This window comes from Brienomyrus brachyistius, unplaced genomic scaffold (genome assembly GCF_023856365.1).
Source record: "Brienomyrus brachyistius isolate T26 unplaced genomic scaffold, BBRACH_0.4 scaffold497, whole genome shotgun sequence".
NCBI classification, from domain to species: Eukaryota; Metazoa; Chordata; class Actinopteri; order Osteoglossiformes; family Mormyridae; genus Brienomyrus; species Brienomyrus brachyistius.
This window is the reverse complement of record NW_026042772.1, coordinates 21,697-93,785: the sequence shown is the minus strand read 5'-3', so window position 1 is coordinate 93,785 and position 72,089 is coordinate 21,697. Positions and strand designations below refer to the sequence as shown.

General features: G+C 47.6%; 1 protein-coding gene across 1 annotated transcript; it reads right to left on the bottom strand.

The window, feature by feature from the left end:
- Positions 1–14,490: 14,490 nt before the first annotated feature.
- phf14 (PHD finger protein 14) lies at positions 14,491–47,972 on the bottom strand. Its single transcript, XM_049005650.1, has 17 exons — positions 47,857–47,972; positions 45,370–45,480; positions 43,339–44,036; positions 42,875–43,016; positions 35,566–35,725; positions 34,745–34,856; positions 33,777–33,914; positions 31,546–31,692; positions 31,106–31,376; positions 29,941–30,047; positions 28,653–28,748; positions 26,466–26,572; positions 25,062–25,193; positions 23,685–23,847; positions 18,998–19,054; positions 18,762–18,883; positions 14,491–16,439 (listed from the first exon to the last, which is right to left on the bottom strand). Coding segments are annotated over exons 1-17 (2,571 nt in total). The 5' UTR covers positions 47,858–47,972; the 3' UTR covers positions 14,491–16,432.
- Positions 47,973–72,089: the final 24,117 nt, after the last annotated feature.

Sequence of the window (72,089 nt, the reverse complement as noted above, 5' to 3'; positions counted from 1 at the left end):
CACTCCGGGGCGTGATGATACCCTCCTACATACAGGGGTCCGCACCGGGTACATACACAGTGATGACGGTATTCAAATTAAATGAAAGCATGCTGCCGGCCCCCTAATGACATCTCCCCAGGCCTGAAAACGACAAGACCGCAGTGGTATGGGGAGGACTGCAACCCTGTATAACGAGTACAGCCAACGGGAGTCATTATGCCCCATCATCACTGCGAGGATCCTCAGCAGTGACACAAAGAGCTTCTACTTGGTCAGCATCCATCCTACAGCCCAACCAAACTGGAGAGGAAGCAGAGGACACATCCAGGGTGAAGGGCAGGTTCGCAGAGTACATGTCACAAGCAGAGATGGGGGTCTCCAAGGACCGGGGGCTCCAACTCTACCCAGTGACCGACACGACATGCCAAAGGCTCCCATTTTAGGCCCAACCAAGCCCACACTGTAAGCGCCTCCATCCAACTCACGCAGCGGCACGGACGGGGAAGCAGATCAGCCCGCACCATCCGTTCACCCCTCAAATTGGCCCCGAGGTGGGAGATGCGTCGGCTTCAGCTGATTTAAGTGATGGAGGTGACTTCCGCTCATTGATTTCCCCTCCGTCATGCGATGCCGGCGAGGCCACGGCCAGCAAGCACGGCTCTGGTCCCTGCCAGTAGCCAGTGAGATACAGCCTTCAGCTAATCATCTGCTACAGGCTGCGGAGCAAAGCCGCTCTCTTTGTGTTCCCTTCCTCCTAGAGGTTATTTTTCTATATCATAATTATATCTCTGTTGTGACTCATGCTACTTATGCATTACTGCCAAATTAATTCTCTTGATCTGCAGAAGTTATTATTGCGATTTTGTTATATAGGGGACTGGTCTATAATGTAGCAGTCTTACGTAACCGGGGGACGGAGCAAATCTGGACCTATTTTTCCATCTTCATGATTGTGCTGCAGAGTTCCAGTGCCAATCCAAGCAGACTGAAAGCCAGTAGTGTTTCAGGCACTGATGAAAGCAGGACTGTGCTGACAGTGCAAACTGTCCTCATAAACACGCACATTTTTCTCAGAAATGCACGTGTTTGGACTCGGTATTCACATTTAAAATGTTCTTAAACTTCATGCAAAAAGTTCTGTACAAGGGGTATGGTCCCAAAGACCCATTCATACAAAATCTATCACTTAATATAAAAGTTGAAAAATAGTACACATATTATCACAAGACAATTCCCTTAATTTTTTTACTTTGCTTTTTTCTATCCAATGCCTTGTAAATGTGATTAAACCAGAGTAATGATCTCTTATTTGTTTTCAATTCCTTTTCTACAGTAAACCCAACAGACTGTGACTCCTAATTAAGTTAATTAGGCCATCTTAATTAGGCTATTTTGCAGGTCGTGCAGCAGAGCCGTGGTGATTGATGGTGAAGCTCGCAAAAGGCAGCCATCCCGTAAAACGACATAACATCAACATGCATGTTAATCGCTGCCCTACTAAGCAAAAAACAAAAAAGCAGTGGACAAACGGACACATACCCAAACGAACACGGACACATACCCAAACGAACACGGACACATACCCAAACATGGCACGTAATCGACTACCAAGACCCAACAGTTTCAATAACATCATGTGCGGCAAACCGAATCAACACCCGCGGAAGAACCATATATGCGTCAATGTGCGGCTCGTGCAGGCTTCCTGTGCTGCACCCCTAGCAGCAAGTCACCATGTGACTCAGTGACATCACAGTATCAGCTACAGCAGGGTGTACCGAGGGCCCCATTTAGATCATTTCCCTCCAATTCCGCATTTCAATGAGCAGTGAATCTCCAAGAAAGCTTATTTAAGCGAATGACCATGAGGCACGGCCAGTGAAGCGGTAAAGGTCACGGGACTGCTGGGTTCAAGTCCCTGGAGAAGCCCAGCTCCTGTGCCTATGAGAAAGCTTGGAAATGACGGGAGACCCGATAAACATCATGAGATCATCTTATTGCCACAAAAGAATGGAAAAAAGCACTAACTAGCATGTACCGTACAAAACCCCATACTCACCATCTCACAATTTACCAGCATATCAGCTGCAGCGATTAACCCCTGGAGGGAGCAGAGGGGATACAGGGCGTACACGGGCTTGGGACAGGCTTTGCTGGACAGAACCCCCAAATTCAATGGTTAATGATATACCACATGGGGGCGGCATGGTGGTGCAATGGTTAGCACTGTTGCCTCACACCTCTGGGACCCAGGTTCGAGTCTCCGCCTGGGTCACATGTGCGTGGAGTACTCCGGTTTCCCCCCACAGTCCAAAAACATGCTGAGGCTAATTGGACTTGCTAAATTGCCCGTAGGTGTGCATGTGTGCGTGAATGGTGTGTGAGTGTGCCCTGCGATGGGCTGGCCCCCCATCCTGGGGTGTTCCCTGCCTCGTGCCCATTGCTTCCAGGATAGGCTCCGGACCCCCCGCGACCCAGCAAGATAAGCGGTTTGGAAAATAGATGGATGGATGATATACCACATGGGTTGCAGGGCTGGAATTAGTCCAGCTTGGCCCTGGTGACGGGGAGGGGCGGCAGCTGGGGTCTGCGAGGTTTATCTGACTGGAGCATACTGGGGAAAAAGTGAAATCCCGGCGAAGAACGGGATTTGGGGAAAGTTATTGCAGATTCGGCGGGGAGGCCACCAGCGCAGCCACGCTTGGCATTCTGGGTTGGGGAGGGGGGGACACAGGAAAGGTATCTCATCAAAAAAACAAAAAAAAAACAACAAAAGAGCAGTGGAGAAATTTTACATTTTAATAATCGAGGCATCAGAAGCGAAAGCCCATTTGCAGTGACCTTTAGAAGCGATAATGAATAAATGTGGAAAAAACAGCAATACATATGGGGGGGGGGGGGGCTCTATGGTCAATTCGGGCGTTTTTGAGACTGGGGGTGAGGGAGAGCACACAGCTGAACGGTCAACCTCCCCTCCTCCCAACCAACATTTACCACCTTAACTGCTGTGTCAAACAAACTGTAGCCAGTCACAAGCTGCAGTCATGCGTCCGTGATTAAAAGGCGGCGGCGTGGAGGGACGTTGCGTGTGGATAACAGGGTGGAGGGACGTTGCGTGTGGATAACAGGGTGGAGGGACGTTGCGTGTGGATAACAGGTGCCAGTGTACCAACACTCTGGGCTTCAGTCATTCCCCTGTCAGTGCCACGTAAAGTATAACAAATGGGATTCCTACGCCTCGCCCGCGACACTGCGCTTCGCATTCCGTACCGTCGCACCTCAGCCTGCCAGTGCCAGACAGACAAGGGGGGGGGGCCACTGGGACACCGGTCGTCCACAGCTTTTTTTTTTTCTTCTTCAATTTTGAGACATGTCCCGCATGAACATAAAAGTGCTCTGAGATGGATCGCACATTCGAAGCTGATACTGGATCTCGTAAACGCTCAACCTCTCACGACAACCGGAGTCGGAGAAACTTGAAATACTTCTAACGGCAGACAGAGGGACAGAGGGAGGGAGGTGAAGTGGGAGGGGTCACGTCACACATCTAACATTTCCAGTTGCCATTTCGAAACGATCACTTAGTGAAGGTGCCCAATCCCCCAGGTTAAATGACATACGTGGAGAGACATTTTCATCTGCGTTCTGCAAAGTGATTTTTAAATACAGTGTTTATTTGCAGAGTGATTCATTGTACCTGAGGATACAGAGTCATTTACTTTCAAAGAAGTAGAATAAACGGAAGTGCAGCCCTGTAGCTGGACAGAAACTGCAGGATGGTCACGCACCATCTTCTGGACCACAGGACAGCAGAACACTGGGGCGGCTGACGGCAGCAGATGCCTTTTCCGGAAGGCAAAATCCCAGAGTCAGACAGCGTGGGTGTGGGGGTATGATAATCAACAGGGACCTTAGAGAGGTGCCCCCCTCCCCCACAAACCCGAGGGTTTACAGGGATGTCCCCAAGCAGCGAGACCTCATCTACCTCTCCTCCTTAATGCCCGGGGCTCCCGCTCAGAACCGCTTACTCCAAATAATGGAGCAGGGAGGAGGCGGTGGAGCCCCCGTGGGGCTCTTTATGGCCCCATTTGAGAGGGAACGAGGACCGGCGGGGAGAGTGGTCACGGCGCTTTAAACACACACTCCCCCGCCATCCAGAAATTTACAGCGCGGCCAGCCAGCGCTACTGCTCATTACTGCAGAATGTTACATCCCGCAAAAAGGAAGAAATCCATGATGTGAGACCTTGGCTGTAAGGAATTTTTATTTACATGCTGCCCCCCCCCCCCAACCCCAAAAACCCAGACATACTGCATCAAAAGTATCAAAAGCAGTTTGGCGTTATGATACTCAGCACTAAAAAAAACTGCAGCCGTGTAAAATTCTGCTGTTTCTCTGCAGTTTCTACAGGAACGGACTGCGATGTTCTGGTTGCTCAACACCCTGTGGATGTGACACGCGGTTGCGTTCAAATTGACCTGATGAGATTAGGATGCAGCCGAATGCTGACGTTGTGCGTCAGGGAAGAAAGCTCACTCACAGCATGCCTCACCCTCAGTCCCGCCCATAGCCCCACCCACCCACAGCGTTCCTCACCCTCAGGCCCGCCCATAGCCCCACCCACACTCACAGCGTGCCTCACCCTCAGTCCCGCCCATAGCCCCACCCACACTCACAGCGTGCCTCACCCTCAGTCCCGCCCATAGCCCCACCCACACTCACAGCGTGCCTCACCCTCAGTCCCGCCTATAGCCCCACCCACACACAGCGTGCCTCACCCTCAGTCCCGCCCATAGCCCCACCCACACTCACAGCGTGCCTCACCCTCAGTCCCGACCATAGCCCCACCCACACTCACAGCATGCCTCACCCTCAGTCCCGCCCATAGCCCCACCCACACTCACAGCGTGCCTCACCCTCAGTCCCGACCATAGCCCCACCCACACTCACAGCGTGCCTCACCCTCAGTCCCGCCCATAGCCCCACCCACACTCACAGCGTGCCTCACCCTCAGTCCCGACCATAGCCCCACCCACCCACAGCGTGCCTCACCCTCAGTCCCGCCCATAGCCCCACCCACACTCACAGCGTGCCTCACCCTATCCCGCCCATAGCCCCACCCACACTCGCAGCGTGCCTCACCCTCAGTCCCGCCCATAGCCCCACCCACCCACCCACAGCGTGCCTCACCCTCAGTCCCGCCCATAGCCCCACCCACACTCACAGCGTGCCTCACCCTGTCCCGCCCATAGCCCCACCCACACTCGCAGCGTGCCTCACCCTCAGTCCCGCCCATAGCCCCACCCACACACAGCGTCCCTCCCCCTCAGTCCCGCCCATAGCCCCACCCACACTCGCAGAGTGCCTAACTGTCCACCACGCGCAGAACCCCACCCACACAGCGTGCCTCACTGTCCACCACGCGCAGAATCCCACCCACACTCACAGCGTGCCTCACTGTCCACCACGCGCAGAACCCCACCCACACTCACAGCCTGTCTCACTGTCCACCACGCGCAGAACCCCACCCACACTCACAGCGTGCCTCACTGTCCACCACGCGCAGAACCCCACCCACACTCACAGCGTGCCTCACTGTCCACCACGCGCAGAACCCCACCCACACACAGCGTGCCTCAGTCCACCACGCGCAGAACCCCACCCACACTCACAGCCTGTCTCACTGTCCACCACGCGCAGAACCCCACCCACACTCACAGCCTGTCTCACTGTCCACCACGCGCAGAACCCCACCCACACTCACAGCCTGTCTCACTGTCCACCACGCGCAGAACCCCACCCACACTCACAGCCTGTCTCACTGTCCACCACGCGCAGAACCCCACCCACACTCACAGCCTGTCTCACTGTCCACCACGCGCAGAACCCCACCCACACTCACAGCCTGTCTCACTGTCCACCACGCGCAGAACCCCACCCACACTCACAGCCTGTCTCACTGTCCACCACGCGCAGAACCCCACCCACACTCACAGCCTGTCTCACTGTCCACCACGCGCAGAACCCCACCCACACTCACAGCCTGTCTCACTGTCCACCACGCGCAGAACCCCACCCACACTCACAGCCTGTCTCACTGTCCACCACGCGCAGAACCCCACCCACACTCACAGCCTGTCTCACTGTCCACCACGCGCAGAACCCCACCCACACTCACAGCCTGTCTCACTGTCCACCACGCGCAGAACCCCACCCACACTCACAGCCTGTCTCACTGTCCACCACGCGCAGAACCCCACCCACACTCATAGCCTGTCTCACTGTCCACCACGCGCAGAACCCCATCCACACTCACAGCCTGTCTCACTGTCCACCATGCGCAGAACCCCACCCACACTCACAGCCTGTCTCACTGTCCACCACGGGAGAAAGGTGGAAAAAATGCCCAGTATGAGTTTTGCTGGGATATTTGACACACAGCTCCCTGCACACATTTTGGTGTCATACCAACAGCTCCCCACTGTACCAGTCCCATGCTTCCATAAAACTGGTTTAAAGTTTGAGTGAAGTGGGCTTGGTTTGGGGATAGCCCTTACTCTCTCTGCAGAGTGAATGTTCTTACTTTGTATGTGACTTCAGAAGCTCAAGACCATGTCATGGGGGACTCCTCCCACCCCCCCACCCCGGAGGCACCACCTTAAACACCAGCCAGCACTCACCTTGGATGACGACGTGTCACACTCCTGGCAGATCCACCCGTAGCCTGTCTGCTTGGGTGATTTTTTCAGGGGAGGGTCCAGGCATCCAAAGTGATAACAGAGACGACATTCATCACACCTGTAGAGCAACGAGGACATGGGTTCAGCAAGGGCACTCACAGTCAGTACTGGGAAAGGACTTCAGCAAGGGCACTCACAGTCAGTACTGGGAGAGCACTTCAGCAAGGGCACTCACAGTCAGTACTGGGAGAGCACTTCAGCAAGGGCACTCACAGTCAGTACTGGGAAAGGACTTCAGCAAGGGCACTCACAGTCAGTACTGGGAGAGCACTTCAGCAAGGGCACTCACAGTCAGTACTGGGAGAGCACTTCAGCAAGGGCACTCACAGTCAGTACTGGGAGAGCACTTCAGCAAGGGCACTCACAGTCAGTACTGGGAGAGCACTTCAGCAAGGGCACTCACAGTCAGTACTGGGAGAGCACTTCAGCAAGGGCACCCGCAGCCAGAAGTAGGACAGGACCTTGATATACACTGACACACACCACTTGCCACTGGTTACTTTACTGGTTTCATTAGTCAGTGACTGACAACAGCTCATCCCAGGCTTAAGCTTATATTTACTCCAAACAGCCAAAAAAAAAAAAACAAGGCTAAGTGCCTGGTCCAGGATTTATTAATATTTACCTACATGGTGTTCCATGGGTTTGTTTGTTCTCATCAGAAAAATACAATAAAACAGAAACAATCACAATGCCTTTTTTTTCCCCATGTAACTGTTTGGGCAGTGGGTTTTTCATGCTCCTATGAACCAACCGCAGACAAGCTGAATTACGTCTGTCTGAGGAAGATGGCATCCTGTCTGCTCAACGAATTAAAGAGATCCATCTATTATTCAGAAGATTCACGAACCCCCCCTGTGTCCTTCAAATCGAGTGCCACCATTTTAAAAGCCCACCATCCATCTCCTCCCAGTCCATGATTAACTAATTACGCTGTAATGAAAATAGTAGATTCCGATTATTCAATGGAAATCAGATAAGAGATAATGGTCGAGGGTCAGTCTGTTGCCCTCTCCGTGTTTCCCAGCATGGCACAGGTACTTGTGTCTTATCAGTCTGTCTGCAGGAGTCTGGAAACAAGACAAATAAGGGGAGAGGCTGGCGGGGGGGTGGGATGGAGTTGGCGGTGGAGAGGAGTTACCTACAGTGCCCCCAGATCCCTCTAAGAGGAACCAAGCAAGTGCTGTCCCGATACCAGTGCTCTAATTACTGACCCCCCCCTGTCAGTTCAGGCAAATCTGTGGGAAAAACAACTTTTGGACTTCATGCGAAACCACCTGTGAGGCATTGAGAAAGAAGGGGACAGAGGAAACCCATTATTATTCACAGTGCCTCCTTGGGTAGCCAAGGCAATTAACCGGACAGGAAATGCGACCAAAGAGACCAGAGTGTGCGGATGGGGAGAGACGAGGCCCCCGCAGGCACTGCGAAGACGGCTATCGGGATCCGGCTTTTGCTCAGACCGACAACAACACACAGAGAGGACCCCGCCTCACAGGCTGGGTCCCTGCAGGCATGTCAATCAGGGAAGCCGACAGAGGAGGAAAATCTGTGTGGGGGTGGTTAATTGTGGGCAGTACGTGGTTTGGTGGTTAAAAATAAGGGGCCTTAAACAAAGGGCTACGGGTTCAGATCCATCCCGGGTGGCGGTTCAAGCAGTAAAGTCAATGTACTTCACTGGAACAGTTTCAGAAAATTATCCAGCGGCACGAATGACTGATAGCTAACTGAGCAAATACAAATACTAGTGATTCCTGCCAAGACTTTGTGGAAGTTATGCATGTTCCAAGAAGGGAATTAAGCTTCTTTCAGCATTTACCATATAACTAACAAAAATAAAAGAACTGCAATCCGGTGGTTTAGCCAATCTGTGCTAGACATAATTCTTAAAAACGTTAAAACAGATTCTAAATTACGTAAAACTAACTACTAGCAAGTGAAACATGTGTGACTCATTTAAAAATTTAATTCGAGATCAAGTCCATTAACAGCTGAATGATAACAGCAAGGTGAAGCAAAGAGAATTTGTTGCAGCACAACAGGGTGTGCTTGAATGTTACACACGAGGAACAGAGACCAACCACTGACCATGCAGTGCTAGTGCAGTGCTAGTGGAGTGCTAGTGCAGTGCTAGTGCAGTGCTAGTGCAGTGCTAACAGGGAGCTGGTTCTCAGGTGGTGCTGAAGTAGGATGACCCGAGAACCGGCCCACATTTCCACTAACTAAAAACATGTACAACTGACAGCAAGTACATACATGACGACAGACATGTAATATTTTTGAGTTAATTATATTAACGATTTTTGACATATGTTTAGGTTAATGCTAACTAAAGCGTTAACTGAAAATGTTTACTTTTTTTTTTTACAAAACACTAGCTAGTTTCAAAGCATTATTAAATGATATTTATAGCCATTTGCTATATTTTTGCGGTGTAGATTTTTCAACTGTATGGATGACAGGTGTCATCTATTGAACGAAGAAGCCATTAGTGGTACACAGAGGTCCTTTGATTCAACAGGACACAGTTCATCCAAAACTGCAGTTTCACCCCAGTCATTTAGTTACACGTCACAGTGCCGAACATATACTGAGGAGAACAAGCAGCAGGCCGACTGTGCGAACCTGTAAGGAAACGTGCTGCAGTCGCACTCTGGAGGCTGCCTACCTACAATAAATACAGAACCGTGCTGCATTTTTCCAGTCCCTCACTGCATAGTGAGAGTTACTTTGTAGTTTTGTTAGTCTTGTTTTTAAAATTAAAAATTTCGTCTGTACTATGCTGCCTCCTTTCTCCAACTCTACTTTAACAGACCCCCCAAACCCTTACATCTGCATGATTACAGCAAACGCTAAAAACAAACAAAACAGACACTATGAATAAGTGCGGCTCTGCTAATTTACAGCGCACTGTAGCCCCTCCCCACAGGCCCAAAGCACGGGTTTGCAGTTTCACACCAGCAATTCATAGGTGCCACGCTGGAGACCAGTTGATTGGCAGTGGAAAAGCACAGAACCCTTTCCGATTTAGGCACTGGCACCAAATTGGTGGAAAAGGGGCCACCTGAGGGTTACATGTACAGGACAGACAGACAGAGCCGGGCGTCGTTCTAAGGTGACAAGCTTATGGGACAGACATACTGGCAACATTCACCTCTTGTTTAGCAGCCGCCAGGAGCGATCAACTATTCAAAGGGCCCCTTGCAGGCAGCCACCAGGGACACATCCCATAATTCCAAGGAGATCAAAAGCTGTTTCTCGAGGGGGCACGTAATCTATTAGTTTCATGCCCTTGTCAATGGAGTGGTCGCATTTCATTACCACCTGTGGCTGCTTATTTGTAAGGCCCGCTTACTGATTCCACTTGTACCTGAAGGAAACACTGGTTAATTTTCCCCTTTGATGTGGGAAATATAATCTGAACCCCCGCCCCCCCCCCAACCTTATTGAAGACTGCCTTGCTCCACTGGAGTGGAGTAGCAGAAACAAACCGTACACTCTGACCGAACAGTGCCATTTTTTTTTTTATATTTAGGACTGTACATAAAGAGTCAGGACTTAAGGATTTAAAACATACAATCAATAATAGATCAATAAATGAATGAATGTTACCAACTCTGTTACTCTTTGTTATGTTTAACAAGAACAACCATGTAAATGCTGCGTACAGTGTTAGGAATAAGCCAAACTCTGTCACTCTCTTTTTAGAATTCGGCAGTGACCGAAATCCAATATACACATCTGTCACTGCAATCCCATCCATCCATCCATCCATCCAGCCAGCAGAGGGTTACAGCCCATAGCTGGGTGTGGAGACGCAAAGTTGTGGAGAGAGTGAGGAAGCTGGAGTGCCCAGAAGAAGCTCCCGGATTCAAGCCCCAAACCCTGGAATTGTGAGGCAGAGTGCTGCCCACTGAGTCACCGCGTCAGCCCCAGCATACAAAGGGAATGGGGGGGGGTCCTAATGCTCACAAAAATATACTGACCGAGAGGCACCAGCAGATAACGGCATCAAGGGAAGCGGCAGGGATAAAGACACAGGCAGTAACAGGCACGAGGGAGACACTCCGGCCACCACTGGTCGCTTTGTGTGCAGACGTAGGACGCAGGCTTTGATCCGGAGGGAATTACGATTTCATGCAGCCGGATATCTTACGGGAGCCATTCAGTGCCACAGTGGGGACTCCCTGACAGAGCGGGAAGCAGAGGCCGGCACCGTCTGCCGCTCTGTTCGGGCCAGATCGCCCTTTGTGGATCGGACCGTCGGAACCAGACACGCGGTCGGCCACTAGGCTCCAACAACAAGAGCGGGACACGGCAGGAAATCAATTTCGACCGAATCCTGAGTCGTTTGAGAGAGAAAAATAAATATATAACCTCAGTGCCTGCATTTGCTGTCAGATGAGAGTTTAAAACCTCCAACCCAGACGGGAACCACGTTTTTCATCAAGGCTATAACTATTCTGCCTTTAATTAATTTCTTTGCCTTATACTTTTTGCATTACTCTACCCATCAACACAGACCCAGCAAGCACAGACAGGTTACTGTGTTCAACTAGAATTAAAAACGGCACGACTCAAACCTGTATTCTTAACTGTCACTAAAAAGAGACTAACTTTAATTTGAGTAGGAGTTGAACATACTTGTTTTTCATGTGGTACTATGGGAAAAACTTAAACAAAACAAAATAATTCTAGAAAACAATGCATATGCAGTGGAGCGCCTGGCCTCATGCCCCGGTCCTCATTGCCTGAGTCCCAGGAAGATGAATGGATGGACACAGCACATATCCATGTTGACAGAGGTACTACAGACTGTATATTAAACTGAATATTGTAGGAGGCATAAAAGGCCATAATATTACCAGTCTTCATCTGATGATGTAAAAAAACTCCACAAAAAAAAAAAGTACGAGCAGAATCTGCACCCCACCCTGAGGACAAACGTGGTGACCTCTGCTCACCTCTGTCATTCATAAGCATGTCATCCATGAACCACTGGTCTGGAGCAGAACTCCGGCTTTGGTTTGGGGGAGGGGTGGGGGGGGGCGGTGGAAGAACGGTTGCATCAGCCCTGGATCTGAGAAGCACCCAGAACAGCCGGTCTATCTGCTCTGCACCATGCTCACAGACCCCTGTCACAACAAGGCCCTTGATGTTATCCCGCCTGTTTGGGACACTTTAATCATTGGGAAAATTGAACGGCACAATTCAATCACTCAAAAGAGTGCCCCATCGATTGACGTAATCTTACTGGGATGTGAATTGGGGGGGGGGGGGGGGGGGGCATCGATTGCTTCCAACACTCGTCCCTCTCCGAATCAGGTGAGCGGTGTTCCCTTTATCCGGAATCCGATCTCCGGGGTGCTGCTGCGGGTTCTGATCTGGGCCAGGACGCCTCTGTCCAGGCCTGGGCAGGACACGCCCACGTGCGCTGTCTCCAACGACGGTACCTTGGGAACTCGCACCACACGATGAACACAAGGGATCGGAGGGATGAAATGGTGAGAGGCCATCAGACTTCGAAGGCACCATGTAATTGCAAGACCACTTACACTTGACCAAGGAGTTACTCTGCCAATTAATTTGGAGCTGGTTTTTCAAAAATGCATAAAACATGAATCTCCAAGATGACACTGGTGAATTAAACTGGTGTGTCAAAGCGATGGTGTGACATACAGTGAGGCTCCCAGGACAATGCAGGTTTGGGGAGACGCTGCAGTGTATTCACTGGTATGCGAGTCTGACCACGGGGCACCCTTATCTCCAATCGCCAGCATGCCTCAGGCGGTTTGACTTCCTCTGATGTTTTCACCCCCTTTGAGTTTTTGGATTCACGCCGTTAGTAGCCAATGAAATGCCATTTGCTGGTTAAAGAAAAGGCTGGAGTTTGATGGAAAGTGCATCAGCATCGACACATAAGTGGCATCACCTACCTTTCAAGCATAGAAATATTAACCTTCTAGGCCAGGCTTGCAACACAACCTCCACTGGTCATTCCACTCTGATATGTGAGTATGGTATCACAATATCTATAAAACAAACATCAGTACACTGTGCCACGTGGTGGTGCACCATGTCGGTGCACCATGTCAGTGCACCATGTCAGTGCATCATCTCCAGCACAAACATCAGTCGCGTACAGCGACTGACAAACCACACAAAGCATGTGCCCTGAGAAAGGCGGTGAGAATTAAATGGCAGGAACAGCAGCTTCTAGCTTTTATGGGTGATAGCGAATTACTCATAACTTGACCTCTGACCCCTAATGTGTGCTTCTGCCGCAGTGCACAGCTGGGCTTGCAGTCAGATAGTTCATGTGTATTAATCATTAAGGTTTCCCTCAAAGGAGGCAGCAGCAAAAGCTGCACAGGCAAACAGCCGGAGCCTCGTATTCAACATATGACTGGCGGCCACAAAGACCGACGAAACCCCAGAAGCTCGAGCCATTTTCTTCGCTGTATTGGTCCTTCTAGACAAAATAACTTTCTGAATTTATCGCAGAGGGGCAGAGTAATTACCTGAGGAGGGACCACGTGACGGGATCGATGGCGAACAATGCTCCCGCGCATCGACCGTGCCGATGACAAACTGCGTCCGCGGCTTTTCTGCGGGCCCCATCTATGGAGGGGGTGGATTATCCGACTTTCCAAGCCCCCCCTTTTTGATTTACTGTTAGGGAGTTGCAACATTATTAAAGAGGCTCTGTTTTACAAGGGGGCCGTGATAAATGGGTCGCCGCAGCCAGGCGCCGCATGGAGCAGGACGGAGCCCGCACTTCTCCGCGCGGTTCCGGAGTGACGGCACCCTGTCCACGGAGCACCTCCATCCCGGGAACGCACCGGGATGCCGGGGAACCGTTCCTGCTGACCGCGCACTTAGTGTGTGCGAGATGCACGGGAGATACCAGGTGGGGGGGGGGCATGTGAGTTTGGAAGCTGCGCAATCCTGAGGTGGCGTGGGAGCAGATCCCAGAAGAGGGACAGAGGGAGGTGGAGACAAAGACTAAAAAATTGGAAAGATATAAAGTAATAGATTTCATCCCTCCCACACACAGCTAGGGAGGTGTGGGGGCTTGATTCTAATGGGAGGAGTCAGCAAAACAAAATGCCGCCGTTAAATCATCTTCCAGGATCTCCTGTGACAACAGTAATGGGAAATGTGCTCATCATTTGAAAGGTTAGCCCCCCTGTCCGGCCGCAGCCGTCCCCTGCCGCGGCCCCAGCTGGCCGTTGTAACCGTGGCAATGGGGTGACTGACTCCTTTCCGCGGTATTTGACGCTGGGGATGAGCAATGGCGGCATTTAGGTGCCCGCCACGGTGCGCTGGTTCTATCACGGCGCTCCCTGTCTGGGGCGTGGCCCCGCGATGCTGCCGGCAAAGTCCCTGCTGTTATTTATGCCGGGATGCCGGCCTCCGCGGCTACATCATACTTCACGGGTGTCTTGTTATGCAGTTAACCAGACTGTCCGTAAAAGCTCCTTACTTACGCCCGGCGGCAGGAAGGATGGAGGAGCAGCAGCTGTCCCCCCTCCCACGATGCCCTGGGGCAGCTCTGGCGGAGCCACCAGACCCTCAGCGGTCCTGCCTGGCTGGAGGAAAATCCCAACATCCATCATGTTTCGGGTAAAGATTTTTTGGGGGGTGGGGGCCACAAAGGGGGGGAAAAAAAAAAAAAAAAAAAAAAGTTGGATGTTTTTCAAGGCGGCGGCGCAGTTGCAACAATTAATTGGTGCATTTAAACTCATTTATCACAGAGGCGATAAGGTGAAAGAGTCAAGAGTTTATTAAACCGCGCGCGATACAAAGCGACAACTACCACTTCACGTTCGCCAGCGGGAATAGGGGGAGAAAATCCCCATCAGACACGACATTCATGAAATCAGCAAAAAAAAAAAAGTTAAAGTACGAGCGCTTTACCATACCGAGTAGGAACAACACAGGTTAATTAATTAATAAATAAGAACACCGAATAAATAACCACATTCTAAATGCTGCATAGTCTAATGCAAAGATTGATTATCTTGATCTTTTAGCCCCCGGGCAATGCAAAGGTCAATAGTGAAATAAAGTAGGCAGAGAAACAAATACGGATATCCCCCCTCCCCCGCATACACCTTAAAGTACTGCTTAAAAGGGCTACTGCGTATCTAAACATACCCCGATTGGCTGAAACACCACGTTCACATCATTAGATTAGTCAGAAGTCATACATATAAAAGCGACCATGTACACATAAGTATATCTTGCTGTCAGGACATCAAAGTACATTAAAACCATCAAGTATTCTTGGCAAGGGTGGGGGTCTTATTGCAAACCGGAATGCTAAGAAAAAAAAAAAAATATATGTATGAATAAATCCAGACCCTCGACATGATAGATTTTTACTTCATGTAAGCAATTTCGGGAGCCTATTCAGGGAGGTGGTCCTAATCCCAGCGCCATGAAAGCGAAAAGGCCCGGACACCCGAGGACAGCAGATGACGCATGTCATGTGCTCTGACAGGCCGTGAGGCAAAAACTCAGCAGACAGCACAAACTGAGGGCCACCATGGAGAGGGCATGAACGGGAAAAAGTGCGGGTGGGGAGGGGGTGACAGGGGGAGGGCGTGTGAAGCCATTCAAACACTTGTCAAAATCGCAGCGAGGCTCCCAGCTTCCCCGGCCGTGTGAAACCGGCGTCTGCGTGCAATAAGAACACAAAGACGAAAGAAGAGAAGTGCCGCTAGAAGACGTCTCTATGATTATCACTCATTATCGTTCCTATACATGCCAAGAATGTTGGTGGGGGGGGGGGGTGGGGTTTGGTCACAGTCCACCGAAGCTTCAAAATGCAGAGGTGTGCATGCGGCGGACATGCGGCCGATGATCAAGTGTGACTGGCATTCAAACGAAAAAAAAAACAAAAAAACCTGCATATTACTTTGAATGCATCACTCCAGTCAATAACATCGATCGGATCCTCTGACAAGCAGTTTGTGGGACTCCAGAAAGCGGTGGCAGACCGTCACGAGCGAGAAGGTCCACGAGCCCCGATGGACTTCTACGAGTCTGGCCCTCAGACAACCGTAATGCCGAGAAAGTCGCCCCCTCCCTCCCATCCTATCTAACGTGGGTCGGTCGTGTGGAACGAACGCGATTCCTGTGGGTGGAGATGGATGTGGGCAGAGGAGAGGAATCAGTCATTTGGCCTCAGGAAATTCGGGAGAGGCACAGACGTCCGGGAGAAAAGGCGCAGAGTCAGTTGGCAGAGGAAGCCGCCATCCATTCAGAAACTAGTCCCAACTCCGTGCCACCAAAACGCTGATGGCAAACTAGTCCTCAGTGACGAACAGAAAAAAAAGTCCTTGCCAATGTGCCCGAAAAAAGAATCCCCTCCTTTCTTGGAGATGATCGCAGAGAACTACCAACTGGCCACGGCTCCATAAACCTGCCACCTCACGTTAGCTGATCGTTATCTGTGCGTTTTTCTCTCTTTTTCGTTCCCCGTTCCCCTTGTCTCACGATTTTCATAGGACTGTTTGTGAGCCATGACAGAGTCCATGGCGGGGTCTGGTTTGGGTCAGCAGATGGTCAGGGCTGATGATTGTGATCTGGGACTCCCGCCCCACCTACCGAGATTCTTCAAACGATTCAAATTTGCCTCTCTAAGCCAATGGTCATCAGTCCAGAGCAGGTGGGCTTTTTAGGGGAGGTGGGTGGCCCAGCTCTCAAAACCTGTGCAATGCAAAGATACAAAGAGTCAGGGCAACAGACCTCCAGACCCTGACCTTCAAACCTGACCCCAAACCCTGACCTTCAACCACAAGCTCTGGTGTTTAAGTCTAACCCAACTAAAGACCCCACTTAACACACCTTATGAGCCTGTAGACCAACCCATGCCCCTAAAGCGAAGTTAATCAGCAGTCTCACCTTAAGTGCTCATACCCATTTAGCTCTTAAAGGCCAGTTTGACTTTGTCTTTTCGTAATCTTATTTCATAGTGAGGTCACAGAGCTTTGAATACAATATAAAAGCATTTAACCTTGGAACGGTCAATCACAAGGGACCTTCCAGAGTTATGGATCTTGCCAGCACAGATAAATCATCTTCAAACATAAATACTTTAGCTTGCAAAGCTAATGAGGGGACAGTTCTACTGCGATCTGCAATAAAAAGAAAAGAAAAACCTAACCAAGTAACCATGATAAAACAATAAGACCCTGATCACCATCAGCAAGAAAACCCAATTGCATGAATGCACAAGATAATTTGATATCGAAAACATTCAAAACCAGCTTTTACAGCAGATATTTTTCATGTATTAAAGGGCACATTTTAAAGTCTTAGAGGGATAATAGAAGGCAATTTCTGGGTCGGGATCCCAGGCCTTACGGGGTCAGCGGCTTCGCTTTCACAGGAATATAAATATACTGTCTATGTATGCTAGTATAGCTCATATAATGAGAATAACGATACTTTATTTCCATTCCTCAGTGTTTCGCGATCATCCAGTCTGCATACAGGGCTGTGTGTGTTTTGCTAATTTCACAACAAAGAAATGATTTTAAGAAGCGGAAACACAACAGCCCATGACACTGGGAGCGGGGCCAACAAAAACAGTCACAGCTGAGAATCACTGACTGAGCAGGACCTCTTTCCTTACAGCTTTGTACAGTAAGCATTAGGCAGAAGGATGATGGATTTGTTCCTTCTGTCCAGGAATATCCTGAAGCAGAGCACCAGACCTTTCCCAGGTTAGGAGGTGAAGATCAGGTGAGTTAAAGCACGGGCCCCCCGTCAGAGGCGCCAAGCACCGCCGCCTGTGCCAGACCCCGCCCTAGCGGCACGACACATTCGCTGCCTTCACGCTTCAGCTGAGCTCTTAATGAATTAAGCCTAATTAATTGCGCCACACGATTCAAGACACGTGACAGTGCTACCTGACTACATTTTAGCTTGCATTAATCAAACTGAGGAGAAAAAAAAGATAATTTGACAAACTATAATACAAACATGCTTGCTAATTTATTTTACGCAAAGTAGTTCTTAAAATTTTTCAAGGACAATAGAAAAAGATTGTTGATTAATGGAAAGCTTATTAAGTAATATTGTACTAGTTTTAAGAAAATTTTTGATTTCACGTTCAGACAACAAAGAAAGAATGTGATTAGATAAAGCATTAACACAATTTTAACTAAAGTAATTCAAAGACCAGCAGAACCACATGTAATTAGGAGGTCGTCCAGACCGTAAACACGCTTTACACTGGGCTCTGTGTGCCCACACTTCACTGAAATAGCACTCTTACATTAGGACACAAAGCAACGCGGCCTAGGCTATGCTGAAGTACAAATCGCACATTAACATCATTCAGAGGGCCTGTGTGATGAACAGATGTCCAAACGCCATATTACAGCACCAGCAGAACTCAGGTATTCAACATGAAACTCTCACTATGGTGAGATGGGGCATCAGGGGAAAACCATCCGCACCCTTTCAGTAACATCTGTCATGGCTGACAAACTCATGATTCAGAGTTTATGGTAAACAGTGGCATTAATACAATTAATCTAAGGCATCAGATGCTATACAGGTAAGTGAAAAGTAAGAAGGTTTGTTTTAATAAAATGCACAAATGTAATTGCAAAGGCCAACATGCTAATTTGCATTAAAGGAAAAAACACAAAAGTAAATAAGGTCTTCCTGAAAATATACACTTATGGCACAACATCCTGTCATGCTACATAAAACCAGATATTTGCTGTATGCTTTTAATACACTCAGTTTACATAAACAAAAAGGCAGACAGCTGTGTTTGCTCAGCAGCTTCCTGAACACAGTCGCCTGCACTCACACTTCTGTCAGGTTTACCATGGCCAAGTGGTAGGAATGATAAATAAAGACGGTCTGACACTGCTTATTTTGATGGAAACCTCGGGAATGCGTGTGGAGGTCCGAGACCCGCCGGATCGGGACCGCGCTCACTCACTCGGCCACGGTGGCCGCCTGGAAGGATGTCGCCGGAGCGGAGAGCGCGCTCGGATCACCAGCACTCACCTCACCAGGTTCTCGTTGTCGCCGGGTCCTTTGCAGCTGACGCACTCGGTCCTGGTGTCATCTGCCTTGGGCTTCTTCTGCAAGGCCGGCTGCCGTTGTCGTCGCTCCCGTGGAACCGGTTCCTGCGGGAAAGTGATCAGTCAGAACACTCCGAGAAGTCGGGGGAGGGTCGATGCTGCCTGCCCCCCCCCCTCACCAGGGTGTATCATATGAGGTTCTGGCGCACTGGGGCCTACCTCGATCTTCTCTTCCTCGCACAGGGAAACACGCTTTCGCTTCTGGCCTCTGGTTCTCTGGAAGGACCAGAACACAGATTACCCCTTAAAGGAACCACGGGGTCTCCCATGAATGAGAAACCTGAATAAGCAGAACGTTAAAGGACAGATGTGAATATTACTGACAGGCCACTCGCAAGTATGTCACGTGATAACGGTGCATGTATACAACTGTACTGCATCAGCACAGAAAAAGTTAAACTAGGGATGGGCAGATCTACATTTTTTCAGTTCCGATCTGATTCCAATACATGACTACCAATACCAACTGTGATACAAGCGCTCTTTTGACTTTAATATTTTTATATATTATATATATATATAATCTACACTCACCGGCCACTTTATTAGGCACACCTGTCCAACTGCTCATTGACGCAAACTACTGATCAGCCAATCACATGGTGGCAACTCAATGCATTTAGGCATGTTGACATGGTCAAGACGAACCGCTGCAGTTCAAACCGAGCTTCAGAATGGGAAAGAAAAGTGATTTAAGTGACTTTGAACGTGGCGTGGTTGTTGCTGCCAGACGGGCTGGTCTGAGTATTGCAGAAACTGCTGATCTTCTGGGATTGTCATGCACAACCATCTCTAGGGTTTACAGAGAATGGTCCAAAAAAGGGAAAACATCCAGTGAGCGGCAGTTCTGTGGGCGAAAATGCCTTGTTGATGCCAGAGATCAGGGGAGAATGGCCAGAGTGGTTCGAGCTGATAGAAAGGCAACAGTAACTCAAATAACCGCTCGTTACAACCAAGGTATGCAGAAGAGGATCTCCGAACGCACAACACGTCAAACCTTGAGGCAGATGGGCTACAGCAGCAGAAGACCACACCGGGTTCCACTCCTGTCAGCAAAGAACAGGAAACTGAGGCTACAATTCGCACGGGCTCACCGAAATTGGACAATAGAAGATTGGAAAAATGTTGCCTGGTCTGATGAGTCTCGATTTCTGCTGCGACATTCGGATGGTAGGGTCAGAATTTGGCGTCAACAACATGAAAGCATGGATCCACCCTGCCAACGGTTCAGGCTGGTGGTGGTGGTGTAATGGTGTGGGGGACATTTTCTTGGCACAATTTGGGCCCCTTAGTACTAATTGATCATCGTTGCAATGCCACAGCCTACCCGAGTATTGTTGCTGACCATGTCCATCCCTTTATGACCACAGTGTACCCATCTTCTGATGGCTACTTCCAGCAGGATAATGCACCATGTCATAAAGCTCGAATCATCTCAGACTGGTTTCTTGAACATGACAATGAGTTCACTGTACTCAAATGGCCTCCACAGTCACCAGATCTCAATCCAATAGAGCGGGATGTGGTGGAACGGGAGATTCGCATACATATATATATATATATATAGCATAAATTAGTAACATTGTAACGGAATTAAACAAACGTCCCAAGATTTTCTGTGTGCACTGCATCTGTACAGTGATGCAGCTCCACCAAGCTGCCTGTCACTGCTTCAGCACGGCATGCCACAACGCGGCCCGTCTCCCGGGCCGACTTCTCACCCGAGACCAGCTCTGTCTGGGGCCCAACAGGCCTGGAGAATAACACACGCCGGCTTGGCAGAGTCTGACTTTCAGAAAAAGTTAGCGGGCGGACGAAGGCACCAGGCACCTTTTAAAAGGGAAGAAAAATCGATGACATATTTAAACAGATTGCGGGAACAATTCCATCTGCTGGCTCTGGCGGGGCACCGCAAGGCAGACGGAGCGCTTAGCATCATAACTGCTAAGTGCTAAGGCGCTGCCAGTTGGCACCCGAATTCACCGGCACCTCTACCGCATCGCCAGGCTAGACAAAGGCGCGTGTTTATTCGATTACTTGTCTATCGCGGCGGGTTCAAGTATGGAGATTTATCGGAGCAGAAGATCAAAAGTAGCTGGACGCTAATACTGGGTCACAGGGGTGAACCGTGAGCATCCGGGCTCAACAGACACACTGGTGAGTTGGAGTCGGGCTGCGGGTCTGTTTGCTACTGAAGCTCATTATTAATGACCAGGGCTCAATCCTTAGAGATTAAAAAACTGGACAGGGCGGGTAAGTAATATAATGGGTGAAACATTGTACTGGATTTGGAGGAGGGAATTTTGGGCCCAGCATCGACACGCTCAGAGGCGTTTAGCCGAACCCCCCGGTATACAACGTCACACGCGGTCATTCACAAAGGCAGATGGGGCGACCCCCCCCGAGATCGAAAAGCGGGAGCAGGGTCAGCTGGACCTCAGGAAGGGCAATGCACCGCCCCCCATAAAGAGCGAATTATAACTCGGGGTGCCATCACTATTGGGTGGGATGGGGGTTTGAAAAATTAGGCATGCAAAGTAGGGACTGCGCCACATGTGTTTGAAGATGAATTCAGTGCTGATATGCCACCGGCCAGAGGCTCTCAGCAGGAGATCACTGCTGCTTAATGCCCGGGCTCCAGACCACACTGCCCCAAAACGCGCGCGCGCACGCACACGCACACGCACACGCACACGCACGCACACACGCACGCACGCACACACACACACACACACACACACACACACACACACACGCGCACGCACGCACGCACGCACGCACGCACGCAAACCTGAATTCACTTTAATGGCCAGGTATACCTGCATGTACTAGGATTTTGTTTGGCCAGTATTGGTGCTTAGATTAGATATCATAGAAAATAAATTAAGAAAAATACCAACAAAGACAAGATTTGAATTCAACAGATTTGAATATGAAGAACCGATTAGAACCTTGGTTCCAAAAACATATAAATACAGTATTATATGTTGAGTATAGGTGAGTATAGATGTGCACATATTGCAGCCACAATATTCAAAAAGTCCCCCTGCCCCCCCCCACACACACAGGTTGTTAATTATATCTTTGTGGGGACTCTCCATTCATTTCTATGGGGGAAACTCTAATCACAACATGACGACCTTAACCCCTGCCCAGCTCTAACCTTAACCATAAGTAATCAAACAAAAGACTTTGAGACTTTTGACATTATTACTTTTTTGATTGCATTCACGGATCTTTGTATGGACCTGAAAAAAATAGTCCTCACAATGTAAAAACAACAGGTTTTTAATCACATTGTGGGGAACATTTGGTCCCCACAAAGTAATATAAACCTAATCCATACACACACAGTTTTTCTCCTCTATATCTCCTCCATATACATTTTTCATTCTCCTCCTCTTTTTAGCATCACAGGGAAGGAAACCTGAGGACAATGGAGAGCCATTTTGCACCAGCAGGGTTCTCTACACGCTCCCTCGCTTGAAAGGGTGCCCAGCACTATTCCGCTGCTCTGCAGAGGAAAATCAACGACAATGAGGGTATTTATTTAAAAAAAAATAGAAAAGAAATAAAAACCTAGAAGCTGGATCTAGGTGTTTCAATGGCCATTTCGTGAGGGAGGGTTTCTCGCTTCCCAAAGCGCCGCTGTTCCGTTTGTGAGGAAAGGGGGGGGGGTATCGACGGAGTTTAAAAACAAAGGGGGGAGACAAAGAGTGAGGGCTGCAGTGAGATCTTTCCAGTGATTTGAAGCCTCTTTGTCTTCTTTAAGGGGAGCGACGGGTCGGCCCGCTATCGGGGGATCTGGGCTTGGTGGACCGAGATAAGGGAGAGCGACCGAGGCGGGAGAGGAGGGCTGAGTGGGGGGAGGCCGTGTCAGCAGGCTGTATACTGTGGGGGGGGATATTACGCAGTGGGGAGAGGAGTATTACAAGAGAGCATGAAGAGCCTATGGTGGCCAGACGATGGGCAATACAGCAGGAACCCATACAGAGAGACACTAACCAGCAGCACATAAGCCCGAAAAAATAAAAAGGTTTCAATGGATTATCGGACATCCCGAAACCTCTGAGGATTTTTCCATTTTATGCACGGTGTATTTAAAAAGAGAAAATATGGTTATGGTTTCATTAAACCAAAATTGAGCTATTATATTATATTTAATGATAAAAAAATAATTGAGTCTTGAATAACTGAAAGAAAAAAATAATTATCATACTAATTTATAATATCTAAAGCAGCCGGCTCAATTATTAGCCAAGGGAAATGGGGGAGGGGGGTCCCCTACTGGGTTGGGTTTTACATCTGCTTCCCCTGAAAGTGAAATTCAGTGGGTCATTGGGGAGAAACCCAGAGCCATTGGGGGGTGAGGCAAGAGGAGGAGTGGATCTACTGGAGAACCCCGTGTGTGTGTGTGTGTGTGTGTGTGTATGTGTGTGTGAGCGAGCAGTGTGATGAGCAGTGTCCAAGATGTCCAGAGGGCCACAATGATAAGATCCTAATGACTGATGGGATGCCCTCAAACATCCATCCATGCATCCATCCATCCAATCCATCTTCTGTAACTACTTGGCCTATTCATGGGGCCCAGAGCCTATGGCCATGAGTCAGGCGCCAAACCATCACTGGGCACGTGCGTGCGCCAATTACCCATTAGTGGGGGCGAAAACCGGAGCACCCAGAGAAAACTCCCACGACACGACAGGGAAATGCAAACTCCGCAAAGACGGAGCCAGGTTCTGGGCATGAGCACCACTGTCCTTACACATGTACGGCCATAAAGCCGAACGACGAGCTCAGAACCTCAAAGTCTTACGATTCACTGTTTCAACAGGACACCAATTACCGTGTTTCTCACTTGGATCTTTTTGGGCTCAGGGGACACGTCCTGTGGGATGAACTTGATGGGGCCCTTGATCTGTCGCCTGGACCTCTTGGTGCCGTCGGGCAGCGTCTCCATGGCGATGTCGGCCTCATCGCTGCTCGCCTGGTCGCACTCCGAGCATTGCCTGGGGAAGCAGACAGAGAGGGGGATTCAGGGGCCGTCCAGTTTGTTTTTAAATGTATTTTAATATACCTGTGTGTGTGTGTGTGTGTGTGTGTGTGTGTGTGTGTGTGTGTGTTTAAGAGCTACACTGAACAGGTCTCGCTTTTACCAACACGCATGCCTCAAATATATCTTCATTGGACAGAACAAACTTTTCAGTCGAGCCTAAAACACCAACATTTTTCATTTACAGCCATTAACATTATGTTAGCAGTTCATTTACATTAAAGCCTGTCAACAGCTCAGCAGAGAATCTGACAGTCTGACACCAAGAGTTGGGACTCCCCCAGCGACGATGGAGCACTGGTAAATTCAGATCTGACAGATGTTAAAACCAAAAAAGTACAGGAATGTCCCTGCCTTTACTGAGGGCATCGCACAGCCATGATCCTTCACTATCCTTCATTTTCAGAAGCCCCCTCTTGTCCAAAGTGACACACAAATGAGAACTTGTGCTTAGTGTGTATCTACCTACTCCTATTGTTCTTTATTACGTTTTTGTGCAAGAGCTCTGTAACACCTAAATTTCTCATTCGTGGGATAATAAAGGTTTATTCTATTCTATTCTATTCTAGACAGCAGAGACAACCAGCAAACCTGGAGTGGATGAAGCAACGATGCCATTTAACTATTGGCCACAGGATCTGGACCCACAGCCTTCTGGTTATGGGCCCGGATCCCCAAACGACTGACCCTCACAGCCATTAAAAGAGAGACCCCATCACAAGGTTTCCGAGCACAGGAGCAGCACGGACAGGCCGCTACCTGGATCACCCTCTATGCAGAACTCCGTAATTAGTTTTGACTTGGCGCCGAACACTTTTATCTTTCAAATTATTTTCTCATTCCGACCCAGCAAAGTGGAACCTCATCATGGATTCTTACCAACAAAATAAATGAGTTAGTCCAATCTGTGTCTGAATGCGAACGGCTTCGCTCAGGAAAACAAACGAATGCGATCACCACACAATTTTTAAATTTACTTAAAAGCAATAAAACTCCCAGGTTCCCTCTCACAGGCCGGTCATGACTGAGAGGGGTGATTATATATATCCTGTATTATTCTTGATTTAATCTGAGAGCTGTGGTATAATTACACAGCCTGCATTATCCTGCTGACAGGGGGACCGGCAGGTCTGAGTTAGCAAATGGGATTGGGCGGGGCCTCCTTCTCACCAGTAGCTGTTCTTGGTCTTCTTGGGCATGCGGGTGAGGGGGGGGTCCAGACAGCCCAGGTGATAGTACAGTTTGCAGGTGTCACACAGCAAAAGCAGGTGTTGATCCTGGTTCTTCTTACAGATGCCACAACTGCAGAAATATGGGGGGGGAGAATGTGTTTCATTTAACGCAGATATAATGCATTTTTAAAACCAGCTAATTTCCTTTTCCAGATTACCTGACCGAGCCTGATGGCTTTGTAGGAAGTGAGACTCCACTTCATGTCATCGGTTAAGCACAGCGCTGCCGTCACATGACGCTTTAATAAAGTAAAAACAGACCCGGCCCCCACTGCTCCGAGCTGCCCACGCCAACCCGAGGTTTCACGCGGGGCAAAACCGAAGCCTTTCAAAGCACGTATCTCCGTGAGTCAAACTGGACCAGAACTGCTCACTCGATATTATCGAACTGGGCTAATAAAACTTCCAGCTTGGAACGGCTAACTAGTTAATTAAATGCCTAAAAAGCAATTACGGCATTTAATTCACCTGCAGTGGATTAAGGTTTACACTTGTGTGTTTGAGGAATGACTTCCATCTTACGTGAATGAGGTTACTGTCTTCATCCTGCTCACCGCAGGAGATCGGCTCGGATGAAGTCTGCAGGACACCCACCGCGCTGAATGCCGGTTTACACATTGCAGCGACGCTGTCTGTAGTAATTTGGGGGGTGATCACCGGCGATATCAAGCGCCTGGGGGCCAGCTGCGAAGCACCGGCTGCGATTGGTGTCTGTGCTCAGAGGACGCAACAGCGCTCCGGTCTCAGGCCGCGTGTCACTGAGCGCCTAATCGCATCCGACGCGTTTCCTCTGCACTCCCCGCAGAATAATTTCATTAGCTTCACCGCTGCGGCTGTCGCCGTTCCGCCTCACCGTGCCTGCGGGAGCTCCTGGAGCCCCCAGCCCCCAGCAACCCCCAGCCCAAAGCAGCGACATACCATCTCACCACTAATCAATCGAGCATCTCGGACGCCAGAGTGTGTGGCCTTCTGCGTGTGACAGGGGATGACGCTCAGAAACACACGTATTCCGGAAAGTCCAGATCAGGGAGGCTTAAGTACAGATAATGAAGTCAGCGTTTTAAATTAAATGCTGTGCAGATTTAACTGGGATTACAAACAGGCTTGTGAATGTAACATAAAGGTACAAATATGCAACAATACATTTTTGCCAGTTCAGGTCATTTGAGATCTTTGCGAGACAACATTGACAAAATTAGGTAAATCAGAAAAAGCAGCAGCCGGCTCTCCTAGTATTAAAAGCTACAAGTGAACCTTGAAACCCACATCGTCACAGATCAATTACTATTTAATAAACACTCACATGACCTGAAGGCACCTTGTGAGAGGGATGGGGGGTTACCTGTACAGGATGGCAGGGAGGTTGCATGATTTTCCAGGAGCAGCCCCCCCCTTCTTGCTTGGCTTCCTCTCCTTGGGGGCCTTCAGGATGGCCGGAGCATTCAGCTTCTGCCAGGGCAGAAGAGAGGCGACACCTCACACTTTCTGCTGATTTCCGGATTGGGGGGTGTATGAGGAACTCCGCCATGCACGGCACCTCAGAGCCCACCACCCCACCCGCGGCGGGGCTGTCACATGGCCTCAGATCATCTAACAGGGACGAAGTCTTACGGCAGCAAGACAGGAGTGACCGGACCAACCTACTCACAAGAACCCCAGCCAGAACCTTGCAGAAGGATCAAATGCCCAGGGCAGGCAGGTGTGAATTACCAAAATTTACAAGATGAGAACTTTCCATCATGACGTAGCATCCTATCAAAGAAGAAAAGGACTGTCTCCAAGGTGGTATTCTTGTGACAGATCTGTACTTACACATTTATATGAAACATTTCAGTAAAAACACATTTAGCAACATGAGAGATGTTGATATTATTAGAAGCCACTCATAACAAAGTGTGACACCTGAACGAGCAGCAGGAGGCCCAGTGCAGAAGGCGGGGGGTACACGAGACCGAGAGATGTGACTGATGGCTGCTGCTGAAAGACGGCAGGTCCGTAATGAGGTGATTTATGAGCGGCATTCCGAAAGCGTCCACGTCCTCCCAGCCCGCCACCATCGCATGATTACGCCGATTGTTCTGCAGAAGCTCTGATCTGAAATCAGCTGAAAACCTTAATGTATATGTTGGGAGTAACAGCAAATGCATAAAGTGAATTTTAACTGGGGGAAAACACATGCCTGTAAAAGCAAGAAACGCAGCAGGACGTCGCCGTGTGCCGTCAAGTTCCGTTACTCATGTCCTCCCTGACCGCCTCTCATCCTTCAAGTCTGTGCCCCTTCCATCTACCCCTCCCTAATTCCTCCAGACCTCTCTTTGCCCCTCCCCCCCAAAGCCACGCCCCCTGATTAACGCCCTGTCAGGCAGGACCATCGCACTAATTCACTCCCGGTTACACTCCACCCTCCTTGGCCGGCCCGCTCGGTGTGGCTGCCAGCGCCCCTATACCCCACTCCGGCGGCCTGTCAAAACGCGCCGCGCCCCCGTTCTCGCCTCGCCGCCGCCCCCACCTCCGAGTTGCCTTCCTGCTGCGGTGGCTTGTTTTAATAGTGTGAAAAACGCCTCGTCTCCCTTCTGGTCGTTCAGGAAACAGCCTTTATATGAATTCAGCCACGGCAGAACCTGGATGTTAATCCAGCCATTTAGTTCTATCAGGGTGATACGTAAATGATGGAAATCTAGTGACCTCCGCCCTGGCACAAGCTCAGCCCCCACCACGAAAAACCTCATTTGGGCCCCACCCAAAATCAAGATGATACTTAATAAGTTCACACCTTGCATAATTCCAGCTTCTTAAAAGTCATTTCACGATTAACTGATAATTTCATGCATGAGTTCCCGATACTTCAGTACCAATTTTTAACACAGTAACCCAATTTTTTAGTCTGCTGATCAGTAGTATTACAATTAAGTTTTAACAAACGAACTGCACTTGACATGTTTTTAAATGAAAACCTGTAATGAAATACACATACAACTCAAAAATGGCAGAAATATGGAAAGAAACCAAACGCGGTGATGGATACCAGTGCGATGGAGAGAAGCCGAGAAAATGCAGCTTAAAGCAAAACATCATTTACAGTGGCTGAGACACGCATGAGCTTTAAATGGTAACACGGGCAGATATATCTGGTGCACAGGCACTAAATATCGTTTCACTGCCCATCGGCCTTGATATTCCCTTGCTGTGTTACTTGGCTGAATAAGAAGATATTTGAGGGAAAGCAGAACATAAAAAATAAAAGATGTATATGCCGTGCACCACAAACCCATTACACGATCCACGGCGACGAGGACCTGTGAGCTGGTTGCTATGACGAATTGGACTAGGGGGTGGGATGGGGGTGGCAGGGACAGGTTAACTTTGGACAGGTCAATCAGTCCCCGTAAATATCCTTTTTTACAAACAGGATAGCTATTAGAACAGGAGAATCAGGCTGGCGCTGCCCACAATCTGGATTCTTCTCCCCAGTGCTTGAGGTGTGCGGTGTGTGTGTGTGTATGGAGGCCAGAAGAGTGCGCTGACGTACCTGGCCCAGGATCCCACCCAGCAGGCCCCACACGGCCTGGCCCTCACTCCTCAGCACGCCGTTGATATTCTGCAGCTCCTCCAACGTCTCACAGAGCTGAGGGGAGATAACAGGGTGGTGAGAGGGAGATCAGATTAGAAGAGGACGACCTCAGACGCATCCCTGTTCTCTCTCTCTCACACACACACACACGCACGCACGTACAGGTGTGAGTGTGCACATGCACTTAAGCGAGCACGAGCACCTAACGCTCTCTAGGCTAGCGGCGGCTACCCCAGACACGCCACCCGGTGGATGGCATGCAAATAAGCGCCACTTTAAATGCAGAGAAATAAACCTCAAGTTTTATTAGTCCTTGGTTCGAAGCTGTAGGGCGACGCGGACCAATAAACGGGAACACGGCAGCGTTTTCTCATCACATGTCCCGACTCATATCGATGCAAATCTCAGATACTCCAGGTGGAGAGAGGGCCAAGAAAGGAATATAAAAAATAAAAATAAATAAATAAAAATACCTTAAAAAATAAATAAATCTGCCACCTGAAGCCGTCACTACATGGGGCAACTACCGGGACCTCGGGAATATGCATGAACCAGGATGAAATGGAAGTCTGTCTGATAACGGCGCACGAGGAAGTCAGCACAAACACGGCCAAATTGGATTTCTATACTGCACATTATCCTATTTTTTGGACATCATTCAATATACGACAATGTCTGCAGATAGTGACGGTGCTCAGAATCACTTCAGCGAACTTGTTCTGATTTAATGTAGCAATTATGTACAATTCTGCCCAAATTGCATCTTCCAGTGCGTGGCGGGGGGGCTCAAATTAGCTGTAGCACCCAATTAAAGACGCCCAAATGCATGTGGCCGGGAACCCAACGCCACATTAACTCCCCGGCTGCCGTCCTCCGTGTTCCGGCCTTACACGCCTCGGCTCGGCGGTCACATGATCACGGCCGGGACAGACATGAGATGACAATGCCAGTGCACAGTACATATAAACATACATACATACATACATACATACATACACACCCATATGAACTTGGTAGCCTTACTTAAAATAGACAGAACCGCTTATACAGCACAGATCCTTTGGTCTTATGAGTGCTGGGCTCTTGCAGGTTCTAGAGAATACAATCTGATTAGCACCTGATCAAAAGCCGACAGCAGGCCGGGAGACCCACCGCCAACCCTGCTACCTCGATAAAGCTACACAGGTCAGTGCAGGCAGCGCAGGCAGCGCAGGCAGCGCCGCCCGGGTTGCCCTGTGAGCCGCACCTTGTTGTATTCCACGTGCAGCTTGTCCTGTTCGCCCTCCAGCTTGTCCTTCAGGTTCTTCTGCTCGGCGATGTTGTCCTGGATCTGGATCATCCGCATGTTCCGCTCTGAAGGGGGGACAAATACAATAATGAGTTTTTTTAATGAAAAAGCTGCAACAAAACGCTGGCAGGAGTCGGGCACCCTGCAAGGAGGCATGGCGGGGTGTGTTCAAGGCAGCGGTACTCACACGCAGGGCTCTGGGAGCCTACAGACCTTCCTCAAACAATCAAGACTGCAAGGACAGTCAAGACCCACGGCAAATACGGACTACCGAGGCCGACAGCAAGGCCCATATCTGAAAGCCAGATGCGGCCAGAACCGATAAAGTGCTGGTACATTTTAACAGGACACATGTGGCTCAACAAATCAGATTCAGATTCTGTAGATACAAAAGACGGACAAACCACATAATTACCGTTACGTAACAGTAGTACAGCTACCAACAGGTTTCCGCCAGCATTTACTCAAAGATGGATAGATTTGCGCGACTGAAAAAGCAAGACAGCTATCAGAATTTTTTTCTAATTACAGTTTCCTCAGATCCCACATAAGTATGGCCAAATAGGTTTGTTTTTTTTTGCAGAAAGGACTTTATACTCTATTAAAACAATTAAGCACAGACGGAGACATCTGTGTGAAGTCAACTGTTCCTGAAATCATTCCCCGGTTTCTTCCGCATTAATTTACGCCATGTCTTCACTTGATTATAACTGTAATTATAATTTAGGCCTGAGTATAATAAATAATCACCACTGCCGCCATCATTTACAATTCTGTAAATGCAATTACGTTTTGTGCTAAACTTACATTTTTTTTCTCAGGAGACCAACCCTAACATTAAAGCTAATTATGTATTCATTTGATAATTTGAAAATACATCACAAAACGAGCATCTGTGTACTGAATTGCTTAATAGGATACAGAGCCTTAGTTAAAAGCATGTCTCTTTTCGCACATAATGTAAGGTATGTTTACTCCCTTACAGCTACCTTACATGTCATCTGTATAGGTGAGGGGGAGCATCGAAGCCAGGCTTGAGCTCGAAGCCGTGCCTGACAGCACTCCTGGTGGTAGGAGGACCTAATTGCAGGGAGGCCCCTGGCCGGCTGATCAAACCCCTTACCCAGGTAGTAGTTGACAAAGTCGGCGGTGAGGGCCGGCTGCTTGTGCTTGCGGCGGCCATCCACGCTGGCGCTCGTGTCCGAGGTGTCCACGGGGAAGATGTCCGTGCTGATGCCCATGAGCTCAGCTTTGCGCATCAGCTTGCGGATGGCCGAGGCGCTGGAGGTCAGGGGCCGGGGTAACTTTTCGCGGGGGACCCATGCTTGTGGCCGTGTGTTCCGGGACAGCTCCGCCTTGGCCCGGTATTGCTGCAGACGGGTGCTGATGCGGGCCTGCAGCGGGTAAAGCCAGGAGCATTACAGCACTGGGATCGCATGCAGTCGCATTTCAAAGAGGCTTAACGCAGACTGAGGAAAGGCAGGGCAAGAAGCCAGGCCTGAACATCCGGTGGGGGGCATCTGGTAGACACCTGCACCCTCGGGGACGCAACCTCCCCCTCACCTGGGCCTCGGGCGTCAGCTGCTTCTCCCGCTCCTGCAGGGACATTTTGCAGTACGACTGCAGTGCCAGGTAGTTCTTCCTCTTCCACTTCCTGTCGAAGCGGTCGGCGTGCTGCTTGCAGTAGGCGAAAAATGGGTCCGCTATGTCCTATGAGGATTAAGGAACAAGCTGAGCACTAGGGTTATGAAACCCTAAAAGCACCAGTGCTGTAATTCTCATGGTGAATTAACCCTGATTATTCCTTCTCAGTTCCACTCAGACAGACATGTGCATGACCCCACAGCATCTCGTCCTCAAAACACAGGTGAAAAACACATGGAACATGGAAAGGAACAAAGAAAAAAAATGACACCCCACAAAGGTCCAGCAAGGCAAAGCTTGTCACAGAATTCTGCAGCCCATTAATTATCCCCCCCACCCCATTAGAATTTCATAACTTCCTGGGAACAACACCCCCCGTCCCCAAACATCCACTGACAAACTTAGAACAACCAGACGGCCATTTCCCGGCTCCCTGAAAAATCGTTTAGGCTTAAGGTGTCTCCATGGCCGCTATCAGCGCTCCTGCCTGGCGATAGGGGCCCTTGTCACAGCTCGCTGGATTAAATGGACTGCAGTTAGTAGGCACTTTCTGCAGCAGTTATCGCGGCGCGTGCTACCTTCACACCACAGAACTGCGCAGCGTGGGGCTCGCTGAAGCGGGACGGGGCAGGGTGGGCTGGACGGAAATGCTACACCCTGGGCTGCACTGGGACGGGGTTCCCCACAGCCCCATCCTCGGCCCTGACCATATAAACCAGAGGCTCGGAAACAAGCCACGAGGGACCCAGTAACGCACATCTGAAAGAGCAATAGTGGCACCGTGTCACGGCAGGGTGCACCCTGAAGGTACGAATGGGCAGCAGGATGGTGGAAGACTGCCCTCCTTTATGTATTAGTCAGGGGGACAGCAGAGGTCTCAGACACACAGGATGGAGGCTGCTGATGCCTTGATGGCCCGGGGGGGAGGGGGGGGATGGCTGAATGTTTTTTACTAAGCTCTGAGCACCTTCCTCCTCCCTAGAAACATCCAGAACACTCTAAATGCACCAACCATTCACTCATTCTGAACTGACCACTGGCAGTTTAGTCTTTCCCCATTAACTGATCCAGACGACTAACCCCAGCCCAAGATAACTCCAAGCTCACTGAAGACGGGGGGGGTGATAGCGTCCTGCCCGATTCCGCTATCCGTTTCTGCAAGCCTTCTTTCTTCAGGTCGTTCTAATCCGTCTCTGACGAGCAACATATTTTCCTGCCGTCACGGTCAGATTGGCCCGCGGGATGTGAGGCATGCTCAGCAGAGTGGGAGCTAATATTCCCAGGATTTATCACCCCCTACACCCCACCCCCAGGGCTGACCACTTCACCCAAGCGTGGCCTGGTCTGGACGGAGGGACTCCATTACTGATAATGACAGCCTCTTCTCAACTTTGCTTTTCCCGAAGCCAGGAAAGGTACAGCTGTCAGCAATTCTTTCAGGGGAAAAAAACCCCCTAACTATCTGTAATGCTGGGCTTCACGCCTATAATTAGTCAGTATGATTTCCCTCCGGATCTCATCAGCGCCTCGTGTCTGAAGCACATTTTCCCCCAAAGCCCAGTACAGATGTGTGCCGACTTCTGCATGCCATCGCACCCCATCGACACAGTGATCTGTACGGCAAGACACTGCTGTGTCAGTCCTTAAGTCCTGTTATTTATGCTAGAAAATGGTTTTCTTCAAAATCAAAAATGGCAAAAAAAAACTCATTATTTGTGTCTTGTACATCTGTTAGATTATAAAAAAGACCATTCATTTTAATGTAGGCCTGCTGTTTGAAAGACTAACCCTTCATTTGGATAGTGGACTAACATTACATCCAAAAGGTCACAGGTCCAGATCTGAGTGTTGCTTTTGCAATTAATCATTTATCTGACGCTTTTATCCAAAGCGACTTACATTAGAGGGAAGGGTTAAAATTTACATGTGCTCCCTGGGATTTGAACCCCTGACCTGTGCGTTGTTAGCCCACTGCTATGCTTGTCGAGTTGCTCTAGAGAACCAAAGAGCCACACAATTAAGGAAGAAGGATCATGCAGCCCCTGAGCAATTGCAGGGGGTCAGGGGATTTGAACGTTCAATCACAGGCACAGCATCGTGACCTGCTGCGACACACAGCGTCCCCCCAGCCCCACCCCGAAAGCACGCACCTCCTCTGCAGCGGCTTCGGACAACAGGCCCTCGCGCTGCGCACAAGTCACGTGGAAGTAGGAACGGCACATGCCAGCGTCACAGCTGATGCAGACGCCCGTGCGGGCGAAGCGGGCATCCTCGCAGAAGCTGCATTCCTGCAACAAGAAGCATCGTCGGCATAAGGATCCACAGGAACTCCATCACCGAGGCCATTCCTGCTTTTGCGTGCCATTTCCACACCACCGGATCTGGATTATATTCTGAGACTTGAAGTTTATCATAAAGGACTCATTTTCTGAAACATGAGGTCTGAAAATGTAACTGCTCGTGCTGAATGTAATTCAGCATTTTTTTTTGAGTCATTCTAAAGAGCAAAGTCTATAAATGCGTAGTCTGAATGACTAATGACCGTAAAAATCATTTGAAGCAATCATTACCGTTTCTCATTTTAATTAAATAGCTTTAAACACCTCTGTGCATAAGTGTCTTTGCACTGATTTACTGGCTCTAGAACGAGCTGAACCGAAACATTTTTTAAAACGGCCCTTTCGCCAAAAACCTTGACACCCGAAAGTGACAGGTAGTACAGTTTTTGAGAGGATTTGTTTTGATCAGTCTGAAATAACCCGTACAGGCTGGAGGGCAGCCGTCAAGAAGGTCTACAGGCATTACATTAACCGCATCAAAGATGGCCATGCAGTCTGGAAATGAGATCCTACTGACGTGTTTATAAACGACATCTGAATGGCTAGGTGCTAAGCTAAGCTGCTCACGTTTCACGTGCCAATCAGGATAGACTCTGCTCTGCCCAATGACAATATTCAGCTAATCAAACATACATTTGCCCCATGGACTTATTATGTGGAACTACATCGCTACACTCATGTGACGTCTGATGGATGATTAGCGAACTAATCGAAATCAATTGGGGGGGGGGGGGGGGGGGTTTGGGAGCAGCGACGATATTGACAAAAGGGACACTTGCCTTGGCTCCGTACTTCGAATAGTTCATCTCAGTGAGGGTCACCGGGCGCAGCTTGTCGATGTCACCAAATGCCACACCGGGGACATACAGAGCGCAGACCACATGGACCCACCTAGGAGGGCAGACGCCACAACAAAAGGGTCACGTGACACAGGCCCAGTATGGGTGGCAGCGAGGCTCAAAAAAGGCACGGGCACATTCATTTAGGAGATTCAAAGAGTAAGCCCTTCATCCGCTGTTACAGGCAGTAAAAAAAGGAAAAAAAAACAGGACGTTGGTGAAGAAAAGGCTGGAAGATGTTCATCTACCGATAGCCTCTGCTCTGCTGTTTAATTTGCCGTGCTTTTCACGCTCTAGTGAAGTATCAAATTCGGGTGCCGGCCAGTCAGGGAGAGCTATCTCAGATAACCATGCTGAAGTTTCCGGGCTCCACACTGCTGCCGCTCAGAGTCTCCGGTTCAGGGAGCTCGCGGTCAGACGGATGGATGGAGAACCAGGAGGTGGTGTGGAGTAAGAACCCCTCAGTCGTAGAGAATCGCAAAATACAGCTGGTAAGGGTTTGTAATGTTTCAGAAAAAACACAGACACAGATTTGCAGAACCACGAGAAGGTAGTCAGACATGGGGGAGACTAAGCCAGTGAGAAAACATTTAACATCTGTTTTACTGGCGACCCGCTGGGTTCATCCCTGAGGTTCCGTCCAAAGGTTGTCTAGGACTTTATACAGACTTCTTTCACAACACAGTAATCCCAGCCAGGGAAAGAGGGGTGACCTGTACTTGGGAAGCCACACTCTGCACCCGTTTCAGCAGCGAACCCACCTGCCTGCATCCGTCTCCTTGAAGATCCCATCCTGATTGGGGCAGAGCTCGCAGCTGGGTGTGACCCCGTTCTTGCAGGCGTCGCAGAACCACGGTTCCGTGGAGTTCTCGGAGGCGGAGCTCATGATGGAGTCACTCTCCCCATCCACGCCGTAGCAACCTGAGAAGATGGCACAACGTTACCCCGTGCCATTCCTTGGATGATGAAGGCCAATCGAATCCCCTCTAGATCACCATTACAAAGGGAATCAGTTCTGTGAATGTGAAGCTTCATATGAACCTGAAGCCTCGAACTCCTATCCCAACGACACAGGACGCCCAAAAACAACGGTGTCACTGCTAATGCTGCCAACTTCAAAGGAATCTTGGAATTTGGGTTAGTAACAGCATGTCTTAATCACAAGGATAAGACAGGTCAGTTTTGCATTTTGCCCCTAAGGCAGCTATGAAATAAAAAACACAGGATCACAAATAAATCCTTCTGTGGTTTCCTGAACTTTAATCGGAGTGAGCTCAGCGCGCACAGAACCGCAAACCCATGTACTCCATAATTAAGTTCTGATAAATACAGTCAATATGAAACGTTAACCTTTAAAAATGATTACCCAAATGTGCAAACAAGATTTAATAAATCCTTCTCTCCATCCCCCATTCCACCAGTGAAAAGAGGGGTAAAAATGTATCAGAGAAACATACTAAGCCACCTAATGTTTTTTAAATCAAAATACAAAATAAAGCCATCGTGTGCGACCAAACGGCAGGCCTTTGAAAAGCGTGGCCCATTTGCGGAGTGATCTCGGCTCTCGGCTGTATCGTTAAGCAAATCACTGCTGTTCTTCCTGAATCGAAGCATGGGGCTCAGATCGCCAAGCTCTGGGGTGCTGCCCAATATGAGGCTGGCTGGCGGAAAGCGATGACTGCAGGATAACTTCATAATCCACCAAGTGCAGATTATCCATGTTGGGACCGACGGTTCGACGTTTTAAGGAAGTGGGGGGGCCAGTGGCAAACGGAGAGAAAGGCTTAGCCTGAGACATCCAGTCGGGCTGCAGGGCTATCTGGGTTAAAACCAACAGCACACGTGTCAGGCAGTCACAGGAGAGAAAGCCTGACAACTGCTGCTGTCCCACGTGACGGTAAGGAAGTGGTATGAACCTCAAAAACCAAGGCCGTACATTATTCTGACAGTACAGGGACCGTCTCCCTCTCACACTAATGACCATCTTCTTGTTCTTACAATTACACTTTGTCCTGTCGCCCTGAGATTAATGCCCTAGGACACCGGGCACTTCACAGGGTAATAAATCAACCTCATTTTCCCTACTTAACTTCATTACCGCGTGTTAATTTTTAGGGAGAAAAAAAAAAAAAACATGCTAGTTCCATAACTACAGCACCTCTGCACCTAAGAAACTGAAGGTCACAATCTGCGGGTCAGGGCTGCCACAAGATTAGCGCAACATCTTAAGATGCATTCATCCATGTGACCTCGATTAATGGAAGCATGCTGGCAAAGTATCCTCTCCCAACTTTAGCCTTCGAGGAAGACGCACACAAAACAAAGACATACAAAGGCCTCCGTGTCTTTTCACGGCCTGTCACAGCTGTAACTGCTCTCAACATACAACCAGGAAGTATGACCATTTTCCAATCAATTTGAATTGATTTTTATTTTTGAAAATAGACGATGAGTCAGTGGTATAAAAACAACCAAGAAAATGCCATTTGCGACACATTAATCACATTCAATTGAGTAAAGAATGGTACCTATTCATCTGAGTATGTTCCGGGCTAAACCATTCAAGACGGATGCCTTGAAATTAGCTGAACTCGACCAGATGCTAACAGTTCCCAAGCCAAGATAACGGAGGGGGCGATGCATCAGTGCAGATACTGCGCCGGTCCGCCATAGAATAAGATTCCTGTGAGCGGGAGCAATTAGATGCGCGGAAATTGCTGTACCCTGTTTTCGTGACAGATGGGAAGGAAAGGAGGGCCAGATGCGGGCAGGGAGAGGAAGATGAGCTGCAGCTGCTTTCGGCAGGGAAGTTCAACACCTCGAGGTTCGATAACCACTCTCCATCCGAATGGTCGCGCAGACGCTCTCCCACGGCTCAGCAAAACGGGCGACCTTTTATCGCTGGCCGATTGCGTTTCACATTCTGCGTTTTAATTTCGGTCCTTCGACCCGACTTAATGAGAAATTAAATTCGGCGCTTTCCTCCAGAATCTGCCCCCACCCCCTCCCCATGGAAGTACTCCATAAACCGTTGGACATCTTTCGCGATGCACTTTCGGAGCTGTGTACTTAATCCCCCGTATGAATTAGCTACGCATATGCAGACCCCGAGAGCCTGACAGGGGAAGATGAAAAAAGAAATAAATAAAAAATAAAAATAAATGACTGTGGTACTGGCACTACATCACCTCATTAGTCAGAGGTGATTTGGCTCAGGTGATGAAGGGATTTAACATAGTGAATGCTAAGCCTGCTGGAAATCAGTGATGAGTGGCATGGAAATGGACTGAGGCCACACACGCTGAATGAGCTGCCATTGTGTGTGTGTGTGTGTGTGTGTGTGTGTGTGTGTGTGTGTGTGTGTGTGTGTGTGTGTGTAAAACTAATGCATGAATCATTCATAAAGAAGTACAGAGGACATAAAACATGGTGAGGAAACTAGGCGTCAAACAAGAGGACTGGTATCTCCAGAGGAAATTATTACCACACCAAAAGATCCAAGGCCCAAAAGATTCTGCATTCAAAGCATTTACTACAGAAATCAGGCACAACTGTAATACATAATCATGTTTACGACGCAACTGTATTCGTGCACTAAAACAGAGAACCATGAGAGATGAACCTTAATGATGAAATTTCTGAAACAGCCTGGGAATTATGGCAGAAATCGCGCTGCAGCTGCAGGCTCCTGTAGCATAACTGCCGCCATTTAACTCAAGGAGTAAGTGCAGAATAAAGGCTATGACAAATAAATTAGGTGCAAACAAAAATCAATTGATCAGAAATGGGCAGGGGGGAAGGCATAATTAGAACTGCAGCCCAGAATGCATTACGGACTGTGAAAAATCAATAACAGCAGTATGTTAATTGGTATTAGGACAAGTGTGAGTTCATTAAGAAGAATATGGTGAGGGGGGGCTTTGGCACGATACTCCAGGATGGCCATTTAAATAAGAGTGCTCACTTTTAAAGCAAAAAATGGTCAATTTTTCCTCAGATGACAACCAGGAAGGACAAAGCGAAGGACAACCAACAGGCGTCTGAAGCCCTAAAAAGGACGGCATGAGATTCCGGGTCTGTGGGACATGCCAAGGGTGTGATGTCAGTGAAGCGGTCCTCTGCCCCTCAGAATGGTCCAAGGCTAGTTTGGGCTCTGTGGGAGGAACAAGCCAGCAGGACCCAGGTCGACCAATGCTGACAGCACAAAGCAGGCATCGTGGGTACAGAACAGAAAACGACCGTCACTCCATCCCTGCTTCCAGGATGTTTAAACAACAAAGGGTCATACAGTACAGCGTTACACTACCTACTAAACAAGCAACAAATCCGTCAATACAGCACAGCTCACTGCATAAAAAACACCTCCATTAGAATTGCCGGCAACAGCAACAAATGACGAGAACATATACTGTACCGGGAGGTGGGCAGGCGCCACACACGGGCACGCTGAACCCCGGCCAAATCGCCACCTTCCCCGCTAACGCTAATGAGCATTTCAGCGATGTGACAGACCTGCAAACGTGACCGGTCACCCGCACACCCTGTATGCCAGGCAGAGGTTAATTAGGCATCCCGCATGCTTATATATAGCTGTGAAGATACAGCTCAGGGCTGTGAAGAGAGAGATGGCGGACGAAGCAAATACCACTGCGAAAAAACCAGTTACTGGCTACCTCATTCTAAGTGCGCAGGACACCGGAGCAGTATCACTTTGTATCAGTATCACTTTGTTACGGCGTGGCACGACGCGGGTGTGAAAAAGGGGTGACAATCCACTGGCAGCTCCTTGACAAAACAGAAATCACACTAACAAAAAAAGCCAAAAAGACTCAGACCAAGCAAGAGGACAGAACTTCCAACACACAGTATAACAGCACAATGGCTGACTGGAGGACAATCAATTAACCAATCAGCACAGTACAGGCAAACACGCAACAGCTGGAGAAACTAACAATTAACTTTGACAAATACCAAAACTAGGAAACATTAACTACATAACAGGAAATAAACACTAGGAATTTTGACACACAACTGAGGGCTAACAGTAGGAACAAACACAAGCAGAACAAAAATAAACCAGGCACAAATAGGATAAACAAAACTAAAATTCTAGAAAATAAACAGAAAACCAATAAACTGGAAGCTGGACTCAAACCCATTACTGCAGGGTAACAGCCTTGGTGGTGCCGCACACTCAACCCACTGAGCTATGCGGCGGCCTGGGGAACAAGGAAAACACACTAGGGACTAGTACAAAGACAGAGGGAACAGTATGGCCAGTGACACCTGCTGGTGGAACGGGGAGCAAACACACAGCACAGGGATGAACAAGCACCAGCCCTTACACACTTAGGAAAACCTGATACTCAGTTAACTCTACTGACATAAAAGAGTCTTTCCCAAAATCACAGACAAACCCAGACCACAGATACTAAAACACCACATTATGAATAGTGGCAACGGAAAAAAATTCTCCTGTGTTAAAACGTTAGACCTGAGCATGGCGAGATTCATTAATGATTAGGTGCAGAAACTTAGCTTCTTTACGGCTAGTCCACAGACTTTAATTTCCAGAAACTTTGCACTCATATCTTAACTCAAACAGACCATGAGGCTACATGCCACAATCCATCCGTTACCATTCCTTCCATCCATCTCCAACCTATAAACTTGAATTCTGTGCTTAATCAAGACCGAAAAGTGGACTGTAAAAATGACTTTAGGATATATATCGATGCGCATCATAAAGGTCCGCTGAGCAAGCAACTGATGAAGAAGAGAGTCACTCCCCCAACCTTGAATCGTAACAGAAAGGCAACACATGCAAGAAATTCAACACCTAACAAATGAATAGAACAAAGTTTGTTTCAAATCCGCCACCCGCTGGCTAGGAGGCCACCCTGCAGGCAGGTGACCTGCACTTGGCTCACAGAGGCTGATACTTTCTGGCGCGTGCACTCGGAGTTAAGCGAAACATAGTACACGGTGAGAGGGATGGGGAGGGGGGAAAAAAAAAACTGCTGAGAAGCAGCCGCTCCCCGTAACAGCGGGCAGCCAGCTGACGACGGAGTGTGACGGCACTTCATAAGGCAAGGCTGTCGGGCGGAATCGAGAGCAGCTGTGGGCACGGCAGCCTGGTGTGTCCACCGGCGACTTCAGCGCGACGCCGAATACGCCGGTTAACGACTGCCCTCTGGACACTGACGCCCCCACCCCCAATCACACCCCCACGAAATGCTAGGCACCTGAACTGAAATAATCCAACTGAGTCAAATGTGCTCGTTCTCAATTCCCCCCCCACTTGTTCACTCTTGATGATGTCACTGCTCAAAAAGAGACCTCCTTCTCAGGCTGAGTCACGTTGCTGCCTGCTACCCTCTTGTCTGAATGACCGCATAGGGGCAAGCATGGCTGACAAGCCCCACTCCCCCCACCCCACCCACCAGGCCTGGCAATGAGGCACGCAGCTGGCCCTCCTCAGCCTGAAAGGTGCACCCAAGGAGCAGCTGTCCATTCTGTTGGAGGCCCTACTGGCATGCATTCCCCCACAACCGAGACTCGTGTACCGGCAGATGAAGGAGAAAACCTGCCCTTCCTGGCACCAAACACCCCCCCACCCACCCCCTGCCAGCTGCAGGTTCTAAGCTTATATTTCAATTCCCCTAACGGCTGTGGAAAGCTGGTCTCCTGAACCCACAGCACCAAGGCAAATGAAAAAACAAATAAATAAAATTGAAAATGCCAATCGACAAATCGAGCGGTCATGGTTCTAAGCCATGCTGACCATTCTGACCTAGCTTAGCCTGACCTCTCTAATCTGCATTTCTCTGCAGATTCCCGGAATTAACAAAACCCCGCGAGTAGCAGGGTTTCAAAGGGGTGGAAAATTTCCGGAAACTTTCCAGGGGAATTCACAGGAATATATTGGAATTAATGGGAAAATTCCCAGACCTTTCCAACCCTAGCTACCAACCTAGAGTGCCAGTGACCCTGAATGACATGCTTGTTCGTGAAGAATCCATAAGTGAGCCAGGAACTCAAATGTTCCTGACAGCTTGGAAGGCAAAACAAAAGCACACACATTCAACGGAGGAGGAAATATGCTGCTATTTAAAGCACCTGGAATCACAAGGATCAGTAAAAAATGTATGTACTTGTACATTCCTTTGCCGGTGGACAGCAAAGGCCTACAGAGTTATGACGGGATATAAACACTCCATGGCCGGAGCGGCCTCATGTGATCCCCGTTAGCTGCAGCCTCGCTGAGCAGCGCGACAAAAACCACTCAGCCTCCCTTTTCATGGAGATTAATCGTGGCTCAAAGGAATGAAATATTATAATAGTAGATAAACAGAGTGGCGGCCGCAATCTTGTGCGGCCCCTGGCTACGGTCCTGTTGTTGGCCAATAGCTGGAATGGTCACATTATGGGGGGGGGGGTGTTAAAAATCCAGCAGTGCGAGTATCAAAAGTGTCCCAGGCAATAACATACTGCTAAACATCTTCAGTCTCTAATGATTGATGCTGAAAGTGAGTCATAGGAGGCATTTATAACAATTAAAAACTGATTCACAGGATACACCCCCGTGTCAGGAACTCAGGCTAAACGTGGCTTGTCGGCGCCGCAGGGCTGCCGAACAGTTCACCTGCCCGCGGATCACGTTCTGTTCGAAAGCAGCCCATGACATCACAGTGTCAGGACGCCCCATTCGCCTGGAAGAATCACATTTAAATAAATGATTTGAGAATCACGGCGGACAGAAAAGCAGCATGCGGCCGGATCAAACACGGTCTACGGTGCGCCAGTCCTCTGTTCAAAGTGAAGAGCAAAGAATGTGACTAAAACCATCAAGTTCATCAGCTAAAATCACCAGCGTGGAGAGACTCCAGCACAGACGCCCTATTTCACACCCTCAGGTCTGCAGCTGTAAACCACGACACCCATCATACATGGCATGCGTGACACTGTAGTGCAAGGCTGCTCACCTCAGTCGTATTTAACCGGCGGCAATTTTTCATGACTCAAGCCCTGTGACGGGCTTCCTGTCTGGAGACGTGCTTCCCTACGCACCTTCGTGCACAGTCACCCCGCAGTTGTCGCACTGGATGATCTCGTCGGCATCCTCGCTGTTGTCCCCCAAGCAGACGCAGCAGATCAGGATGTGCTCCATCCTTTGGGAGCTCCAGGTTTGCGTTCTGTCTAGCAGGGAATCCTAAGGGTAAAAAAGACCCACGATGGGACTATTTCACTGGTTCCTCAAAATCCCACAGAAATCCTTATCAAAAGTTGCATGATTCTATTATCTGTTATCTAAATATAGTCACCATACCAGTTGCTTCTAATGTGATTGTTAAAAGCCTTTTTAGTTGCATTTTTTGTTTTGTGAGTAATTGCCATACCAAAAATCAGGTCGCTGAGAACTAACTTTAAACAGAGACACTCGGCGTGCTATATTCCTTTAACACCATTCACTTTAATCACTTTTTGCATCCACCCATGTTTGCTCAGAGTGGACAGAAGCCGTGTTGGCCCACCTCGTTATTCTTGCCCTGGGACAGGCTCAGGCTGTCATTGGTCAGCTCCTCGTCGTAGGAGGCGGTGGACTTGGCCGCCTTACGCTTGGACTTCTTCTCCTCCTTGTCGCTCCCGCTGCTGCCGTGGTCTTCACCGTCGATCTCCTCATCAAAGTCATCGTCGTCCTCCTCCTCGCTGCCGTCGTCGTCCTCCTCCTCGCTGCCTGCCTTCTGGGCTGCTGACTTGCTGCGCTTCTTCCCCGCCTTCGGCCTCCAGTCGTTGTCGTCCTCGCTGTCATAGTCGTCCATCTCGTTCAGCTCCTCCATGGTGGTGAAGTCCAGCATGGGCCGATTGCGCCGCAGGTTCCATTTCTTGGGTTCGGCAGGGTGCTCCTCCGCGCTCCCGCCTCCCTCTGTTGCTCCCATGCTGCCCCCGGGTGCCTCCCCACTTCCACTAGCCTCCCCATCGGAGGCCTTGTCACTCCGCTTCTTGACCTTGGATATCTCGTCCTCTTTGGTTCCACCGTCCAACTGCTCCTGCTGCTCCTTGTCCTGCTCCTGCTCCTCCACTGTGCTCCCATTCTCTGTCAAGTCCTTCGCTTCATCCTCCTCCATGGCCTCCTCCTCCCCAGAGACAATGGCGTCCGAGTCACTGTCAGAACCAGCTGCACTCTCTTTGGACCCGTCCTCATCGCTCCCATTGCCACTGCCTTCTGAGCCTGCCAGGAAGAGGACATGACCGCGTGAGCGACGACCACCATTTTCAGGAAAGAAAGAAAATATTTTTAAGATAACATCTAAACATGACAAATTTACACAAAGTTACATGAAGGTCAAAATTCCTAAACTTCCAAATTCGAAAAACAATCCATTTACTTAGAAGGTCTTTTCCCAACAAAATGGCATCTAATGTGTTTGGTCTTCAACAGGGACAATGATAATTCCTAATGGAAATATTATACAAAGCTTTAAGCAAATTTAGCCATCTGTCAGAAACACTGATGTGCATTTTCGCTCCTCCAGAATTCCAGGGCAATTATAGTTCTTCATTTTCATAATGGATGGAATAATAAAAAAAAACACGTTTCATTTTAAAACTTATAACACAATCCATTCAGACACAGCAAGGAAGGTCTCAATGACCGTTTTTTTTCTGCACAGCACATGACCGGCTGCGACAGTTGAGCCACGCTCACTCCCACCCGGCGGGTGCTGAAACTCTCCATAAAAGTCATTAGCCGCCACCGGCCTGTCGACACCTCTGCGGGCGGACAGGAGACGGGAGCGGTGGTGGGTGCCACCATCTGGCCGCTCCAGCCCCGCAAGGGGGCGACTCGAGCCCCGTTTGGCAGTGCAGAGGACGGACGGACGGTGAGGACTTCATCTCCAGCCCAGCACGCGTCTCCATCTGGCTGCTGCTGAGGCGGGAGAGGCACGTTGGGCTGTTGCCATGCCAACGTATACTGGGTAGAGCCACAGTTAAGTTTGGCCATTCTCACGATTAATGTAAATGCAGTGAAAACGCTCTTCGTAATGTCAAATCAAGGTGAAACGAGGGGTCTTAGGCACAGAACTACAGGTCTTACGCATCCTGACACGCAGTTTCATCCTAAACCAAGAACAACATGCATTCTGCCATCAATCTTCATTAAGCTGGTACAGGGTCATAGTGAGCGTGGGGCCTATTCCAAGAAGGGGCACACCTTGGACATAAAAGCCAGTCCATCACAAGGTGCACAAACATTTGCACAATCACACTCAGGACAATTGAGAGAGTCCAATATTGGACTACAGGAGAAAACTAAGGGAAAACCACAGACACCTGAAGAGAAGATACGAACTCAAGGGAATGAAAATTAAACACACAAGCCTGGATGCACAAAGCCACATTAATAACCAGAGTAACCGTGTCACCCTCAAGAATGTCTTAACCATTTTGTGAAATAAATGTATTAATTTCGGAAGTAAAATGCATAGCCTTGGCTGGAGAGTAAGAACCACCTAGATCTTAAAGAGTAAATAAGGACCAGTCCAGCAAATGCAGCAGGTCACCTGAGGCGTCTCCCACTTCGAAGTCGCTGTCGTCCGAGCTGTCGTAGTCCAGGGCATCCAGCAGGGAGGCCGCCAGCGGCTTCACCTGCCTCCGCTTCGACGCCCGGTCCACTGGGGAAGGACAACAAAGCACAGAATAGGCTAGAATAGGCCAAATCAACACATGGCCACCAACCCTTGCCTCTTTCAGTTGGCTTTAAGTCCTATTATTTAAAAACCCAAGAAAATGGCCCATTAACCATTTGCCAATGATTTCCACAACAAAAGATTCAGGAGAATTTTCCATGTCTGCCAGCATTGAATACATCTGAATTTGACTGAGGCACTCTCTGTAGTGTTTATGTTTTATTGCTTAAAACACACAAGTCATTGTTCACAATCAGGACCTGGGGTTTAGCCAAAAGTACTTAACATAATTAGTTTTCTACCAATAAACAAGGCCAGATAAAAGCATTCTTGTGCATATTAAAATGTTCTGGCCTGTTCATACCTTTTATTCATTTTTTAAAAATCTACCCCAGCATAGGTTTTTATGAATGGGCTCATGTAGATGGTTTTGTACAGTGTTTCTCAAATAAATCCTTGGGGACCCCCCCCCCCCCAAGATGGACCACATTTTTTGCTCCCTCTCAACTCCCAGGGAATTGGGAGAGGACAAAAAAAGTGGACTGTCAGGTTTAGTAAACTACTATCACCATAACAGATCAACAGCTGTAATAACTAAATTGCACTCTTTTAGGTATATAGGATTTTGGGTACTATCAATAAAAGACCAGATCCAGAAATCAATTATTGGAAGACATGGCTGTGGGTGGCAAATGAGGCAACTCTCTTCACCAATAGGGACCCTATGAGCAGACAACACAGACTGAGAGTGGAGCTAAGCTCTACAGCCAACGGAAGGCAGGTGTGCACAATACTGAATGGGAGAAACAGCACATCCTTGTCCAGGATTATGCCAATATTACTTTATCAATGTCAGCAGGTGTTACCATCAGACAGGATTGTAAAATAAGTAAGAAAGTGTATATCAATGGTTTTCAACCTTTTGCACCGTGACCCAATTTTTTCCATGCCGGCTCAGTCACAACCCTATATCAAGTATAGGTTTAAATTAATGCTATGATCAAACACGCAGTGCAATTTACTCCAATCAATGCCTATCACACAAATCTGACTGGATGTGCCAGTGAATTTTAAGTTAATCATTTGTGGTTTGGTTTTTTGGATTGGTTGAGTGTTCATTCATTTTGTTCTAAGCATTTGCAGACCCAAGACCCGTTTATATAGGTTAAATTGTAGGATTGGGGCTTTGAAATCTGATGGTGGATCAGCATAGGAGCTTGCTGGATTTAAAATGCTTATATTTCCACCTCTGCCTCGCGACCCTTTCAGAACTTGCTGTGACCCAAATTTGGATCACGACCCATGCGCTGGTCTACATTTTTGTGCATAAAACTAAGAGAATTCCTAGAGAGATGACATTTGGATGGATGTCTGAATTTTTACTATGATGATAAAAAGGTGTGGAATGTGTGAAAATTTCCCTCCCATGGTACCAGGAACATGATCAGTACTAAATGCACTCTCAAAACCGACTAATTTTTGACGTTAAATTCAGCATGTCAATAAGGACTCGGTTTACTGACTTCTTACAGAAATACTTGGAAAAACTAGCAAGCACTTTGCTCCAGCGTTCAACGCCTCATCAAATTTCGTGAACTAATGCATGCAAAGCCTTATAACCCCCCTTAAAGAACTACATTTAAGCAACTTCAAATTATCCTTCACGACTTCTTCCTCCGTTTCTCCAAATGTATGGTTATTGGTCTCTTTGGTGCGGTACAAAAATAGGTGTTTATTACCTGGACTGCAGTATCCATACCATTTAAAATAAGACGATTTTATACTAAATGGCATCTCGAGGGATTGTCGGACACTGAAAATGTTACAATATACGTTTTAACACCGCACGTCGCAAATGAATGAACATTTCACTCTAATGCCATCGCGTCTTAGCAATATACATTCACGCTAAAGCGCGACGTGTGTATGCTACAATTTAACCAGTCATAGACCTCAACAACGTTATAATGTAGACATATGCGATGTATATCAGCGACAGACCAATATATCGTTGAAACATCACTGTTAGCTTGATAGCATTTCAATGAAAGTGTCCTTAAACTCAACCGAAGCTCAAATAAGCCACATTATAATGCCATTCGCTGAAGACGAAGGTAGGTTAACATATATTACAACAGGAGCTGCTTAATTTTAAATGTAGGTGTATCTTTTTTAACGGAAAACACAGCAGGCGGCCTAGCTAGCTAGCTAGCTAGCTAACTGCTATTCATAGACTCAGGTAGCCATCTGGCCGCTCGTAACGATTCCCGTGACACAGAGACAGGTATTTAGACTTCGGTTGCTATGTAGCAAATTTTTATCTCACACAACGGCGAGAAAATCAGGAAAACAAGGACTCACTTTATCAGAGCTCACGTTATTACTCGAAGGAACAAACTGCACAAAGAAAGCCTCTTCCAATCGGCCACCCGCACTACGTCTATAGCACGCGCCAGTGACGCTCGCGTAGGCGTCAGTTTTGAAAACCATGGCAACGACACACCGCTTTCCTTCCTCGCGAGCCAGACCTGTCTGGGGAACGAATTGTCCCTCGTAAATAAAATTGGTATATATTTTGTTTTGTTACAAATATTACTAATCCATCATGGTAATTAAGTAACGAAAAAAACACAAATCCCGTCGAATGTGACAATTGCTTGTATATATTTTCATACGAAAAACCCAACAAACAGGCATATTTTAATATTCTGGTAGCTTCCAACCATTCATCACTTTCCTACACATTGTCTGGCACAGGGTTGCGGGGTTGAAGAAGATCCCATCAAGGATAGCGTACAACGCAGGGGTACACAGTGGATGAGATGCCAGTCCCTCAGAAGATTCACAGACGTAAACATCACGTCCATCATACTACATGCCTTGGTGTTGAGGGAGGAAATTGGAGTACCACAAGATGAGGGGAGAATAAACATATATGCAACGTAACGATTCACATGACAGCCTTGATGTTCGGCTACAAGAGGAGCCAGTGCTTTTAGCAATTCAATAAAGTAATTATTAAATTGTTGGTATGAATTACAATAACCCTAATACAGCTATTGCATGCTAATGCCGATCTAATTGTTGCTGATGCATGCTTGCTTCTTTTTATATGATTCATTCATCTCTCAGCAAATATATACAGCCCTGAAATTCCAGCTAGACAGAAGCCAAAGATTGTTAATCTTTGCCTGTAATGAATATGGATATCCCTTTTCTGACATATTTCTGCAAGTCAGTTTGAACATCAAACAGACCAGAATCAAAGTGAGATCAAGTGGGAGTCCAACTGAGTCCTGGAAGTTCTGAACCACCACCATCTGAATGGCTCAGTCAGCTTCCTCTAAAAAAAAATATATAAAGAATGATGAACATGGTGTCATAAAGTAAAGGTACTGACTCCAAATCAAAAGATCAAAAAATCGGTTTATTTTCTGAAATACTTAAGTAGGCGAATTATTTTAAAGACACTGCGGAAATCATTCATTTTTTCCTCTTTCTTCATTAATAATTAGCAAAATGTGGTGTAGTGTGAGTATGACACAACCCTGAGAAATGTTTTGCTAAAAACAAGTCACGTTTGGTACTTTGGTAGGTGTGACTTTTTGAAGACAGGTGTGTTGGCATCCAACCGAAGGTCTGACATTTCAAATTCGACTGCAAGGTTTGGTCAAGCAGCTGAGGGAATTGTGGATCCTTGTTTTGATTTCCGAGGTGCAGACTTGGGGAGTTCTGACAGCGCCATGGTTACCGGCTTCCTTTGTTCCCGCTGTATGACATCCTACCGCCACAGTGGGTGCTGAGAGTCAGTAGGACTGGGCACTGAGTGTCTTATCTCGTTCACTTCTCCACTTCATCTTGATAAGTGCCTTCCTCGCTGGCAGACAGAAGTGCAGCGTGCAGAAGCATCTCCTGGGCTGTACTATTCAATAAAAAATAATATTACAATGATTTTTTTTCCCAGTGTGGTCTTGCGTATCGGGGACTGGTGGTTTCAGTCCTTCCTGTGTGTGCGGAGATTGCATGTCCTCGCCAGGTTTTGTGCTTCCTCTATGCAGTTGGGTGAGTTGGGCGAATTGTGCATGTTGCATCTGATTGTGCATGCGATTGTGCATGTGAGTGGGGTGGCACAGTCATTAGCACAGCTGCCTCACACCTCTGGGACCGCCATGGCTCTATATGTATGCCGTTTGCATCTTCTCCCCAGGTCCTCATGGGCTTTCCATTATTTCCACACCTCTGAGTATTTCCATTTCCCCCCCCCAGAGTCCAAAAACATGATGAAGTTAATTGTTACCAAATGACCCATGGATGGGTATGTGTGAGTGTGCCGTGCAATGGGCTGATGCCCCATCGGGGCGCCCCGTCCTGGCGCCCTGTCCTGGGTTGATCCATGCCTTCTAGGATAGGTTCTGGACCCCCCGTGACCCTGAATAGGACACGTGGTTACAGAAAATGGATGGATGTGCATGTGAGTGTGTGTCCTCCACAGAGTTGGGTAATTCAAGTCCGGAGAGTAAATGTAGAGTGATCAACTGGTTGATTGAAACAAAATCCCGGTGTGGACTTTTACTCCTGGGACCTGAATCACCCAACTCTGGTCCTCCAGTTGGCTGGCTGTTCATCTTGTCACTGTTCTTGTGCGAAAATCAAAGTTGCATAATTTATAACAGTGATGAACTTACGTGGTCAGGGTGGCATGAAAGGCTGTGGCTAAGGACGGTCTGGCATGGCATTACTGTTTATCTCCAACAAAATCCAATTCAACAAACAAAAGCCGAAGATCAAACTCTCCCTATCAGACTGCAGTAAAAATATCCTAAAGAATGAGGTCGATCTTAAAAATAAACCAAACAAATATACAGTTTAGTGCAGGGGCGGGAAATCTTATCCAGAAAGGGCTGCAGTGTGTGCAGGTTTTTGCTGCAACTCCCTAATTGGATTACTGATTAGAAGCCTGATTGGCTGAAGAGTCCTCACACCTGGGTTTGAACATCCATCCATCCATGACCTACATCCACCCATCCATTTTCCAAACCGCTTATCCTACTGGGTAGCGGGGGGTCCGGAGCCTATCCCGGAAGCAATGGGCACGAGGCAGGGAACAACCCAGGATGGGGGGCCAGCCCATCGCAGGGCACACTTACACACCATTCACACACACATGCACTCCTATGGGCAATTTAGTAACTCCAATTAACCTCAGCATGTCTTTGGACTGTGGGGGGAAACCGGAGGAAACCCCACGACGACATGGAGAGAACATGCAGACTCATAAACGACACATGATGCACACCTACAATTTATAATCTTGCTTCAAAGTGTCTGATATGTTGAAAATGGTTACAGAAGATGGATGGATAGATGGATGGATTGATGGATGGATGGGTGATTTTCCTGATATAATGGGATATGTCTACTTGAAGAGGTATGAATATATAGAATAGTCTTCATATGCATCATTGTAGTGGTGCCACAATGTAGCAGGAATTGCAGCAGGACAATTACTCTACGCAAGTTTAACTGCGTCAGTCCGACTGTCCGACACGCGTTTCCTGCAGGCAGATGACAGCAGGAATGAGACAAAACCCTGTATTGGCAAAAGCAACGGTCACTGGTGGTAGAAAACTAGTTGTTTTGGCTTGTTTTCACTCCAAGGTGTGTTCCAGTTGTCCTCTGTTGACTTTGCCAGTTTCACAAACAGGCGATGATTAATATAAATGAGGCTGGATTGATCCCGATACACAGCGAAGGGGAAGACTGATGGGCAAGGCAAGCAGAAGAGATGATTATGATTGTCCTTGCACGATGACAAATGGCGCCGTATTGGACTGGAGTGGCACGCTTTTTTCATCGCTCCGCATGGAAAATCCCACGCAGATATCATCATCACCCTCAGTTGGTTTTAATGTACGGACCTGGTTTCCTATTATTGCCATTATTTTAGCATTTTTACATTGTTTGACGGGACACTTTTAACAGGGTGGAGTTCCGTTTCTCCCATGATTCAGTTTTAATACTGTAGCTGTATGCATTATGTGCCATATTGTATTTGTGCAGTAATAGATATTTTTCCAGATTATTTTTGCGTATTAACAGAAGCAGTGTAATATTTAGATGTAATTCTTATACAAGACCAAGCGGTGTCGGGGGGGCATGGATACCCTGGCAGATGCTGGGGGCCCAGCAATTGACAGAGGTCCTTGAAAACCTAATAAAAATAAGATTTTGTCAGGGGGCTCAGCATTTCTAGGTACACCCCAGATAAGACCTGCCTATTTCCATAATAGCTTATCCAATAGAGGGCTCCAATGACCCTGGAACCCATCCTGGCATGCACAGGGCAAAGGGCAGGGAACAGGGCACAGGGGACAGGGTACAGGGTGCAGGGCACAGAGCACAGGGAACAGGGAACAGGGCACAGGGCACAGGGAACAGGGCACAGAGCACAGGGAACAGGGAACAGGGCACAGGGGGCAGGGTGCAGGGTACAGAGCACAAGGCACAGGGAACAGGGCACAGAGCACAGGGAACAGGGTACAGGGCTGGGCACAGGGCACAGGGTACAGAGCACAGGGAACAGGGCTGGGCACAGGGCACAGGGTCTCCCTGCCGGCCCCTGGAGGATGGGCTCCCCCTTTGAGTCTGGTCCCTCCCAAGGTTTCTTCCTTCTTGGGAGTTTTTCCTTGCCACTGTTGCCTCTGGCTTACTCACTGGGGGCTTTGGGTGAGAATGCTGTAAAGTGCTTTGAGACGATGTAATGTCGTGAAACTGCGCTATACAAAAATAAATTTGTTGTTGTACAGGGCACAGGGCACGGGACTGGGAACAGGGCACAGGGCACAGGGCACAGGGCACAGAGCACAGGGAACAGGGCACAGGGTACAGGGCACAGGGCACAGGGGGCAGGGCAGGGAACAGGGAACAGGGAACAGGGCACAGAGTACAGGGCACACGACAGGGAACAGGGCACAGGGTACAGAGCACCGAGTGCAGGGCACAGGGGGCAGGGCACAGGGGGCAGGGCACAGGGCACAGGGTACAGGGAACGGGGGTCAGGGCACAGGGCAGGGAACAGTATGGGCAGGATGCCATCATGGGGCAAACATTAACACACTATGGGCATCTTACACTGCATGCTTTTGAGCTGCAGGAGAAAATCCTTGTGATCAGGGGGAAACATGGAAAATCCACGCAACATGCAAAAATAAACCCGGGGCAGAGACCAGGCGAGGTGTGTGAGGTCACATAGATGCTGAACACCCACTGCGTCCCCTTTATACAGGAGACAATTATAAATCAGACTGACAGATGGATTCTGCATTAAATAGCAATTTGTGTCCATCCTGTGGTCAATCAGCATGACCATTGTGGGGATACGTGCAAATTATTGTAAAGATTGATGAGGTAATGATAGCCTACGTGGCCATCTCAGCATTCCTGTATTCTGTAACATATTTAGTCATATGAAGTGAACGTTGGCGCAGATGTGACAGTTTCAATGGATTTCTGAAGGTTGCAGTGAGGTTCCAGGTAGACCCAAGCCCACGGTGCTGTTTATCTAGGTGGCTTGCTGGTCACAAAGGATGGGGCACCGGGGCCTGCCAGAAAATATGATATTTGACAACTGGTACCCCACACCCCCTCCCGCTGTGCAGCAACATCACATCCACCCCACCCAGCTAAACCTCGCAGACAAGAACCGACATTTAGCTGTGCATCGCTGTTTTGACAGATCAGAAACCAGAGCGTAACACGCAGACAGCCACCATTTGTGAATCCGCATGGACAAAACACTCCCCTTTCCTTCTTTTCAGGCTTTGAAAGATGACCAACGGCCGCGTGGTGGGAACGTCGTTCCACATCTCGGATCCCGCTTGAGGGCTTGCATGAACTCAGCAGGGACATGGCCCACATTCATATCCAAGCATCCCTCGGTGGCCTCAACTCCACTGGCCTCGGGGCGGCTGTACGGAGACGCCCCGGATAGATCAGGCTTCCTCCCACGCTGCGGGATCTCAGCCGCGAAAAACAAATGTGTCGCCTATCCTATTAGATCAAGAAATGGGGACACAGGCAATTAGCTAAATTAACTAAACAGTTATGACAATAAGCAGTAGGAGCACATGAATCACAAACCAAAAGCAAAGCTTGGGGGCTGAAATTTTAGCGGACGTGCCTCCCCCTTATCTAAAAGAATAGATTGCACACATCTCATAGACGATCGCTCCACGATATCTATCAGCTTAATGGAGCAGAAGACAGAATCAATTACATTATAAACAAGAATAACGCAGGGTTTAAGAAATAAAAACATTAGTGTAAGGATGCTGTACGCCAGCGAAGGTTTGCAACCTCATCTTGAGAGGAATAATTGCTTTAGATGTTATTTATGAATCCTTCAGAGGCCGTGTAACAAAATGTATCCATTGATCTACAGCCCCATCACATTAACGTTTTGCATTTAAATTGAAATATTTATCCATTTATACAAAGTAAAATATGTGGCACTGGTTTCTCTGCCATTTATCTTTCCTGAGAGAATTCCACTACAACTGAACATTCTTTGCAAGAACTAGCAGCTGGAATTGTGGGTAAATCTGATTGCAACAAACAAATTGCTACAAAGCAGATGTGATTTATGCATTTCTTCCCTCAAGGAGCATACAAATTGTCATCTGAGTGCAGATTATCGCCCCCTGGGGTCAGTTTCAATTCACTCTCTATTCGACTTGGGGCCCACCCTTAAATTAAAAATGTTCAGTTTGGATTTTTATTGAGCAGTTTGCATCTTTAGGCTCTGCTTAATAACTGGTTGTATTATCAGGTTAATAAGCCATTTCTGCATAATTGCTCACATCTTTAAATGTTAAAACTAGAGGGAATAATTATGTGTCTGATTTTAAAAAGTGCTTGTTTGGTGACTGTTTCTTTAAGAACATTGTCTAGGCTCTGGTTTAATTAACCCATCACAGCACTGGCCTTTCGAGGTTAAACAAGTGTCACCTTTCAGTTCGTTGTCAATTTCAGAAGCTAGACGCTGCTTAATGTAAATTAAAATGTCAAGTCAACCACTCCAGCATCTCTAGCAAGCTTTTTTTTTTTTTGTAATGTTTTCTGCATGAACGCTACATAAGGCCAAAGCAAACCATTCTTCATGCACTTTGACCCGGATGATGTACCAAACGGTGCTCCCAGGCTTGTGTAATATGTCTATTCTACAGTCCCTCCAGTTCATTTTTCCCAACAATAACATTCCTGTGCAACCGCTGCACTGTCTTCTGTATTTTGTGTTTTATTTTCTACTTACCGTCCCGCATCTATGAGGCACTATGTTCCACAGAAGGTGCACAAGTGAGTTTCATTGTGCTGCAGACACACGCCAATAAAATACCTTGAACCTCGAAGACATTTTCATTTGAAGAGATATTCATCTTTAATCAGTCACTACTCCCACCTATTTTCGTCGTCTGTTCATCCGGATTAGACGCGGTGCCGTGTCACTTTGAAGTTCGAATCGTGTTTTCTTGCAAAAGCCACTTTTACAGTGACCATTTCCTTCTGATATTATTAACTGGGGAATTCAGATACAATCTACAATCGGCGAGAGAGGGAGGAACGGAAAACAAAAAGCGCAGGCGAAAGGCCAGCAAAAGATGCCACCGAGGAAGCAAGGATAGCAAGGCGTCCGATCGAGTCCCAGGATTCATGTAATTCCAATCACACGCTGAGAGTGTCGATCTTTGACACAATATGCTTTGCCAGTCCTCAGCATCAGGCCATGAATAAAATCATCTCATTGCACCAGGAAGTTCTGTACCTTCCAGATATTCTTTCAACTCTTGGAACGCTTTGATGTTTCAATCACATTCCGCTAACGTGTCCGGCAGAGAGACACTCTAAAAAAAAAAGACAACATATGTCTGACAACTTCCAATTTCCTTTCAAATGCGCAACTATTTATAAAACTTCTGTCTGCCCTCCTCGGTGTCGAAGATGGACCCACCGCCCCCTGATGGATTGGCTGTCATATTCGGACAGAAAGGTGTTTCTTTCAGTTGGTGGACGGCGCTTTACATCTTGACTGCGTGGTCAGGGGCCTCGTTTGTCTTCGCCTGGCTGTTGCGGCGGTAGCAGTGAGAGGGCCACCCTGCCGGCGTTTTTTAATTTCCACATCTCGCGTTCGGGGAAATCTCTGGCAGGAACGGGCACAGGAAGACCCTCTGCTGTGCCATCTGTAAAAGCACATCGGATGCTGCTATGTTCACAGAGCAATTCACGCAGCATTTGTGGACAGGTGCTTGGCTTGGAGACGTTCTTATCTGCCAATAGAGGTCCCCGTTGTCTCAGCTGGTGATTATGACAATTGGGGTCCCTTTTTTGTCGAACCAGGCCAATGAATAACAGGAAGCCCTAGCTATAAACGTGGGGCGGGGGGTTATGGGGTCACCTACTGGGGGGGGGGGGGGGGCACACTTACCATCCTCTGTGTGTGTGTGTGTGTGTGTGTGTGTGTGTGCGCCCTGTGATGGACTGGCATCTCCTGTAGGGGGTGTCCATGCTTCATGCCCTGTGCTGCATGGGACAGGCTCCAGGCCCCCTGCGCCCCCTCATCAGGATAAGCAGACGGACAACAAAAGGATGGATGGTAGCTGACTTGGGACATGGATGCCTTGAACTTTCAGGATGGGGAATCACCGCGCCCCCCACCCCCGGCTCTGTATGCCTGTGTGTAAACTCATGGGAACTCCATGTGGTTGAAAATAATTGATTAATAATTGATTGGGTTTGGTGCCCCTGTATTGGCTTGTTTCTGTGTGCGATTCCATAGTGGACTGATACCCTGATACCCGATACTGATACCCGATACCCTGATACCCGATACTGATACCCGATACCCTGATACCCAATACTGATACCCGATACCCTGATACCTGATACTGATACCCGATTCCCTGATACCCGATACTGATACCCGATACTGATACCCGATACTGATACCCGATACCCTGATACCTGATACTGATACCCGATTCCCTGATACCCGATACTGATACCCGATACCCGATACTGATACCCTGATACCCGATACTGATACCCGATATTGATAACCGATATCCTGATACCCGATACTGATACCCTGATACCCGATACCCTGATACCCGATACTGATACCCGATACCCTGATACCCGATATTGATACCCGATATCCTGATACCCGATACCCTGATACCCGATACCCTGATACCCGATACTGATACCCGATACCATGATACCCAATACTGATACCCGATACCCTGATACCCGATACCGATACCCGATACCCTGGGATCGGCGCACTGTGCACCCCTACTAGATCAGATGTTGGAAAATAGCAAGATGGACACAAATGTTTGGACTACACCAAGTCAGCTGCAGGAGTTCATGTGGTTACATAAAGATTCGGCTATGTGATCCTTGTTATAGCGCATTATGCAATAACACGACAAAATATAGCAACTTTTCATCACATAATGCGATCTTATTGCATAATGTGCTGTCACACAGCATTATATAATAACCCCAAAAATGTTACAAATTCATAGACTACATTATAATTTTATATTGCAGCATTACTCTATTATTAGTACTATCATCATCATTATTATCGTTATTACCATCATCCAGTGGAGTTATCACATAATGCGGCATTGTTACATAGTGCATTGTTACATAGTGCATTGTTACGATCCTTTCGAAATAAAAGTCTGTGTTTCAATTGCAATGCAATCACAGAGTCACCAGTGCCTCTATAAACAGAATGATCTACTTTTTCTATGTTTGTCCATTCTTCAGCTGGCTAATACATTGGTGACTCAACGAACTGTACAAGCAGGGAAAGGCCGTTTGTGAGATCGTGCCAGAGAGTCTGTGTTTCTGCTTATTGTTGGAGTCTTTGGTCGGGCTCTCTGACGCTCTGCTGCCCGTAATTCACATCCAGTGTGAATTGAAGGCTTTGAATTCTGTACGTCATCTCTTAGTACATCTGCGTCTGCTTAGTACATCTGCATCTCTTAGTACATCTGCGTCTGCTTAGTACATCTGCATCTCTTAGTACATCTGCGTCTGCTTAGTACATTTGCGTCTGCTTAGTACATCTGCATCTCTTAGTACATCTGCGTCTGCTTAGTACATCTGCGTCTGCTTAGTACATCTGCATCTCTTAGTACATCTGCATCTCTTAGTACATCTGCATCTCTTAGTACATCTGCGTCTGCTTAGTACATCTGCGTCTGCTTAGTACAGCCACAATGATTTTGTTGTTCATTTTATTGTTCAGTTTCAAAATTCCCTTTGTTTATAATGACCCAGGGTGTGAGTAATGCATTTTGAAGCAGGTTCGCCGATGCCAGATTTAGGGTTAGACCCAATAATCATTAACTGAAGCTCACATTTAATTGATGCAGGCATCCATCGCGGGCGAAACCAGCTGACACTGTCAAAAGTGAGCGAGTCCAGTGTTCCGGATACTGCATTCCAATCTCTTTGAACATTATGCTTCAAAGCCAAGGGACGTCGTAGGTGTGACTGCATTCCCAGCAGCAAACTGCAGGCACGTGTCCCTCTCATAAAAATTCAATGGTGATAGCAAAGGTCTATGAAGGCTGGCGGCTGATATGAGAAGATGTATCAGCACTCCAGGGTCATCCCTCAAAATCTGAGCGCTCTCGTTTTCCATCACCTGACTGATGTTCGTCCCGGAAATGGGTTCGGCCGCGTTATCGCCCAGCACCCTCTGCCCAGCTACGTGTTTTAACATTTCCCGCCCTTTAGCTTGAAGAGCGGTAATAGCTGTACAAATCAGCGGCTGCAGTCCCGTGTTTACCCTGCAGTGATGGGACGCACACAATATTCAAGTTTTTCCTGGGACTCAAAGGGTTCTTGGCCTTAGCTTTGCCTGTCTGAGTACTTGCGGTTATTACTAGATTAGATAGATCTGCTAGGTTAGATAGATCTAGGTTAGATAGATCTGCTACATTAGATAGATCTGCTGATTTGCAGACCTGTCATTTGAGTTTCTCTGTGTGTGTGTGTGTGTGTGTGTGTGTGCCTGCATGCTGGTGTGACCCAATGGACATTGTCTTCCCTGCAAATCTGGCTGTGCTGCCAGGCCCCGCTTGCAAACCCCCGCTTATCAGCTCCGACCAGAGTCTCCCGTGCTCCAAAGCCGCCTCTGTCGCCTGAGAGCAAAATAAATTGCACCCATGCAGTTAATAAAAATAAGATACATTGTAATCGTGGTTCATGCAGCCATTAAGAACGCCGCATTGAACTAACCAGGGGAAGTTTGGTATTGATAAACCACATTTCATCCCAGCAAGACAAGATGTTGCTCTGTTGCGGTCGGCACCACTGGCTGCCCACAGGCGGTGAACAATGCAGGTATTTTATTTTCCTATGCTCCCCCCCCCCAAAACAAACATTTATTTTCATCACATTACACTGAAAGCGTCATGGGTGCATATTGAATTCTCTGCAAACCCGTGACTGTATCTGCGGAAGGTAATTACGTATTGAATGCTCTTTTTGTTCCCTCGACTGCTGGGTGGGTGTGAGGGGGGGGGAATCCATCAGGTTTTGGGAGAAACCCTACAAAGAAATTCATGTTTTCACCGGATACGAACCCAAAAGGCTGTAGCAGTATCGACGCTGTAGTACCCAAGCTACGAATCCGGGCCGCCGCTTAGAAATGTGGACAGTAGTATTCTGTAAATCCGAGATCGTTTGTAATGAGGAGTCAATTTGCACTGATGAATTAGTTTCTGCTTTTGTCATAAGTGCCAGAAATATTTCAGCAATGTTCTGTCGCTCTCTGCTATAGGTATCGGCAAAATCATACCTTTTGTGTTCTAAATCTAAAGCTTGCTCCCTTCACTGCAAAACTAGGAAGTGATTTAAAGCACTGTTTTAAAGCACTGTTTTAAAGCACTGTAAAGCCAGGTTTTTTATGTTACTGTAAGATGTCATTGTCACTGTTTCTTTACACATTTACACAAAATCACTCAAAAATGCAAAACACTGAAAAATGTACTGTGTTACTTCCAGACATAGTTTGGAGAGAGAGTGAATGAGAGAGACAGAGAGAGAGAGAGAGAATCTGAGCGAGAGAAAGAAAGAGTGAGCGAGCGAGAGAGTGAGACAGAGAGAGAGAGAGAGAGTGGTTATTGTTCTGCTAGAGAGGACCTTCTTCTGTGTGCTAATGGCTGTTCCTTATGTGTCTCCCCATTTCTGTGTTTCAGCTCCCCCCCCCCCCCCCCCCCCCCCCCCAGAGATGACGACTCGCCCAGACATCGTCAGCATGAAAACTCCCCATTACAGCAGCGCTCAGGCAGTTGTACTCATTACAGTGATGTCAGTCCGCTACATTTTCACCTGTTTCATTTCCATCTTTGGTGACACTTGATAAATACTTATAATTTTGTATTACTGTTGTTACACAATAGTAATATTTTGTTGCCTTGAGTATGAAAACTATTTTTGCATAAAAGGGTTTACAATGTAAAATTTGATTGGTTAGACACTGATATGTTGCGTTTCCCTGAAAACAACAGCAATGACGAAACCAGCAACAATGTCACAGTGTTGTATTAAGATGGACACATATCAGACGCCAAATCTGACACGATGAACATCAGTGAAGGTTTAAAGCAGTTCTGCAGTAAAGGGTTTCCTGGCAGTGTCAATTTCAGTAGATTTTATACACAAGAGAAGATTCTTGCCTTCAATATACAGACACTCAGAAACATACATGCATGGCTAATACTGTCTATAATCAATAATGAACTTGTGTCCAGCAAAACTGTTGCTTGCTATACAGACATTGAAGAAAATTTGTAATTAGCTAGTATTCTCGATACAATCCATCACTGAATGTGCACGATATATTTTAAATATTCACCCACCCAGAAATAATGCTTGTGTGAGATACCCCCCCCCCCCCCAAAGAACAGGATGTCGGTTCATTGCAGACAGACAGGCAGACAGACAGACTGACAGGCAGACAGACACCACAGTATGCGGAAGAAACTGCATGCAACGTGGGGAGAGCAGGAAGCGGGAATGAAACCCACAACCAGAGGTGGACATTTCAAGTCCAGAAAGCAAAAATAGCAAAAAAAAGACTTTGATTCAACCACCCAGTACTCTGTGACTCTTTATACTATTTATACTAACGGACAGGGTAGTAATAAATAATACTGATTATTAAAGGTTATTTTAGGTAGTCTGACATATATTGTGTAAATATTCAACTATACAGAGGTAGCTAACCATTCATATTCAGACCATTTAGCCAGTACAGCATTATGGTGAAGCTGGAGCTTCTCCAAGGTAGCAGAGTCCTCACCCGATATGCCAAAGCCAGCCCTGGGTGTTCAGGCCCCCGCTGGGCATCCAATGCCAGGGCAGCAAAAAGTACATTTTTTTCAATTCATAAATGCATCCATCCATTTTCTGAAGCTGCTGACTGCCTGTCCTGTTGAGGGTCCCGGGAGATTCGCAGCCAACAGGCACGAGGCCAGGAAGAACCCAGGATGGAGTGTCAACCCATTGCAGTGCACAGGCAATTTGAGGACTCCAATAAACCTCAGCATGTCTGTTTTGGAGGGGGGGACCCAGACTACCCAGAGGAAACCCCTCAACAACACGCAAACTACACGCACAGGGAACCCAGGCAGAGACGCAAACCCTGGTTCCATAGGTATGAGGCAACAGTACTAACTCTGCACTAAGACTACACTGCCATGCTGCCCCTACTTCTGGTGGTTCACATATATCAAAAATATTTCAGTAACGCAGGGTACCTGGCTGCTAACTAGTTAGCTGGTGTCTCTTTCACGAGAAAAGTAGTGAAATATTAGAACTAGTGTAAATAAATGTCATGGAATGCAACCAGCGGTATTCATTCAGATTGTTTCACTTCGTCTATAGAACGGTCTAACTCTGGTAGATGGGATTGCAGGCCATCAAAGGGCCCATTCGCAAACACTATTGCCAATCTAGAGGTGCCTGCTCACCTCATCAAATTTGTTGGACTGTGGGAGGAAACACAGAGAGAACATTTCAATGCCTAAACACAAAGAACAAGAGCATGATTTGGCTTTCAACCCGGGGGGTATGAGACTGCAGTGCTGCGCAGATACTGAACCACAGAATCTACAGACATTCAACAAAGAAGAAGAAAAATCTGCTTCTTGGAGGCTCCTGTGCATTTTTTTCAGGCCTCCTAACAGGTATTAATGGCGCTATTTAGGAATCAGCCGATGACGGTTAAAATGCCCTGCTGACACGTGGGAAAAAATATTTACACACCGCCAACAGGTTTTCAGGTAGTTTTGATGACGGTTTAGGAATATTTGGAAGCATGTTAGGATGGACCATCTGGAGTTTTGGAGAAAATGCATTAGGCTTGCGTTTACCAGTAATGCATTTGCAAATCGATTGGGAGACGTTTGCCGAATTCGCAAGGTGACCTACATTCTGACATGAAGGGGGGATGATGGCATAATGATGTACAGATGTAACTTTTATGACTCAATGCCACCCTCCCCCCACCCCACTCACCATACCCCTCCACTGGCTGCTCTTCGGGGAGAGCTCTTGGCAAGAATCTCACACGTAGACCTGTCATTTAAAACAACTTAAAGTGTGAGCCTGACAACAAAGGCCTGGGGGGTTAGGGTCCGGGGGGGTGGGGGGAGGGGGGTAGATGCTCATTGGTAGTTGTATGCATGTGCAGGGTGTGTGTGTGGAGGTTTGGTTGGGGTTGGGTAACAGAGAGACCGTGGGATGTAAGGGGTTGGGGGGTGTGTTTGCGATGCCCCCCACCGCACTGCAGAGGGCAGCTTAGGCTCCAGTAAAGGGGAATCGGGGAAGTGGCGTGATCCACCAAAGAGCCCGGAGGAAACAGCCCCCGCAGGAGAGCTGTGAAGCGTTTCGGGCCGCGGGATCCACACAGCGCGACTCCAGGCGTCACCGTGTCCGGTTGGCGAGGCTATCCGTTAAACACAGCCATGGAAATAATTCCCCCAAACATGCCATGGTAGGTTCTAGCAAAGCAGCTGTCCTGTCAGGATGTTACCGGCCCAGGTGACACCAGCAGCGGGTGTGCGGTTATTAAACTTTTCTCTGTGGCATCATAAAATTTGCCCGAGCCAGGATGACGAACAAATTAAACATGTTACTGAAACCGGTGAGTCTACTGACTGGCACACGCTGATTCTTACCCTTATTACCATCAAAATGTGACACATCCAAGAAGGTCAAACTGAATCCACCTAGATCTCCCTGCCCTTCACACACGGGTCAATGTTTCACCACCACTGAGCCTCAAGATCCACCAAGTCAGCATGACAGCATGGGGTTTCTCTTATGTCCATCTGGTTGGACTGTACCACTAAGGAAAAAGGGAGAGCCTCTGGTGAGTCACTCAAATGGATCCTCTCAGCCTCATCCACCCGAACAGGTGATCGTCACAGAAACCACAATCACCCCCAACCCCGAACTACAGTGGTACCATCTGGGGCGAGCTGGTATAACCACAAAAACAGCTGAGGAAAAAATTCTGTGCATAGATTCATGGATCTAGGAACATCTGCAGAAGGTACAGAAGACTGGCGGAGCTGGGGGGACACCGCAGATGGTATCAGATGCAAATTTCGATCCTTCAAAAAATGCCGTCATGTATCTGACAAGCAACCCCCCCGTTAAAATATTCCTTTGTTCTCATATTTGGATCCATTATCTGCAGCCAATTGCCTGGCATTGGGGTGGGGAGGGGGGTTGACAGGCATGGGGGGGGCTTGGGGGACCCAGGCATTGTTGTGAGGGCCCAGAAAAGTCGGATCCGCAATCAGATAACTGGCACGGTGGACAAAGCCGCGCATCAACAAAGGACAGCTGTTCCCGGGCCTGACGGACTCTGACTGGCAGCTGTACAAAGCTGTCCAGGGGATAAAAAGCTGGGAAGCTTGGACCGTCCTCTAAACCGCCCGCCGTCTGGCGACGGCGTCCTCACCGGCACTCCCGCATGCCACGTGTCTAAGATTTCCCATCAACTCATCCCGATATCGTGGCCCACAGAGGTGCCATGGCTGATTCGGCCACACCACTATAAGATCTTTCAATTTCTTCTGACTGATGTCGAGAATAAAAGGAGCGCTGCCTTCAAGGACTACAACGGACTCAACGGCCAATTGGGTGGGTTGGGAGGGGCAAGGGGCGGGACTTCCCTCATCTCTGCCAATCACATGGGGGGACAGTTAACCCCTTGCGTGCACAGCGATGGGAAGGAAAGCCTCAATAAAAACCACACGTTTATTGGGGCAGCACAGTGAGATGGTCTTTAATTAAGGTCCTTGGTGTCCCTACTACTCTGCTTGCTAAGGCGCTTTTCACTCCGTTGGGCTCCGTCAGTTAGGCCCAGAGGAATTAAAAAAAATTAGGACAAGGGTTGCAGCGTCACCAACTGGGAAATAGGGTTGTGTGACGTTCTTCAAAGCCGGCCAACAAATTCAAAGCAGGGCCCATGTTTCTAAATGCCCAAGCGATTTCTGCAGCAGATATTGACACTGAATTTTCTAGCGGAGTGAAAATATAACAACACAGGTTGAAAAAAAGACCTGCATACTTCTGTGAAAGACTTCCATCGGAGTAGTGACACTACTCAGTAGAGTACAGTTGTTGTTGTGACTGGATCGCAGAGGTTCTGTGGTCATTTCGGAGACTGCCTGGAGTTTAGTGACTATCCTGTTAAGTACCCATCTGTGACAGTAAGCTTTGATTTGATTATATTTACTCATTCAAACCAATATACAACTGAGAAAGCAGGGTGAGACAGTCCCCAGAGCAACAAGGGTCAAATGGTGAAAGCACTCTACTGACAACGGGATTTGAACCAGCGACCTTCTGGACACACAGACTGGCATGATTTCCGAGTCCCCTGGGCAAAAACAATGGTGTAGTTTCAGTGTGAATGATGATTGCGAGACGTCACTTACAGCTAGCTCTCCCCTGCCTCTAAATTTAATGCAACCCAATATGACTTATTGTTTTAGCTGCATTTGTAACTCTTATTTACTTTGAAGTTAACGACCTTTTTCATGTGCCACTTGCCTTGCCACCCACATGCACAAATAACAGCAATCAAATATATTTTTCATTAAAAGATCCCTAATACTTAAATTTATCATCTAAATACAGGCAGATAAAAGCCACCAAAGACCAAAATGTTTTGATGGTGAGAAATAATTCACTAAAATGTTTTTTTTGCAGAGGAATTATATAATAAATCATTTAAAATTATGAAAAAGCATTATCATTTGTTTAATATATTTTCTGGAGATGGCTACTCATTCTCTTCTAATGGGAAAGATCAAAACAACTCGGTCAAGGTCAACGGTTTTGAATCATAATAAAGAGGATAAAAGAGCAAATTAATGAATATTTATTTTTTTTCAAGAAGGGATTTCTGACAGAATTAAACATTTTTTTAAGACTGATCTAACCCTGGATGGTTCTTATCAGAGAATGGGCAACTAGCTCGTTTCATCTCCGACATTATAAGAATAGAGCCTAAGCCCAGCTCCGACCACACAGAGCGGACACTTTAGGCTACAAAATAAATCCTGGAGCCGCAGGCCCGAACAGTTCTGCTCCAAAGGGATTCAAGCATGATGGCGGAGAGGGATAGCCTTGAGCTGCAGACTAAGTTGGTGCCAGTCCCCAAAGATGTTGAAGGAAAATGAGGCATTAGAGAAGATTCCGGTACATCGCGCTGCTTTACACTGTGCACTGCTTCCAGATGCCTGCAGGGGGCGAAAAGATCTCGTCTGAGCCGATTCCCTAAGCAGCTACTAACTGCAAAATTAATAAATAAATTTGATGAGCCTTAGATCAGAGGAAAGGGGATTATTCACGGGCTGTAAACACTGCCTCTCTCTGCCCGCCCGTTTGCTGGCCTGAGCGAAAGGCTCTGCTGCAGAAAGGCCGAGCTGCGGCACGAGTGTGTGCACGTCAGGAAGCCGGAACGGGACCCCCCCCTCTCCGGCAGCCTCTCGAGCCCTTATCTGAGCCGGCTGATTGACGGGTGAATGTCCCGGTTCAGAAGCCATTTCCTCGGTATCTGTTTGGCTCCCAGGCTGGCGGAGGTTTAAGCGCAGCCAGACAGGCGCGATAGAGATCGGAATTGCGGTGTCGTTCGTTTAAAAGTGTAATCTTCAACAATGGAGGCGATCCGTGTATCGTGTGAATATGACGCCGTCGTACCAAATAAAAAATAAATTAAAATAATAAAACACCTATGATAACTGACCTCATGCTGCTCCTGTCATAAGCAGCCATGTTACTGTGTCTTTCAGCAGACTAACTTAACCTGGGTTCCCTTCTGCGTATTTTAATTACACACATTTGTGTTTTTTTCTTAATGTTCCTTCTCCTTGGCCTGCATCCACAATCGATTCGACCCCAGGAAATGATTGCCAGCAACTTCCTTTATCTCAATCAAACTTCTCCTAGTGAAAAGTTCAGGTCCAAAAAAGTAAAAATCCAGACCAAGATTTAGTTTCAACCAACCAGCATAAAGAGTCACAGTCACAGAGACTCAAGAGGTTGGTTGAAACAAAATCCTGGTCTGGACCTGTACTCTCTGGACCTGACTTTTGCACCTCTGCTACAATCATATAGTCGTCCATGAATTTTCTACTTCCAAAAGCTGGGTTTAAAATATATAAATATCCATCCATCCATCCATCCATCCATCCATCCATCCATTCATCCATCCATCCATCCATCCATCCATCCATCCATCCATCCATTCATCCATCCATCCATCCATCCATCTTCCTTCCAAAACTGCAGTGAGTAGTAATATACTCAGTAGAGGAATGATCCGCAGCTGTTCATACTCATTTTCTTGCTCATGGCACCAGCCACAGATCTTAACTGGGCCTTTCTTAGTTTAGACTTTTTTTGGACTCTTCTGCAGATGTCGCTTTGGTACATGAAGAAAAGATTTAATCTCACACAGGAAGTCCTGAAAACCACACAATCCACAGACTCATGAAACCCTGCTCATCATCCACTGTCTGTTTTTTTTTTAGTAAAACTGAATCTGAATTCCTTGAAACAATTCTTCCATCCTGGTTTTCGATTCCCAGTACCGGAATTGGCGAGTTCGGGTTTGACAAATGGCTCAACTTTTCACTTTGGTCCATGTCCTTTTGCGCGGAAGGAGATTGGATTTTAAAACCGAGCCTCATGAGTTCATTTCTAAATTTGCTGCAAATTACAATTTATTGTCTGTCGTCACCCTCTCTTTGGGGACGTAAGTGACTCACCATGCTCATTATTCACATTAGAAATGTATTGATGATTAATTATTTGACATTAATAATTATAGGAATTTGACTCTCACTGCACGGAACAATATTTTTCATCTAGACTAATATTTTATGAAGATGGTGAGAAAACTAATCAAAAAGAATCATAAAAATTAACTTCATAATAAGTCTTAATGACTTTAGCTCTGCAGTGCGCCTGAGAAATACGCTTGTGCTGGAATTTTCTTTCCTCACACATTGTTGTCTAAACTGTCAGGAACCAAACTAGCAGGTCAGCTGAGAAAGTTCAGGTTCAAAGCAGAAATCCAGACCAAGGTTTTTATTCAGCCGACCACTACAGTACTCAGTCAGTTGGCTGAATCACAACCTTGGTCTGGATTTGTGCTTTGTGGACCTGAACTTTCCTATTCGACCAACGGGAGCGTGCCGGCCATGCCATTCCCATAACGCGATGCGCCCCTGTTGCTGAGTATGTGCTTTCCAGGTGCTTAGTGACGGAAATGCTTCAGGTATAGCAGAGATAAGTGTGACACATGCACCAGGAATGGCAGAGTATTTTCAGGATTACTTGACCTCCATCCAAGATGGAAGACCTGATAAATGTCGAGTACATCGAGTGTTTAAATGACTGTTTTGGGCAAACATTGTAAGTTTCTTTTGACATTGTGGATAATAGATTCCCTCAATCTTTTAAAATGTAATTTAAAAAAAGCTGCATATTTGATTATAAATTAGACTTTCATTACAGGCAGAAATAATTCACCACTGTCACAAAAAAAATTAAAAACACAAAGTGTTTCTCTTTTTCCCGCTTCCTGCAATTAATTTCTCGCAGTATTTCAAGGGACTCATGTTTAATTAATGACGATTAATTCTGCTGGTGCAATTACTGATTAACTGCACAGTGTTTACTTACAACATTCGAGTCCTGGCGGCAATCAGAAATTAGCGTGCGAATTCCCTTCGCAGTGGGGAGCGATCCGACATCAGTGCCCCAGTGTACTTTGGAAGCTGCCTCACGGTGGTGAGTGGAAGCGCAGTGTCTTTACCACTGGGGGCTTTTTCGAAATTTGCAGTAAAAAAAAAAATTAAATCATCACTCTCCAATTAAAGAGTTTTTAAATGACATCACGATCTGTCAAAGGACATTGCTGCGGAACAGGGAGATCTATTAAAAAAAAGACTTTATCTTCGATTTCTTAGTGGTGCAGCAAACTTGCTGACTCTGTAATGTATGGCTATACACATATTAATTATTGTTATCTGGTCGGGGTCACAGTGACCCAGCTACTGTCTGAGAAAGCAATGGTAGGGGCTCTCAGTAAGCAGGGGAGAATAAGCACCAGTTCCTCTGAAAATAAAGTCTTTGGACCACAGGGACTAAAGAACTAACTGTGAGAGAGAAAAACAAATGCATAGAAATTGCAACCTGTATAGAGGTTTTATTTGAGCCCTCAGCTCTAGAGTTTGTCTTGTACTAGACTGGTTTCCCATTAGGGGGTGTTCCCCTGCCCTTTGCCCTACGATCCAGAGCTTCCATGACCCTGCCGGTGTAAGCAGTCAACACAAAAGAAAGCTTATATCAGTAAACTGTATATAGTCTGCTCGCTTTCTCAGGGTGATTTCTGAGTCATTCAGCAGAATGTATTTTCATTAACATATACTTGCATACGCATCAGTCTGAAGCTACATATGATTCCGAAAGCAGGGTCACACTGTGCCTGATACACTGGGAGTCAAACCTCTGACTTTGTGAGCAGAAGCACAGAGCTCTAACCCACAGAATCACACGGCAAGTAAACAACATGCTCTTCATTTGTGGCACGATACAGCAGCAGGGGAAAGGGAACTGGACCCAATGGCCTCTACCGGTGGCCGGAATGAGCCAGAAGGTGGGTCTAGGGGGCGGGGGGGGGGGGGGGGGGGGGGGGTTATGTAGAGGGGTTCAATACAGGCATTTCTCCCCCTCCAAAGCCACCTCTGTTCGTGACAGTGTTTGCCCCTTTAATTTCCCGTTACACCCACAGGGGGTGCTTTTGTCTGTCCTTCCACATGGATGTACGCCTCATGACGGGAGTTAAAGCGTCAGGGTTAATTGAAAAGCGTGATAAACAAAGACGGCCGAGTGGCAAAGAAGAACCGTGTCGCCGGGCCGCCCGCGCCTGAAGAAGCGACCTTTTCTTCATACTGCATGCGGGAGATAAAAAAACGCAGTTAATTGTCTTGCCGTTCCTTGCGCTTCATGTCGGTCCAATGACAAAAAAAAAAAATTGAAAAAAGCTAAATGACTTTCTCTTTCATTTGTGTTTGTGTAGCGAATGACACGGCAGCAAGGATCTTCGAAGCTCCTGAAACAACGTAGGGAATTTGTTTGATTTTTTTTCCCTTTTTTTTTTTCGGAAAACCTGTCAGGCTTTTACACGAAAGCGAGTATATATATGGAAATACAAACGAAATCTCTCTGTTTATTTTCTACATCAACGGCAGGCAGTGGGCCAGTGGCGCTGGGCGGGGTTTTGAAGATCTCGAGTTACCATGGCAATCAAATGCCAGCCTGCAGACTCCTCAGTTAGCGAGTGCCTGATCCTGACTGGCCGCCTTGCCTTTCCGCAGATTAAACGGGCTTGATTTTGACCTATGGCATCTGCATTTCCAAGTATGCAAATGCACTCATTTGACAATGAAGGCGACATTTACTAAGGTGTACATCGAGCGCACAGCCTTATATGGCAAAGCCATAAAAGGTCAATTATTTTGTTTCTAAAGTTACATTTTTCACAGAACATGATTGCATTACAACCCCCCCCCCCCAAACTGTGTGTGAGAATTTCACAGATACTATTCAATTTATTTTTATATAGCGCCCTTCACAAGGGAAACCCCAAGGCATTTCACATGGATGTATTATACATTATAATGTCATTAAGATACAAAAACAGGGAATGAGGATGACAAAGAAATGAAAGAAAGAAAGAGAGACGACAACAGAGGAGAGGAACCAAAAATGCTTCTGGGGGTCCAAGGCCAACTGGCTGCCCAACCCCCCTGGCAATGCTAACATTACTGACAAAGAAAGAGCGGGAATGCTTGCTAAAAGCAACGTGAAAACTGTGGTATAGGTCAAATCCATAGTGCGAAAAAAAAACACAAAAAACACTCTGTAACTGCAGGGTTCTAAAGTTCCTTCTGCAAGTCTCGCATCACCAAGAGCAACGCCAAGCGTCGGATGGAGTGCTGTAAAGCATGCCGACACTGAGCAGTGGAAACGTTCTGTGGAGTGACGAATCGCGCTTCTCTGTCTGGCGGTCTGATGGATGTCTGGGCTTGGCAGATGTCAGGAGAACGTTACCTGCCGGACTCCATTGTGTCAACTGTAAAGTTTGGTGAAGGAGGGATAATGGTAGAGGATTGGTTCTCAGGGACTGGGCTGGACCCTTTAGTTCCAGGGAAGGGAACTGTTAATGCTTCAGCATACCAAACATTTTGGAGAATTCTATGCTTCCAACTTTGTGGGAACAGTTTGGGGAAGGAAGGCCCTTTTCTGTTCCAGCATGACTGTGCCCCAGTGCAAAAAGCAAGGTCCATAAAGACATGGATGAGTGAGTTTGGTGTGGAAGAACCTGACTGGCCCACACAGAGCCCTGACCTCAACCCCATCGAACACCTTCGGGACGACACTGCGAGCCTGGCCTTCACATCCAACATCAGTGCCCGACCTCAGAAATGCTCTTCTGGATAAATGGAGAAAAATTCCCACAGACAGTCTCCAAAATCTTGTGGACGAGCGACCTTCCCAGAAGAGGGACAGCTGTTATAGCAGCAAAGGGGGGACCACTGATGCCTATGGACTCAGAATGGGACGTCATAAAAGTTCCTGTGGGTGTAATGGCCAGGTGTCCCAATACTTTTATCCATATATAACATCTCGGTGAGAGTTCTGTCATTTATCTAGTGGTCCTGGGGCGTTTTTTGGAGGTTAGGGGCCTTTGCTCAAAGGGCCAATAGAAATATGACTATTTTACTGAAGATGGGATTCAAACCGGTGACCTTTTGATCACACAACTAATCGACTGAGCCACACATCGCCCCCTGATGGCTGAATATCTCTTTTCTCCCCAAAGCTGTACTTACAGAATCTCACTATAGCAATAGGAAAGGGAGTGAAAAATGTATTGAATTGACCTGGGCTAATAAGTACAAAGGGATCCATACAGATATTTAAAGCTTTCAGCTAAAAAATAGTCCAGCCTTGCATAACTGACCTTGGTCCATCATTGGTCAGTTGTTAGAGGCATGTCCTATTCTGTCACTGTATTAAACGAATGTGCAGTTTAATTTACTGCACTAAATCAGACGCCATCAAAAAAAAACCCTCAAAAATAAAAAGTTACGGTTATTGTTGTTGTTATTATCGCTGTTGACAACCACGGTTTCAATAATCCCATCTCTCCAACGATGGATACGGACCTGGCCGGGTAATGGCTCACCTACAACAGGTTTTTTCCAGTAAGCTGAGAGTCATTTTTTACCATCCAGACTCAGACACAATGAATATCTCCAACTTTATTACAGTGTATTCTATGAATAATATATTAAATGTATTAACAGCTAATGTTTAAATTCCCAAAAGACACAAGACTGGTTACACATTAAATTTTTTATAGATAAATACGAAAGGAGGGCATGGCTGCTCAGTGGGTAGAGCTGTTGTCTCGCACCAGTAGGGCTGGGGGTTGAATCCCACTGCTGTGTGTGTGGAGCCTAGAGGTTGCACGGTGTTCCTCTGGGTCCATCCCATAGTCCAAGGACATACAGTTTTGACCAACTGGTATCTCTAAATTGAGCTAAATTGACCCTGAAACGGACATTCTGTCCCCGAGTCTCCATCTCTTATACTGGCCAGGATAAGTTTCAGGAGACCCTGAGCAGGACAGGTAGAGAAAAAAATAGATGTAAATAGTAACAAAATATAATTGCAACTGGTTACAACTGCATCCTTCCAGTTTTTGTAGACAGGGTCACTGCGCAGTCAAGTTATAACAATTTAATAAGCAACAAAAAAAAACAAAACATCAGTAATTTAGGGTCCTAAAATTTTCGATTGAAATGAACGTCCAAAATCCAAGCATGCGGATTAAGTTTGATCCTCAGCGACTTGTAAATCCGACAGTCATTAACTAATTGACAAAACTGGGGGTTAATTTGCCTGCGATGTCT

Bases quoted from the DNA above. Each gene is read 5' to 3' on its own strand.
- phf14 (XM_049005650.1), bottom strand. The intron at 23,848-25,061 runs GTGAGAAGGAGG...CTGCTTCCCCAG, and splicing joins AAGACCAAGAACAGCTACTG to GCAATGCTCGGAGTGCGACC. The intron at 18,884-18,997 runs GTAGGCCCCAGT...ACTTTCCCGCAG, and splicing joins GCGAGGAAGAGAAGATCGAG to GAACCGGTTCCACGGGAGCG.